We start from the raw sequence: 71893 nt of genomic DNA, 5'->3' as shown, positions 1-71893 counted from the left end.
ACACCTGCAGTCACCCTGAAAGGTGGTGAGACGGCTTTTCTATTTCAGGCAGGACAGGCCCTCCGTGTAGGGTGCCCCCGCCCCATGCTGGGCCTTCCTGGCACCTGTGCTTCTGTGGCACAGCTCAGCCGGTGCTCCTCAGATGTCGGAGGGCCTGCCCCAAGGGAAAGGCACATTTTCCTCTCTTTCGACACCGGCCACATAACTTCCTAAAGATCAGCACTCTTTCCCAGCTCTGGAAGAGGTCTTAGCAAACCTCTGCCCACTTTATATGACTTACCTGGCTGGGCACCCTTGGTGACCTTTCTGTGAAATACCCTCACGTCTTTCTGATAGATGTGCTCATGTTTCTGTCTGAAAAACATTCATGACTGTGCCTTTGACTCCCGGTAGGCAGAGTGACTTCTGAGAATCCGCTGCCCTTCTGGGACTAGAATCCTGTTTGGCTTGAATGAAATCTCCCTTTTTCTTCTTTCCTTTGAAAAATCGAGTACTTCCTGCTATATCAGCAAACAAGGATGCCACAGTCATCTGAGATGCCAGCCCTCCAAAGGTGAATTTCTGAGCCCTGAGGGCCCCCAAGGACGTGAACCATACCTACCGTCCAGCAGCCCCGGGGCTGCAGCCACTCCCCTCAGTGAGCCCTGAGGAAACTCAGGATGTGAAAACGCGGGACACTGGCCCAGACAGCGGAGGTGCTTGTGAAATGAATGCTTTCAGGGAGCCCAGACTCTCGCACCTTCCCACTCACAGCAAAGCACTAGCTCCTGAGCTTGGGTTATCCGGCTTTCTTTAGTTAGCAATACCCTTTGCACATTCAAGCTACCTTCTCTTTGTTGCAAAGCTTCTATATCACTGGCTCCCCCACTGCCCTCTCACCCAGACATGAGGCCCTGGGTCCCTGGCAGTCTCACAGCATGCCTAACGCACCCCCAGCAACCGCCTCTCAGGCTCCAAAATCACTGCAGACGGTGATTGCGGCCATGAAATGAAGAGATGCTTGCTCCTTGGAAGAAGACCTATGACCAACCTAGACAGCATATTAAAAAGCAGAGACATCACTTTGCCAACAAGGCTCTGCAGCCTCCCCCGGCATCTCTGTCCTGAAGAAGTTCAGGGGCAGCCAGGCCCAGGGCACAGATGTGGACACTGGGTCTAGAGTCACCCAGTGTTTATCCTTGGATTCTCCAAAAGCCCTCTGCAGTTCTGGGTGTAGTTTATCTCTCCAATACGAGAGTTACAAGGCCACCTGCCTCACAGGGCTGTGTGCATGAGAAAAATGACCTGTGAGTGTTATTGCTCTGGAAAAAAAATTGCATTTTCTAAATACCTTCAACACCACAAAATCCAAGACACTGGCTTGTTCTCCTGAACTCTGTCCTTTCTGCTGACTTTCAATGACATAACTTCTTATATACTAGCAGGTCATGCAAATAGGGCCCTCCATCTACTGAAGCTCCAATACTTTGGCCGCCTGATACGAAGAGCTGATTCATTGGAAATGACCCTGATGCTGGGAAAGATTGGAGGCAAAGGGGGTGACAGACGATGAGATGGTTGGATGGCACCACTGACTCAAAGGACAGGAATTTGAGCAAACTCCAGAGATCCTGGAGGACAGAGGAGCTTGGCATGTTGCAGTCCATGGGGCCTGAGCGAGGCAGACATGTCTGAGCACCTTTATCTATTTCGTATTGATTCTTTGTCTGAGCTCTTGTGCAAAAATGTGTAAGAGTATTTTGACATATTTAATTTTATTTACAAACAACTTCCCAAACTGAATTGTATTCAATGAAATAAAATCATTTAAAAATGTCTCACATTTATATAACTGAGGAGTGAGGTCCTGTCTTCCTGTGACTCACTGAGCCCACAGATGCTTGTTCTGACACAGCACGCCTGTGCACAGAGGGGCCTTCCCCAGCCCTGTGTGGCCCTGAAACCTGAAGACTAGTTATATTTCCTTCCACACGAACAGGAATCGGTATGGCCTCCTCCAGACCTCCAGCTCATCAAGGCAAACCCAGGCCAGATGCTGGGCATGTGCTTGAAGGCTGTCACTGATTGCACCTGGTAAATATCAAGCTCACCTGGTTCCAGGTGTTGGATGGCACTCCTCCCCTCCCCGGCCCCACAGCGCCTGCTCACTTTTCAGGTCCAGACCAGAGGATGCAGATGTGTGCTCTGATTCTTACTCATCCCGCTTTAGCCGAGTGTCTTATTATCTACACACAGGGAGGTCTTTCCTTATTTAATTTACTCTATTACTATTATTCAAAATCTAGAGGTAATGTGATAAATTCTATTTCCTCCTATAATTTTCCTTCCATACATTTCCTTCTATAAATTTGTAATTATATCTCCATCTATAAGAGGACTCTTTCCATGAAACAGAATGGAGGAAAGGGCTTTTCATAGACAGCACGTTCCACATCAGTTGATACACAGGTGAGATCCCTGGGCTGAGGGAGAGCTGACCTTTCCTGAAGCTGCAGTGTTGATATCTCAGGAAGGAGCGGACCAGGGTCACATGGACAGGATGTCAGTCAGAGATGGGGACACACACTGGTCTTTTCAGGCTCCGGGAGAGATGACACCACTGATGACAGCACTCACCTCCCCAGGGAACCTGCTGTAAAGTGCACACACACTGTGATGGTCCTCATCCCCAATCTACATCCTCACAGACGGAAATGCAGGTGTGAGGCCACAGCCTCAGGGCCACAGGGAGAGGGGGGAGCTGTGCTCTGCTCCTCCGCTCTGCTCACTCAGAGGACCTCAGGCTCAGTCCAGGGCACGGAGACCCAGGACCTGAGAAAGCTGCTCTCAGGGGGGTTTTCAGGGGAACCTGCTTGCTGATAAGGAAATGGCAACCCACTCCAGTACTCTCGCCTGGAGAATCCCATGGACAGAGGAGCTTGGTGGGCTACAGTCCATGGGGTCGCAAAGGGTCGGACACGACTGAGCGACTTCACTTCTCTTTCACTTTCTGTTTCCTGAGGAGGGCCTTTCCTCTGACCGTGCCGCCCTCACACTCTGCACGCTGTTCACTGTGAACATTTACCCCCAAGAACCATGCGTGTCCTCTCACCACTGTGCTGGGGACTGTGCCCCCTGAGCTCCCATCTCACTGGCAGGGAAGCAGAGAGGAAGAAATAAGCCCCTGGAGGACGAGGGAGCCTGCGCACAGTGCCAGGACAGCTGCAGCATGTCGGAGCACCGAGGAGCTCCCAGGAGCTGCCTGTCCTCAGTCCTCAGCAGCCTTGGGCCCGCAGTGTCCACCCTCAGGGAGGGGATGCTGAGCTTCACGAGTTCCTGCAGACACTCAGCCGTGCACAGGGCAATGCAGGACAGGCCACTGGGAAAGTCACCACGCTGGGAAGACATCTCAGCAGAAATGTCTGCTTTGTCCACAAAAGTAATGCTGTGTTTTATTATTATTATTATGGATAATTAAATAATAAGCACTATTAATGCTGTGTTAATTATAATCCTGTGTTTAATTAGAACTAACCATCCCTAGAGTGCTTGAGGATATTTAAGCTGTTTCAGGTGAATAAATAGTCACACAAGCTAAAGGAAGTGCAAAGGCTTGGGGAATTCTGATGAGCATTTATTGTACCCAACTCCATTTGAATTCAGTGATTCACTGCTGGGCATACACACCGAGGAAACCAGAACTGAAAGAGACACGTGTACCCCAATGTTCATCACAGCACTGTTTATGATAGCCAGGACATGGAAGCAACCTAGATGTCCATCAGCACATGAATGGATAAGAAAGCTGTGGTACATATACACAATGGAGTATTACTCAGCCATTAACAAGAATACATTTGAATCAGTTCTAATGAGGTGGATGAAACTGGAGCCGATTCTACAGAGTGAAGTAAGCCAGAAAGAAAAACACCAATGCAGTATACTAACACATATATATGGAATTTAGAAAGATGGTAATGATAACCCTGTATGCGAGACAGCGAAAGACACACAAATGTATAGAGCAGGTTTCTGGACTCTGTGGGAGAGGGAGAGGCTGGGATATTTGGGAGAATGGCATTGAAACATGTATACTATCATATAAGAATTGAATTGCCAGTCTAGGTTCGATGCAGGATACAGGATAGTTGGGGCTGATGCACTGGGATGACCCAGAGGGATGGTATGGGGAGGGAGGTGGGAGGGGGGTTCAGATTGGGAGCACGTGTACACCCGTGGCGGACTCACATTGATGGATGGCAAAACCAATACAATATTGTAAATTAAAAAAGAATAATAATAAATAACAAAATAAAAAAGATAAAAATAGAATTCAGTGATTTTTACATGTATAGTTTCCTCAAATTTTAGAATATGGAGTAAATAAACATAAGCTAATAAGAAAAGAAAACAAATAAGAGTTTTTGTCTGACATCTATGTGGTCCCTGAATGTGTGGCGGGCATTTGAAGAGTAAAAGTAAGCAGCTCCATGGGATTAAAGTCTCTTCCCAAAATCTGCCATTGTTCCCTGAAAGCATCTTTTTCCCTGCCAGCCCTTGTTATCATTTCATTCCTCAATGAGAGTCTGCCTGGTTTGGGGAGGGGGACCCCAGGAGGGGCTGAGTTCTCTGAGGGCACAGTCAGCACCCCCCTCACAGGGGAGCCCCATAGACAAGACCTCCATTCACTGCTTTCTGCTTTTTATACAGATGTCCCTCCCGTATGCAAATATCCACTCAGGTCACAGGGAAGAAACAGCACCAGCTCACTTAAATTCAGGTTCCTCCTCAGGCTTGAAGAGATCTCCAGGAGTGGTGACTCTCATCTGCTCCAAGATGAACCCTCCTCTTTGTGCTCTCAGCCCCCAGAGGTGAGAGCCTCTGGATCAGACATGGGCACGTGGGGAAGCTGCCTCTGAGCCCATGGGTCACCGTGCTTCTCTCTGTCCACAGGGGTCCTGTCCCAGGTGCGGCTGCAGGAGTCGGGACCCAGCCTGGTGAAGCCCTCACAGACCCTCTCCCTCACCTGCACGGTCTCTGGATTCTCATTAACCAGCAAGGCTGTAGGCTGTGTCCGCCAGCCTCCAGGAAAGGCACCGGAGTGGGTTGGTGGTATAGACAATGATGGAGACACAGGCTATAACCCAGCCCTTAAGTCCCGGCTCAGCATCACCAGGGACACCTCCAAGAGCCAAGTCTCCCTGTCACTGAGCAGCGTGACAACTGAGGACACGGCCGTGTACTACTGTGCAAGAGACAAAGTGAGGGGAAGTCAGTGTGAGCCCAGACAAAAACCTCCCTGCATAGGGGCCCGTGCCCACCAGGGGGCGCTCAGGACTCAGTACAGAGCAGCGCCCAGGAGCAGGTGCAGAAGAAGTGTTGGACGGTGGGGGGTCTGGGGGGGATTCTCCTAGAGATTCTCTTTCCTCCTCATGCCCAGGAACTGCACCATAGACCCTCTTCTATGTCCTGGTATTTCATTGGTGTGGTTTATGTCACTCTCAGACAACTGTCTGTGTGTATATATATATATTTTTTTTTAATATAAATTAATTTATTTTAGTTGGAGGCTAATTACTTTACCATATTGTATTGGTTTTGCCATACATCAACATGAATCCGCCACAGGCATATACGTGTTCCCCATCCTGAACCCCTCACCCTCCTCCCTCTGCGTACCATCCCTCTGGGTTGTCCCAGAGCACCAGCCCCAAGCACCCTGTATCCTGCATCGAACGTGGACTGGCGATTCATTTCATATATGATATTATACATGTTTCAATGCCATTCTCCCAAATCATCCCACCCTCTCCCTCTCCCACAGAGTCCAAAAGCCTGTTCTATACATCTGTGTCTCTTTCGCTGTCTCGCATACAGGGTTACCATTACCATCTTTCTTAATTCCATATATATGCTTTAATATACTGTATTGGTGTTTTTCTTTCTGGCTTACTTCACTTTGTATAATAGGCTCCAGTTTCATCCACCTCATTAGAATTGATGCAAATGTATTCTTTTTAATAGCTGAGTAATATTCTGTTGTGTATATGTACCACAGCTTTCTTATCCATTCATGTGCTGATGGACATCTAGGTTGCTTCCATATCCTGGCTATTATAAACAGTGCTGCAATGAACATTGGGGTACATGTGTCTCTTTCAATTCTGGTTTTCTCGGTGTGTATGCCCAGCAGTGGGATTGCTGGGTCATAAGGCAGTTCTATTTCCAGTTTTTAAGGAATCTCCACACTGTTCTCCATAGTGGCTGTATAAGTTTGCATTCCCACCAACAATGGGAACAACCCTTTTCTCCACACCCTCTCCAGCATTTATTGCTTGTAGACTTTTCAATCGCAGCCATTCTGACTGGTGTGAAATGGTACCTCATTGTGGTTTTGATTTGCATTTCTCTGATAATGAGTGATGTTGAACATCTTTTCATGTCTTTGTTAGCTATCCATATGTCTTCTTTGGATAAATGTCTATTTAGTTCTTTGGCCCATTTTTTGATTGGGTCGTATGTTTTTCTGGAATTGAGCTGCAGGAGTTGCTTGTATATTTTTGACATTAGTTGTTTGTCAGTTGCTTCATTTGCTATTATTTTCTCCCATCTGAAGGCTGTCTTTTCAGCTTGCTTATAGTTTCCTTTGTTGTGCAGAAGCTTTTAAGTTTTATATATATTTTAATTTTTACTTGAGCTAAGGATAGTCTTACAGAAACACACACACACACAATACTCGGCAGCAGAAATCAACCCTGGGATGCTTAAGCTGAAACTCCAGTACTTTGGCCACCTCATGAGAAGAGTTGACTCATTGGAAAAGACTCTGATGCTGGGAGGGATTGGAGACAGGAGGAGAAGGGGATGACAGAGGATGAGAATGGCAGGATGGCATCACTGACTCGATGGACGTGAGTCTGAGTGAACTCCGGGAGATGGTGATGGACAGGGAGGCCTGGCGTGCTGTGATTCATGGGGTCACAAAGAGTCGGACACGGCTAAGCGACTGAACTGAACTGAAGACTTTTTCTGCGCCATTCTTCTTCTGTCTAAGGAACTCAGTAAAACACTGGACTCTCATGTTAATTTCAAAACTGTTAACAAACCTGAAGGAAACATGAGATATTTAAGCATTTTTAACCTTTGTTTTGTTTTTTGTACATGAAGAAGGAAGACACTCAACTTCCTTCTTCGTGTGAAACTGCACGCTTAGAATCTGGAGCGAGCAGTGTCAAAGGCTCTGGTGTCAGAAGTCTCCATGCTGCATATGCGATGATTCTCGTCATTCACAGATTCTGTACCGCAAAGTCACCTACACGCTCGCTTTCATTAGCGTCTTAACATAAACACTGTCACCTTGTGTCCTTATACAGACATTGACAGTATGGCCGGTTCACTGAGTCACTCAACACACACATTCCCGGTGAGGGCAATCAGGGTGACGCCATCTCGCCTCAACCTCTCTGAAGTCCACACCCATTCTGAGCTTATGTCTGGATCATTCATAAGGGGAGATACAGAGGTCCTCAGGAGGATTTGCCCCTGTGGTCAACGTGGAGCCCACCACCACGTGTCCTCTCTCCCATCACAGTGACCATCACTGGCACAGGGACAGGAAGCAGGAGCTGTGCTGGGATCAGCCCTGAGGAAAGAGCCAAGGACTGAGAGGCCGAGGGGCTGAGCTGAGATCAGCAAGGGGAAGGAGGTGGGGGCAGGAGGTGGGGGCATTCAGGACAGGGATCCTGGGTTCTGAAAGGTGGACCTGCCCTGGGATCTGGTTCCAAGCCTCTGATAGACACACTGCTTTCCCTCCCTTGCTCACCAACCATGAAAATTCAGAAGGCGCCCATGGGGATCCCGGGGTGACCAGGGTGAGTGTGACCACAGCCTCTCTGGACTCACAGGGAAAGAGCTCCTCAGTGCACATGCCTCTTCAAGCTCCAGGGTAAAACCCACCCCCGGGCTGTGGGAGCTCAGCCCTCTCTGCTCACACAGGATGGAGGCCTCAGTGAAGGCAGAGCTGCTGTGTAGACGGTGAGGCTTTGGGATCTTTTCTCTGCCTGGTGGCAGTTCCCCAAGGGGGAGGCCTCGGGCATCAGACACGCATCTGTGGGGATTATTGTGCCAGCAGGTGACTGACTGGGTTTGAGTCTTCCTGTCCCCGGGTGTCCTGTCCCAGGTGAAGGTGCAGGAGTCGGGCCCTGACCTGCTGAAGCCCTCGCAGACCGTCTCCCGCACATCTGCTGCCTCTGGTTACTCCATCACGTGGTTATGGAGGGAGCTGGATCCACCAGGCCCCAGGGAAGGGGCTAGAGTGGATGGGAAGCATATATTATAATGGTGACACTCACGACCGCCCCTCCATCAAGAGCCACACCTCCATCTCCAGGGACACGTCCAAGGACCAGTTCTCCCTGCAGCCGAGCTCTGTGACCTCTGTGGACACAGCTGTGTATTACTGTGTAAGAGACACAGTGAGGGGTGTCCGTGTGAGCCCAGACACAAGCCACCCCCCTGGGGGCCCCACGACCGCCAGGGGCTTGTGGGACACACGAGCACAGGGCTGATCCCAGGAACAGGTGCCCTGGGGCTGGAGGAGATTCCTGGGAGAGACTGTGCACTCCTGTTCCTGCCCAGGAGCCCACCAGAGACCCTCCTCTGTGTCCTAATGTCTCACTGCTGGCCTTTATGTCACACTCGGCATAATGAGGGAATCTGCTTGTGTTTCTGCAGTTTTAATTTTCTGTTGAAGTAGGATGGATTTTATACATACACATTTAATACTCAAGAATTCAGGATAACTTCTGGGTTTACTTTTCTTCTCCTCAAACGATCTCAGCATACCCCAGAGGCCCATCCCCATTTCCCTGGTGAGTCTGAATCTTGAAATTTATGAATGTTCTGAAGAGACACAAGAGATTTTCAGTTGGTACAACTTTTGTTGTTTTTTGCCGGGGTCCAGCCCCAGCGGATCCAGGGTGATTCGGAGGTGGGTCAGAGTCGGCATCCTGGAAAAAAGTTATTTAATTACAGATATAGAGGGAGATTAGAAACAGATAGTGTAGTAGGAGAATTAGTGGAGGAAGGAGGCTGAACACCTGGTTTACACAGAATACCAATCACCACCTACGTAGGCCACAGGCGTCTTTCCATTCTCCCAAAGGAGAAGAGGCACTGAGGCCTCCCCTGTCCAATCTCAGAAGCCCAGGCAGAATTAGCAGGCTTGGTGAGTACCCACATTTCAGATGGGAATTCAGCTAGGAAAACGGGGAACAAGAAAGAAATGACACGGGGGAATCAGTCTTTCCAGAAACTGATCCAATTTCTTTATTTTTCAGGTTTGTTTATACACCTTTTTGTTATACATAGGGATGAATACAGAGTCACGCGGGGGTGAGCAGACCTGACCCTTGTCACAATCAGGTGCTTCATATAAAACTATACAAAGGTCTTATGAGTTTCATCATCTTTTAGCCATGAGGTCTGCTGACATTTTACCGTCCTGTCTGATACTGGTCAGTTAACCAGAAAACTTATTTTTCCAGGGGTGATTTTTTCTTAAATCAGGCGCCACCCTCCAAATAAAGTTGCATTCCTATAGGGTGAGGGTGTAGTGAGTTACAATCAAGAAAGGAATTTACTTAACCTAAGGTTTAACATGATTAATCTTAAAGGTTAATACTTATTTCTCCTATATGCTAGTTATATTCATTATAAGGGCGGGAATATGGAGATTTAGCAGCAAATATTGGCTCAACAAATGTAAACCCTTCACCAATGTTGACCTTAAGATCTATTTAGTCTTAAGATAGTGATAAAGTTACATTTTTACATAGCATAGTGATTTATAGTGATTTATAACAAAGTACAGTGGTCTATAATAAAAGGGAGAATTCATTAACTCAAAAAGTCTAGTATTGCTAACATCAAAAACTACTATATTTCCTTTCCTATATTCCAAATACATTGACTAATATATTCCCAGGTGCCTAAGGATATGGAGGCCTGATGGCAATCATTGACTCATCAGTGAAAAAAGCCCTATGCTAATATTCCAAACTCTCTGTGCTGTTTATGGTTGAGAGGTTGTCACACACACGAGCTAGTCTGTCAGCAGAGAGGTTTGACCTGAGACATCCTTGTCACACCCAGGGCAGGGAATTAGCAGTAATTATTGGCAGGACAAATGAAAAAACCCTTCATCAATATAATTCCTAATCAACCTACTAATGCTATACTAATAATCTTCTAACTTCTCAAAAGAGTCTGTATTTAGAAAGTTTTAAATCATCCAGTGCCTCTCACAGTTGGGAGGCTGTAAACAATCACATGCGGCCAGATGAGCCTGATGAGGCAGGCCAGAGAACCTCCAGAGTTCGTAAGCTGAAACGCTCTTGTCATGCCCAGGAATTTTTATTAACTGGAGCTGCAAGTTAACTCCTTCTCTGAGAGAAATGGTTATGGGGGAGAGCTCCCCGTAAAGTACTCTGGTTTTGGGGGTAGATGCTCGGGAACAGGGGGTTTCCTGAGGCTTGATCAAGCCTTTGCGTATGCCAAGCTTCCTTCCTCATGACCTTTGCCATGGGTGGAGATCCTCACGCTGGCTCCCAACAGTTTTTGTACATGTGGAAGGAAGAGACTCACTCTCCTTCTTTCAGTGAAACTATAAAAACAGGTAGAATTCTGCAGTGTCCAGTGTTATAGGTGCTGGTGCAGAGAGACCCAATACTGCGTATTCAAACATCCTCAGTATTCAGACACCGCATTTGTAAGTTCACCTACTTTTTAGCTATTATTAGCATCATGAGACATACACCATCATTTCATGGTCATTATGGACATTTGCAATGTGGACTGTCTTTAAATCATCCAACACATGCATATTTCTACTTGAGGGCAGTCAAGTCCATCCCCTCATGTTTCATCCAATCATGTAAATCAGTCTCCTTCATGTTCACTTTACTGACATATTTTCACATCTTAGTGCTCCTTAGTTGACAATTTCCCCCTTTAAAATGATCCCGTGTGTAGTCCTCAAGCACAGGCTAGTGTCTCTAAGCACCCATTGCTGCAAGGTAACTTTACATAGAAAATATCTTTCTCACAAAGTTTCATTCAGGCACGAATGGTACTTCTGGGCATGTGACCTTGACATTGATGACTCAAATATAAATATTATTTTTTTAAATGGGATTCAGATCTCAATTTATGTTATTGGAGGTAGCCTTGGAAACTTGGTTCAGTTCCAAATACAGATGGGTAAATGGAGATTTATGAACAAGAAGGAGATTGACTGGATGGAAAATGACCATGAGGAGACTTCAAGTTCAGGGGTCCTGGCTAGACTGTCTCCCAAGGATTCTTGATCCATAGACATCAGGGTGATCAGAAGCACCTGGGAGACAGCAGGTTTAATGAAATGACTCCAACATTGAGAGTGATCAGAGGTCAAGTGTAAGCGTGCTCAGTAATCTGACTTAGGTGTCTTGATAAAACTAGGAAAGGATGGACAGAGAAGCCCACAGGCCAAGACCTCGTTGAGTAACAAACTTCAGGAAGCCAGAGGGAAATGGGTCGAGGCATCCTTGGAACCTTGGGAGCCAGCCTTCTTGTCTTCATCGACCTAGTTCTCTGAAAGTCAGCTTTAATCCAAAGGAAGATGAAATCTGTCTGGTCCTTCCCCCTCCTGCTGGCATCTCTGAGCTGCGAGCACCCCGCAGGTCTGAGGAAGGTGGAGTGATGTAGTGACCTCTGTGAAGAGGGCGTCTCATGGTTTCTCCTGCCCGGGTGTCCTGTCCCAGGTGCTGGTGCGGGAGTCGGAGCAGGAGTATTGGAGGCCCTCTCCCCACCTGGTCTGTCTGTGGATTCTGCATCACACAGAGTGCTGCCTGCTGGGGCTGGATCCAATCAGTCTGAAGAGTCAGAGCTGCAGTGACGGGGTGCTTTGGTTCCAGGAACAGCACAGCATAGCGCGTATCTCTCCAGAAACCACTCTCCATCCACAGAGGCACGTCCGTCTAGCTCCATGAGGACCTAGGACACAACCCTGTGATGCTGTCCCAGGAGGTCCAGGGAGAAGTCAGACCCAACACACATAACCCTGCCTTCAGGGGCTACTCCAAGCACCAGGGGGCACTTGTGTTCATCAGGAAACAAGAGGACACTTTTCAAGGCAGGAGACAGAACGTCATGATGGGGCTTTCTCTCAGAAGCTGGGGTCTCTCTGCTGGAACATTCCCTCCGCTGCAGGCTCCTTCCACTGTCGCCCCAGAGAGCTTTCTTGTTTCTGAACCTGGGACGTGATTTCATGGGGTCAGGCTGGTCTGTCTCTCCCCATCTCTCTTCGGACAGGCCTCCCAGATATATTTCCTCAGGGGGCATCTTAGGTCACTGCCTTCTGTCCCTGCTGTCAGCTTTTTCAGCATTAATTCTTCTGCTTAACACCCCGTCAGATGGATTTCCAAATCCTCTCAGGCTGAAACTCTCCCCAGCTCTATTAGATTCTGTGTCTTTCATCTGAATAGTGAGCGGTGTTTGAAGTTGGCAATTGATGTCATAGATCACTGGAGTCACTTTTTCCCCAGACGACACTTGAAACTGGCTGGACACCAGTGAGGCTGTATGCTAACGGGTGTATTGCAGGTGGCTAGTTATGCATTTAGTAGACAGATAAATGAGAGATGAAATCCAAATGAAGATAAAAGGAAACAACGCAAACAACTGTATCCTAACAACATGGTTCACTTCAGTCTCTCAGTCGTGTCCGACTCTTCACGACCCCATGAATCACAGCAAGCCGGGCCTCCCTGTCCATCACCAACTCCCGGAGACTGCTCAAACTCCATCAAGTTGGTGATGCCATCCAGCCATCTCATCCTCTGTCGTCCCCTGCTCCTCCTGTCCCCAAGCCTCCCAGCATCAGAATTTTTCCAGTGATTCAACTCTTCCCATGAGGTCGCCAATGTATTGGAGTTTCAGCTTTAGCATCAGTCCTTCCAATGAACACCCAGGACTGATCTCCTTTAAAATGGACTGGATGGATCTCCTCAAGGTCCAAGGGACTCTCAAAAGACTTCTCTAACACCACAGTTCAAAAGCATCAATTCTTTGGCGCTCAGCTTTCTTCACAGTCCAGATCTCACATCCATACCTGACCACTGGAAAAACCATAGCCTTGACTAGACGGACCTTTGTTGGCAAAGTACTGTCTCTGCTTTTTAATATGTTATGTAGTTTGGTCATAACCTTAAATAACCATAAAAATTTAGTCTAATAACTCAGCGAGTAGTAAAAGCTCAGAAGTGTAAAGGTGATACGTGCATGTATATGAAGATGTTTGAAAAAACACAAATATTCAAATAATTGCTAAATACGTTTGTAGCCCACTCGTCAGTCATCTGGTGATTCTCTCTTTTCTCTCTATGAAATCATCACGTACGTTCCCAGGTGGCTGCCATTTCCACTCCTTCCAGCTAGTGGACGAGCGACCTTTGTTTGACATCATCCCCAGCATTTGATCGCTTTAGTTGGTGATGAGCAGGGAGGCCTGGCATGCTGCGATTCATGGGGTCGCAAAGAGTCAGACACGACTGACTGACTGAACTGAACTGAAAGGTGTGTAACAGTATCTCATCCTCCTGTTAGTTCATGTTTCCTAAGTGGTCAAACAGGAGATGACGAGAGGGAACATCGACATTCTAGGAATCAGCGAACCAAGATGGACTGGAGTGGGTGGGCTTAACCCAGATGACCTTTATATCTACTACTGCGGGCAAGAATCCCTCAGAAGAAATGGAGTAGCCATCACAGTCAACAAGAGTTGGTAATGCAGTACTTGGATGCAGTGTCCAAAACGACAGAATGATCTCTGTTCGTTTCCGAGGCAAACCATTCAATATCATGGTAATCCAGGTGTATGCCCCGACCAGTAATGCTGAAGAAGCTAAAGTTGAGTGGTTCTATGAAGACCTAAGGACCTTCTGGAATTAACATCCAAAAAAGATGTCCTGTTCATTACAGGGGACTGGAATGCAAAAGTAGGAAGTCAAGAAACGCCCGGAGTAACAGGCATTTTGGCCTTGGAGGACACGATGAAGCAGGGCAAAGGCTAATAGATTCTGCCAAGGGAACGCACTGGTCATAGCAAACGCCCTCTTCCAACAACAGAAGAGAAGACTCTACACATGGACGTCACCAGATGGTCAACACCAAAATCACATTGATTGTATTCTTTGCAGCCAAAGATGGAGAAGCTCTCTACAGTCAGCAAAAACAAGACCAGGAGCTGACTGTGGCTCAGATCATGAACACCTTATTGCCAAATTCAGGCTTAACTTGAAGAAACTAGGGAAAACCACTAGACCATTCAGGCATGACCTAAATCAAATCCCTTAGGATTATACAGTGGAAGTGAGAAATAGATTTAAGGGGCTAGATCTGCTCGAGTGCCTGATGGACAATGGACGGAGGTTTGTGACAAAGTACAAGAGACAGGGAGCAACATCATCCCCAAGAAAAATAAATGAAAAAAGCGAAATGGCTGTCTGACCAGACCTTACAAATGGCTGTGAAAGGCAGAGATGGGAAAAGCAAAGGAGAAAAGGAAAGATATACCCACTTGAAGGCAGAGTTTCAAAGAATAGCAAGGAGAGATAAAGCCTTCCCCAGCGATCAATGCAAAGAATTAGAGGAAAACAACACAATGGGAAAGACTAGAGATTTGTTCAAGAAAATTAGCGATACCAAGATGAGCTCAAGAAACGACAGAATGGTATGGACCTAACACAAGCAGAAGAGGTGGCAAGAATACAAAGAACTCTACCAAAAAGATCTTCCTGACCAAGATAATCATGATGATGTGGTCACTCACCTAGAGCCAGACATCCTGGCATGTAAACTCAAGTGGGCCTTAGGAAGTATCACTATGAACAAAGTTAGTGGAGGTGATGGAATTCCAGTTGAGCTAATTCAAATCCTAGAAGATGATGCTGTGAAAGTTTGCACTCAAGATGACAGCAAATTTGGAAACTTCAGCAGGGGCCACAGGGCTGGAAACGTCTGTTTTCATTCCAATCCATAAGAGGGGCAATGCCAAACAATGATCAGAACACCACACAGTAGCATTCATCTCAAACACTAGCAAAGTAATGCTCAAATCCTCTAAGTAGGCTTGAAAAATATGTGAACTGAGAACTTTCAGATCATCAAGCTGATTTTAGAAATGGCAGAGGAACCAGAGATCAAATTGCCAACATCTGCTGGATCATCAAAAAAGCAAGAGAGTTCCAGAAAAACATCTATTTCTGCTTTATTGACTATGCCAAAGCCTTTAACGGTGTGGATCACAATAAATGTGGAAAATTCTTTAAGAGATGGCAATACCAGACCACCTGACCTGCCTCTTGAGAACTCTGTATGCAGGTCAGAAAGCAACAGTTAGAACTGCACATGGAACAGACTCGTTTCAAATAGGAAAAGGAGTGCATCAAGGCTGTATATTGTCACCCTGCTTATTTAACTTATATACAGAGGACATCATGAGAAATGCTGGGCTGGATGAAGCACAAGATGGAATCAAGTTTGTGGGGAGAAATATTGATAGCTTCAGATATGCAAATGACACCACACTTTTGGCAGAAAGTGAAGAAGAACTAAAAAGCCTCTTGATGAAAGTGAAAGAGGAGATTGGAAAAGTTGGCTTCAAACTCAACATTCAGAAAACTAAGGTCATGGCATCTGGCCCCATCACTTCACGGCAAATAGACAGGGAAACAGTGGAAGCAGGGAGAGACGTTATCTTGGGGGTTCCAAACCCAAGGCAGATGGTGACTGCATCCCTGAAATAAAAAGACGCTTACTCCTTGGAAGAAAAGTTATGACCAAACAAGACAGCATTTTAAACGACGGTCCATCTAGTCAAGGCTACAGTGTTTCCAGTAGCCATGTGTGGATGTGAGCGTTGGACTGCAGAGAAATCGGAGCCCCGAAGAAATGATGCTTTTGAACTGTGGTGTTGGAGAAGACTCTTGAGAGTCCCTTGAACTGCAAAAGGATCCACCTAGTCCATCCTGAAGGAAATCAATCCTGAATATTCATTGGAAGGACTGAAGTTGAAGCTGAAACTCCAATACTTCGGCCACCTGATGCTAAGAGCTGACTCATTTCAAGAGACCCTGAGGCTGGGAAAGATTGAAGGTGAGAGGAGAAAGTGACGACCGAGGATGAGATGGTTGGATGGCATCAGTGACTCCATGCGCTTGAGTTTGGGTAAACTCCAGGAGCTGCTGATGTGACGTTGGTGACGCCAGGGAGGCCTGGCGTGCTGTGGTCCACGGGGTTGCAAAGAGTCCGACACGACTGAGTGACAGAACTGAACTGAAATATTCACATGATAAAATAATATCTGTATGAAAAGACAGGGCCTTCCTGTAATGTGTCTTCAGTCCTCTCCCTAGATGAAGTGATGTCAGTGGAGCTCATAAACCAAGTGCTCCCCGAACCAAATTCTAACACTGAGTGAGCTGAAGGGAAGAGACTTCGCAGGGACCCAGAGAGACCACAGGGATGGTGGCCACACTCCATCCCCCACTTACAAGGACAGGGCTAGTCCACATGGAAATTCCTCCTCCTGCTCCAGGGTACAGTCCACCCCTGGGTTGAGGGAGCTCACATCCCTCCTCCCACAGGGCTGAGGTGTCAGGGAAGGCAGGGTTGTGGTGCAGAAGATGGGGCTGTGGGTCTTCTCTTCTGCCTGGGGACAGCTCCCCAAGGAGAGGGGCTCAGTGCAGACCTGGGTCTGTGGGGATGGCTGTGACTGCGGGTCACTGACAGGGACTGACCCTCCCTCCCAGGTGTCCAGTCCCAGTTGCACAGCAGGGCCAGTGAACAAGCTAGCCAGCGGTCAGCAGCGTAAGTGCATGCTGGACTCAGACCACAGAGGTGTATAAACACAGAGCCAGGGAAGAAACCCCTCGGTGGCGATAACTGAACTGACACCTGTCTCACAGCATCAGCCATAGTCCTCTCCATGGAGACGCAGCGGGACCTCCACGCCAGCCTGATAGAAGCTGAGTCTGCTGACACCACGCAGAGACACAGGAAGATGGAAAGTTTGTGTCGTCTGTGTTCCTGCATCTATGTCTGTGGTGTCCTCAGACTCAGCTTCGACGTCAACCTGGGGCGGGGGTCCCACTGAATTTCCATGGAGAAATCTATGAATAACGCCGAGTGTGCAGTCAGCGCTCTGAGCACCACGAGGGGCATTCCTCCCCTCACTAACTCACAGGCTCTCGTAGGTGCAGTAGCTTCTGTCATTTGGGTGGTTTTACGTCAGATAGAGGACACATACTAAAGGAAGGCTTCTGCTCTATAAGCAATTCCTACTTGACATCCTCAGGTCTCTTTTCAAGGTATGAGCCACCAGAGGTTAAAAGAGGACAAGTCTTTCAAAGAGAGAGCACAATACATCTACGGAATACACAGAATATCCCTGATGAATAAAGAAGCCATCGTGAGCACCATCTTGGTGTTCAGCCATGCCTCCTGACTGTCTCAGGGAACAAACACTACCTTTAGCTCATGGAACTTAGTGATTTTAAATCACTTTTGTCCTAAGGTATGCATGCCAGTCACTTCACTGGTCTGAGAAAGTGAAAGCTGCTCAGTTGTATCCACCTCTTTGTGGCCCCGTGGACGATACAGTCCATGGGATTCTCCAAGGAAGAATACCGGAGTGAGTAGCATTTTCCTTCTCCGGGGGATCTTCCCAACCCAGGGATCAAACCCAGGTCTCCCAAACTGCAGGCAGATTCTTCACCAGCTGAGCCACAACGGAAGCCCAAGTGTACTGGAGTGGGTAGCCTATCCCTTCTCCAGCAGATCTTCCAATCCCAGGAATTGACTCCTACATTGCAGGATGATTCTTTACCACTGACCTATGAGTTCAGTCGCTCGATAATGGCTGACGCTTCACAACCCCACGGACTGCAGCATGCCAGACTTCCCGGTCCATCTCCAACTCCCAGAACTTGCTCAAGCTTATGACCATGAGTCATACTACCATCTCATCCTCTGTCATCCCCTTTTCTTTCTTTTTTCCATCTTTCCCAGCATCAGGGTCTTTTCCAATGAGTCAGTTCTTCAAATGAGATGGCAGAAGTATTGGAGCTTCAGCTTCAACATCAGTCCTTCCAATGAATATTCAGGACTGATTTCCTTTAGGATGGACTGGTTGGAACTCTTGCAGTCCAAGGGACTCTCAAAAGTTTTCTCCAACACCACAGTTCAAAAGCATCAATACTTCAGTGCTCAGCACTCTTCATGGGCCAATTCTCACATCCATACATGACTACTGGAAAACCATCACTTTACTAGATGGAATTTGGCCAGCAAATAAAGTCTCTGCTTTATAATACGCTCTCTAGGTTGATCATAGCTTTTCTTCCAAGGAGCATGCCATCAGGGAAGCTTGAACTGACCTATGGGGGAAGCCCAAACAATGAGAAAAGTCACAAGCTAATGAGACAAGGAGCCCAGAGGTGGGTGGTCCCAGATTTGGGGACGTCAGCAGCTCATGTACCGGAGAGAATGAACAACCTTCCACATGGCACACCCACATGCCAGCCCCTCCCCCAGCTGACCCACCTCATGCACGGACCTGATGACTGCATTCCCTGGTCACATGGGGACATGGAAAGGGGCTGACAGAAGGGGGACGGCTCCTCTGAAATTACCTCAGGAACCAGGAATCCCCGTGAGGTGCTTTGTCCTGCCTTCTGACTAGAACTGGGTCACCAGGATGTAACAATCTCACCACGGTGCTTTCTGAATTCCAGCCTCTTGGAAGAGCTTTGGAATCTGAGCCGAAAATAGTGCCTGCTGCGCCCTGCATCCCTGTCTCTCTATGTTAGTCGAGTCTGCCAGGCTCCTCTGACTCTTAGTGACATTCGATTCCTCCTTCAACTCACAGGTCAAGGACAACCTCAGCTGGTACCTGCTGGCTTTGCATCAAAAGGTAGTGTGCGTGGGAACTGTCATTTCCATCATTAAAGCAAGGAAATTCTAAATGCCAACAGGTTCCCTGGACCTAACAGAGTCCTAACAGTGCAGGGCAATCCCCAGCACAAAACCAGAGAGGTGGGCAACCACAGTCCAGCTGAGACTACCCCATGGATGCGAAGCTTCTGGAGAATCACCTTCAGGGTAATTAAAACCAATTCCTGCAGGACCAGCAATAACCAGTGTGAGGATGAGAGATCCTGGGGCCACACTCCACAGCTGGTGGGATATAACTCCAGAAACATCCAGGTCTTCAAGGTGAATGTTCACATTTATCCCTTCAGGACACCTGACGGACGAGGGGGAGGCCAACGCTGAGAAATGTTAACACTTACCCAGAAGTTTCATCAGGGAGACCCTCCATGGAAGAGCTCTTCCCCCAGCTCCTCCTGGGAGGTGAACAGAAACTCTTGTCTACTGCAGACCTACGGAGGGGGCAGACCTCACGGCTAAGGGAGGGGTCTGGACCAGCACACTGCAGCCCCGGAGGGAGTAGAAGGAGGGTGTGCCAATGAGGGAGACCCTGGCGATGCTCACAGCCCAGACCCAGCTCCCCTGAGTCATGGGTGTTCAGCCTCAACAATGCAGGAAGCCCCTACCTACGCGTGACCCCCAGGGACCTGGCAGAGCTTCAGTGTGCAGCCTCTTTGAGGAGGGGAGCTAGTGTGCAGAGACCACAGCCAGACAACATCCAGGAGGCAGGGCGCTGAGGCTCTGGTACCCATGGCTGGAGACCAGGCTTGGAGCCCCTCACTGCTGGCCTCAGACCCGCTCTCTCCAACCTGATCAACATGGCCAGTATCCCTGTCCTGCTCTTGGGTATCTGACGTGCTCAGGAATATTTACGAAGTTTCCATCAGAGACTCAGAACAGGGGTATGCAGGTTTGTCACAGGGTCCTGCTGCAGGAGACGTGGCTGACTCTGCAGTGGGTCTGTCTCCCCACTGACGCCAGGTCCTGAGGTCCTCGCGCAGGTGGTCAGGAGGGACGGTGAGAAGCAGGATGGAGTCTGAGGATGGATGCACCCCGAAGCCATCCTGCTGAATAGATGTCCTGCCAGGGGCCACGCACACGGCTGGCCCAACTTCTCTGCAGGGTGCTGTTGGGACAACCCACTCCAGTGTTCCTGCCCGGAGAATCCCATGGATAGAGGAGTCTGGTGGGCTACAGTCCATGGGGTCTCAAAACATCAGACATGACTAAGGTGACTGGGCATGCTCACCGCCCATTCCCTGGGTGAGCACTCCCTCAGGACAGCCTCACCTGAGTCAGCTGACAAGGCCTCTGCCTCATCCTCCCCTGATGTCTCAGGTGTCTCCTCTCACAGGTGGGGGCACTAGGGGCCCCTCAGGCATTGATGCTGTGAGGTGTCAGGGGGAATGCACTGGTTTCCGACAGGGGGGCTCATCAGGACCTTCCTGTGGAGCCCCTGCAGGTTCCAGGTGCTGCAAGAACAGGTGAGCCCAGGAGTGAATGGTAGGTGGTTGGGCATCGAGCCCCATGCTTCTGGGTGCCACTATCCTGTGACATGATGTGAGCCCACGGGACTCCAGGAGGTGAAGGCACCCCACGTCCTCGAGAGCCTCTGGACTCACTGTGAGTGCCAACTGCATCAGTGCACCTGCAGCCCCAGGGAGGCGACGTCCAGGTGTTCCCACAAGCTCCTTCCTTGGGGTCTCTCTACAGAGTGTGTGTGTTTATTGAGGCTATTTCTAGAGATGGTTAAAAGAACATGCTGTCTCTAGAAGAACACTCTGAAGGTAGAAACAGCCACTCGATAGCAGACTAGAAACACTGCTAGGACTGCCCTGTGCGCCCAGGCAGGGGCTGCCCAGGACCCCAGTGCAGGGCTGCTGCCCAGGAGCATGTGGGGAGGGGGCTGGGGAGACCCAGAGAGGGAGTCTTTTCTTTCCACTGAAAACCATAACCGGCAGGACAAGGACTGGTGACGTTTAATATTGGGGCCTGTTGGGAATACACAGCTCAGTGAGGCCATGAGAAGTACTTGTGTATATGCCTGTGAGTGTGTGTGAGAGTATGAATCAGTGTGCATGTGAGTGTGTGGGTGCGTACGTGTGTGCATGTTTGTGGGTGTGTATACGTGAGTGTGTGTGTGCATGTGAGTGTGTATATGTAAATATGAGTGTGTGATTGGGTGTGTGTGTGTATATTTGAGTGAGTATGTGTGTGTGTGCATGTGAGTGTGTATATGTAAGTATGAGGGTGTTTATGTGTGCATCTGAGTGTGTGAATGTGTGTGATTGGGTGTGTGTGTGTATATATGAGTGAGTGTGTGTGTGCGTGTGAGTGTGTATATGTAACTAGGAGGGTGTGAATGTGTGTAGTTGTGTGTGTGTGTGAGTATGAAAGTGTGTCTGTGTATCTGTATGTCTGTGTGACAGGTGTGTGTGTGTGTGACAGGTGTGTATGTTCCCTGTCAGAGAGGTGTGTTCACTGTCAGAAGGGTGTGTTCTCTGTTACAGGAATGTTTTCCATACAATACTCTCTCAGAGGAGTGTGTTCCATACAGTAAACATTCTGTAAGCGAAATATCTACACTGGGGTCAAGCGTCGGGGTGCTCTACAGACATGAGCCCCTGTGAGGTCTCTGTGTGGACCCGAGTCTTTGCCTCAGAGCCACGGCGCCATCCCACATGAAGTCCAGCTTCACCTCCGTGCAGATGTGTTAAGACGTCTGCAGGTGGGTTGAGCCTTTTGCAGCCCCGCCCAGGAGTGAACACCCCTTTTGCTCTATGTCATTGCCAGGACCTGGTGTGTTGTGTTCTGGGTTCCAACCATTCTAACCGTGCAGTGGTGCCTCACGGTCCTTTAAGCATGCAGTCCCTGATGGCTTGTGATGCGGAAGGTCTTTCCAAGTGCTCGTGTGTCAGCTGTCCATCTTTGGGGGCATGTTCAGACTTCACCCATTCTTCACTGGGCTGCTCACCTTCTGCTGTTCAGTGATGAGTGTCCACGTCGAGTCGTCCCCTTGCAGCCGGGGGCTGGCGAAACGCTGGGGTCAGTGCCTGTAGCCCTTTGAAGCCCCCGTGTGGTTTTGTGTCTTGGAAGACTCCATAGGCTGCAGGACTGCACACAGACTGCCCCAGCGTTGGCTTGCATGCTCCCTCTCCCAGCCCTGGAATTAGCCATTTCTCTGAGCAATTCTCTTTCTTCAGGTGTGAGAAGTTATCAGAAACCAGGAGTTTAGGGATAGTTGTTCTCATGCAACTGGGCTGACTCTGGCTGCTTGGCAGCAGAGCAAGGAAACGTGCGACAGTGTCCTGCACCAGCCACACTCGGGTCGAGCAGGGTTTCTGGATCTGGTCTTCTCTGCAGGCATTAGACCGAACTGTCACACATACTGGCGCACCCACCGCCACCCCAGAGCTTCACGGGCCTCTCTCGCCTTCCTTCCTGGCATCTGGAACTGCCCACGCAACACCGAGAAACTTGGTCCCCATCACGTGCCACCTGGCACCTAGGGCTCGGGTCCCAGTATGCACATGCAGTGTTCTGAGCGCTCAGCACTGTCTACGTGGACACGTGGTCATTGTCGAGGCTCAGCCCCAGGGAGCACTCCTCCACCCTCGCCCTAACAGACCCCACATGTTGGGAAATTTCCCACAGGTCCCACCACATTCAGTATGCTCTTGTAAGCGGTTTGATGTCAGCAGGCATTTTTTACAGTCTATACGTCATCCTGAGATTCAGGGCCTCCTAAATGATGTTTTACATGTGTGCACTGAGTTTCATCCTTTATGCCATCAAGCTCCGCCATTTTTGACAAGGGCATAATATCGCGGGTCCACCATCCCAGGTCATACTGGACAGCGTCACCAGCCCTGAAAGTCACCCAGGCTTCATCTGCTCAGTGCCCTCCCTTGAATTCCTGGATCTGCTGACAGGTCTGTCCTGTGTGTGTGTGTGTGTGTGTGTGTGTGTGTGTGTGTGTGTGTGTGTGTGTGCTCAGTTGGGTCTGACCCATTCAGTCCCCATGGACTGCAGCCCACCAGGCTTCTCTGTCTGTGGGAGTTTCCAGGCAAGAGCACTGGAGTGGGTTGCCATTTCCTCCCTCAGAGGGTCTTTCCCACCCAGCGACCGGCCCCGTGTTTCCCGCGCCTCTTGTGTCTCTTACAATGGCAAGCAGATTCTTTACCCCTGCACCACCTGGCAAGCCCTGGCCTAACGACAGATTTCCCCTTTCCCGAACGGCCTAGAAACGAAGCCACACAATATGTAGGCCTTTCAGACTGCTTTCTTTCACTTTGCCATATGCATTTAAGGCTCATTCACACCAGCCATGGACAGTCCAGAAAGGAAATTGAGGAAGTGTTTCGTTTAAAACTGCATCTAAAAGAACTAACTGCCTAGCAGTAAATTTCACCAAGGAGATGAGAGACATGTGCACAGAAAACTGCAAAACCCGAGACCAAACGTAAAGCACGGGAAGGAATGAGACGCCATGCGTGTCCAGCTGTAGCTGACTCTCTGAGACCCCCTGACTGCAGCCTGCCAGGCTTCTCTCTCCGTGGAATTTTCCAGGCAAGAACACTGGAGTGGGTTGCCATTTCCTCGGGCAGGGCGTCTCCCCGACCCAGGGACCCTATTTCTCCCGACAGTCTTGACTGCAGCCGGGGCCCTGTGGAGCCCTCCCCTCCTGCGCCTCCAGTACTGACAGGTGGGGTCTTTGCCGCGCAGGCCACCTGGTGCACAGACATCTGAGCTCACAGATGGAACGGCTTCTCCACATCGTGGGACAGCAAGGCTTCCCCAAGCCACTAACATGACCAGTGAGGAGCAGGAAGCCACTGAGTGAGAGGGCAGGGTTTCCCTTAGGGCTGATGGGAGCCTTCAGGACCCAGAGCGAGGAGGTGGCTGCTCAACTGCTCGGTGTCACATGGTTAGTGTCAAGACAGGTGAAGTTCCCATCCACTAAAAACAAAAGATTCCTAGGCGACCCTTCAGGGCTCCGTAGCTCGTTCTTCTATTCTTCCCGTGCGTGTGTGGACCGCAGGCGGCCCACTCTCTCTGGGAAAGGATGCCGTGCTTGCCCCCAGCTCCAGCAGTCATGGGTGAAGCTACCTCAGCCGTTCCCGTGTGGCGCTGTGTGGACGCGCTGCAGTTCACTCGGAAAGACACCTAGAAGCACGCTTGCCAATCTCAGGAGAAAGCTGCTGATGTCGCTCAGTCGCTAAGTCAGCTCGGTGAACTGCAGCACGCCAGGCCGCTTGTCCTCCACTGCTACTGCTAAATCACTTCCGTCGTGTCCGACTCTGTGCGACCCCACAGACGGCAGCACACCAGGCTCCCCCGTCCCTGGGATTCTCCAGGCAAGAACACAGGAGTGGGTAGCCAATTCCTTCTCCAATGCATGAAAGTGAAAAGTGAAACTGAAGTCACTCAGTCATGTCCGACTCTTAGCGACCCCATGGACTGAAGCCCACCAGGCTCCTCCATCCATGGGATTTTCCAGGCAAGAGTACTGGAGTGGGTTGCCATTGCTTTCTCCAAATACCTCCTGGAGTTTGCTCAGACTCATGTCCACTGAGTTGGTGATACTATCTAACCAGCTCATTCTCTGCCGCCCCCTTCTCCTCCTGGCCTCAATCTTTCTCAGGATCCGGGTCTTTTCCAATGAGTCAGCTCTTCACATTAGGCGGCTAAAGTATCACCTGAAGTTTCAGCATCATTCCTTCCAATGAATATCCTGGGTTGATTTCCTTTAGGATTGACTGGTTTGATATCCCTGCTGTCCAAGAGACTCTCAAGAGTCTTCTCCAGCAGCACAGTTCGAAAGCATCCATTCTTAGGTGCTCAGCCTTCTTTATGGAAAATGGTAACCCACTCCAGGGTTCTTGCCACGAGAACCTCACAAATGGCATGAAAAGGGTAAAGCTGTGTTACCTTTCTTCAAAACTGCCACCCTGCCTGCCGAGGTGCCTGGACCAACCTTCTTTCCACCAACAGTGGCGAGCTTCTCCATTGTCCTCCTCACTGCTCAGCAGTGGGCACTGCAGGGCTGGTGGGTTTCAGCCACTCTAACAGTTGGCTAAACAGCGGCCCTGCGGGTGAGGAGAGCTCTCAGGGAGGGTCTGGATTTTCTCTGGTCCTGATGCTCTCAGACACGTCCCCTCCATACCTGTGGGGACGGACCCTCACTCTCCTGAAAGTCAACTGCACTGTGACCTTCACAGAAGGGGAGTGGTCCCACAGAGAGCACAGGTCTCGTTTCAGGCACGGGGTTCCAGACTCCCAGCCGAACACAGAAGCTCTGTCTCACACACTACAGTGGGCCGAGAGGCCCTCCCCACCCCAATGGCCCCTCCGCGATGCTCACAGGTCATTCTGTCACCTCAATAGCAGCCCGGGTGGTGGGACGATGGAAGGATGACGAAGGCCCTCTGCCTTCGGAAATGCATCTGGTGCAACACACAAGTGTCTCTCTTCCCAGTGTGCTGTCCTGGGGAAGCTGGGAAGAGTCTAAGCTACTCCATCTTGTTAACAGAAAAACTCCATTTTGTAAGGTTCTTGGAAAAGAGCCTTTGGAAATCCAAGAGCCTTTGGAAATCCCCTGACCTCACCTCACTGCGCACGAGCCAATCGGACCGCAGTCCGAAATCTCCTGACTGAACGCTCAGGAACTTGTGGTCTACCTCGACAACAGGGACCAATCAAGAACCAACACACAACCCTTCGAAAGAAAGTGACCAATCAGGCGTTCCCCTACCTAGAAATCCTTTTTTTCCATGTATACTCCCTATATAAGCAATGTAATCCAAGACCCGGGGCTCCTCCCTATAGCCGCTGCCTTGGTATCGGTGGGAGCCCCAGCTCGAGCTTGGTAATAAAAATTCTCTTGCTTTTGCATCGGATATCAGCTCTCTGGTGGTCACTGGGAGATTTCGTGACTTGGGCATAACAGCTGGAGGGGCCAGCTCAGGGTGGGGGTGTGAGACGCACCCTAAGAGACCCCACCCTCTTCCGCTCCGGCTCTGGCCGTGTCAGCGGGGGGCGGAACGGCCTGGCCAGTCCCACCTGGCAGAGGCGGTGGCCGCAGGAGTCCTGGCACAACGTCCACCTCTTGGAAATGTCCCATCACCCACTCCCCTTGTCCATCAGGCAGCGGGCAGGCCGCTCTGCGGACACCCCCACGTCCGTGCCTCGATGGGCCAGGCCAGGATCCCCATGAGGCCACCCCGGAACCTGTGCACTTCCCACACTGCCTCTGCTCCAGCAGACACCTCTGCTCCCTGCCGACGCCTCACACACAGCGTCTCTGCTCAGGCGGCAGGTGACCGGGGGCAAGCCCTCTGGGCCAGCACTTCGGTCTTGCGGGTCAGGAGCACCCTCTCGATCACCCCCGCGGGGGAGGGGACCAGCTCCCTTGTACAGCATTCCCTCCAGCCAAAGAAAGGATCTGCAGGACTATTCCCCCCACCCGACCTCACCCCAGCAACCCCAGCTTCTGCATAATGACAGCTTCTGTAAACCACGTGTGCAGGGAACAAAGGAGCTGGTGATGCACTGGGTGGCCACAAGTGTGTGCTCCACGTGCTCTCCACACCACGCCCTTGAGAGGGTAACACGCAGGAAGGCCAGGGCTCTCCAAACGGAGGAAATAGCCTGCAAGTGTCAGACATTTTGTCTCCCTTAAGCGGTAGGAGGAAACAAACTAGCGATATTTCTTTTCCTTCTCTATACACATTTAAAAGGCTGTTTCTCTTAAAATTCTGTGTTGCCGTGACACCTGGTTTCGCCTGAATTAGCCAATGCCTTTTTCTTATGGAAATGTTTATCTTAAGCTATGCTAATGCACTATGTATCTACCCCAAACTCTGTCTTCAGTTGGCTCTGCCTTTTGGGCTCAGAACCTTCTTGATAAACCAGTATGTTATGCTCAGATATTGTTCCTCTAATCTATGTAAACGACACGATTCGTATGGTGCTCTGCTCTTCTTCAAGATTCAAGTTAATCTTTTTATGGCCCAAGATGAACCATTTGGAGCCAAGATTATCCCAAAATGCATCCTATGGGTGAGGGGCCTGGTGCCATTCTGAGTTTTGAGACACTCCTTTCTTTCATTAACCAGCAGTCTGTGCTTTCCTCCATTTGGAGACCCCTGGCCTTCCTGCCTGTTACCCTCTCAAGACTCGTCTCTGTCCCCAGATTGAATTCTTCTCCAGGATCCAAGAATCCCGGCATCATAATTCAACAACGACCTTTCACCCTGAGGTCCCCACTCTTTCTGCGGGGCCCACACTGCCAGGGGGACGGGGACCCTGTGTATGGCAACTGCAGGCCTGGCTTAGCGGCTGCCCTGCTGTGGGCCCCTTCACAAATCCCAGGGGCCTGGGCCTTGGCCTTTGCTGGCTCTCCCGCCACCTGTGGGCAAGTGATGTTTGCCTCTTTCTAAGGTTATGCCTGTTTCCTCCCCAGCCCACACTCAGGAGGCTGACATGGCCTCAGGAGACCCATGGAGCCAACTGGGCTGCTCAATACGGCCAGAATGGACACCGATCCTTTTCCCACTCAAACGAGAGCTGCCCTTGTCCCTGGTGGAGACAATTGGTCAGCAGGTGTCCTCCCTCACTCTGAAGAAGACAGGGTGTACACAGAAGGGTGGAAATAGTGGCCGGGTACGTCACATCTGAGCCGAGTGAACCTCCTGAGACTCCTGTCTTCTCGTGTTGTCTCTGCGGCTCATGCTCCGCATGAAGGACCAGCCAGGTGGGGAAGATGGAGACACTGCGGACAGTAGGAGCCAGGCTCCACAGCATCGGCAGCCGCTTTTCCATTGCCAGCTCATCTCAATGGCACGTCTCAGGGACTCAGAATACCGCAGGGCTGCCAAAGCACCGTTGCCCCAGATGTCACCACATAACTTCCAGGGGCACACTGCCTGCCAGAGCCGGAACAACATACACCCTGTGTTCCTGCAGCCAAAACCCCCAGGCCCGGAAATCAGAGACGCACCTTCCCGGGACATGGTCCCTGGCACGCGCCTCCCCGGCAACAGCCGCTGCTGCACAGGCCTGAAGGCAGATGCAGTGCTCCGTCCTCTACAGGGTCCAGCAGGTAGCAGGAAACACCTTTCCCGCCCGCAGGAAGTACTCCCTCTGACTGTTTCTGCAAACGGTGAAGAGGACCTGAAGGAGTCTGTAACTCCCCCAGGATGACAGCAGGCAGTGAACACAGAGCCAAGAGGAAGGGGCAGGGCTGCCGAGCAGCAGGGCCCAGAGACTTCCCAGAGCCCAGGCTCCTCTCATCAGCTCGCCTCACAGCAGGCCGATCTGCCGAGGGCCAGGAGTCGGGAACGAGTAGCAGCCTCACTGGCAGAGCCAGCAGACGAGCAGAGGGCCGACGAGAGTCCTCCTGAACCCTCAGGCCTGGGGTTTGACTCCTGTGTCTCTTACGGTGCAGAGACTGGGAGGTGAGGGGCTGACTTCTAAAGTGCTAAAGGCCACAGGCTGCTGCAGACGCTTCCTGCTTCCAGCCGGACTCTGCATGGACGGCTCAGGGGCTCATCCCCTGCAGCCATGCCCCGCGGGCTTGGCCACGGGTCTCCTGAGAGCTGGCACTCGGGCAAGGGGGCAGGGCTCAGGAGCCAGCCACTCCGTACACCGTGGGCCTCCTCCCTGTAGCGAGCGGCTTGCAGACAAGGCAACAGAACACAGACGTGAAACGGAAGGAGCCAGATCGGCCTGAGTCAGACATGTGCTCTCCCGAGACAAGAAGGCAGAAAGCAAAACGGACAACGAGCAAAATGCTGCAGAGGGCACCCTCTGTTGGTGCAGATTCTCATGTTACGGATGGAAGCGGAATCTTGCTTTTAATTCTGCCCTGTGAGAGTCTCTGTCCTCTGTGGATGGCTACAAAGTTGTGTAAAAATGCCTGAAAACTTCCTCGCTCCCCTTGGGTACCAGCAGGCCCCCTGGGCCCACAGAGGCACAGGCGAGAACCATCTCCTGCCGAGAGAGCCACACAGAAGGACAAGAAGGGAACCCGGGGGCTTGTAGTCAGGCCTGGTTTCTGGTCTCACCAGCCAGGGTCAGCAAGAATGACAGAGAGCGTCCCAGAGAAGAGTGGGGAGCTTGCTCCTCAGGGGGCCTAAACGAAGCTTCCAAGCGAAAACCAAGAGGAACACGCGGTTTGCAGGTGACCTCCCTGCTAACCAGAATGAGACACACGCAATCATGAACTTTTGAAACATTTTCAACTCCCGGGATGTTAAGTGACATGAGCAAGTCTGCTTCCAGTCGCCAAAGTAGAAGGAAGTGGAGCTCGCAGGGAGGAAAGAGGCCTGTGCAGGAGGGGGCCTGGCAGCCCCCACGGGCAGAGCAGGGGGCCGTGAGCCGTGTTGCAGGTGAACGTCGGCCATGCAGACCGCAGGAAGAAGGGCTGGACGTGTGGAGTGGAGACAGGCCTCTGCTCCCCTCCCCTGCCCCTCCCATGCCACCCTCATGGACTCGGCCCTCCCCCCGCCCCTCGCCAGCCCCGCTGAACTGATGGCCAGGCTAGCCCAGGGCCTCGCCCTGTGACTGTGACTCAGTCTCTGCAGATGACCCGCGCAGGGCTGGGCACGGCCACCCAGGCACCCTCTGTTCTCTGCCAGTGTCTCCTCGGATGGCAGCGGCCTCAGCACGCGGCTCAGACCTGGCTTCCCTGCGGGGCCTCGCCTTCTCTGTCCTCACTGGCAGACATCCCTGAGCAGCGCCCCCATGCTGGCGGAGGGCCGGGTCACCCTGAGGGCAGCCCTCTGGCTGCTCGGGCTCTGGGCAGTGCTCGCCCCTGCCCAGTGCTCTCGGGACCGTCCCTCATGGCGCTACATCTCCACGGAGGTGGTGATTCCCAGGAAGGAGCTGCACCAAGGCAAAGGCCCCCAGGGGCTGGGCTGGCTCTCCTACAGCCTGCGCTTCGGGGGGCAGAGGCACGTCATCCACATGCGCCGCAAGAGGCTCTTTTGGCCCGGACACCTGATGGTGACTCAGGATGACCAAGGGGTCCTGCGGGCCGACCACCCCTTCGTCCCTGAAGACTGTTACTACTTTGGCTACCTGGAGGAGGTCCCTTTCTCCACGGTCACCATAAACACGTGCTATGGGGGTCTCCAGGGCTACATGAAGTTGGATGACCTCACCTACGAAGTCAGCCCCCTCAAGCATTCTCCAGAGTTCGAGCACACTGTTTCTCAGATGGTGGCAGACGCCAGCGCAATGGGACTGATGCGCAGACCGGGCTATGAGGAGGAAAGGGGCCCTCTGCTCCCTCCAGCAAACACCACTGAAGCCCCCAGATTGTCTAGTAAGCTGTATACCTTCCATGAAGCACATATGAAAGGAGCATTGCAGTCTACTAATGCATTTTACCGAACTACAAACAACGTGTCAAAAACTGTTCAGTCCATGCTGGAGATGAGCAGTATCATTGATGCTGTTTATCGTGGTCTTGAGACAAGGTTTTATATTAGCATCATACACGTTTATGATGTTAGAGACCCAGTCAGCACTGGATCTCTCAGACCAGGGAGTGCATATTTCCAGTTCTATTCAAGAACCATATATTCTGTTTTTAGACCACATACAGCCGTAATCTTTAGTACAGTTGAACCCCCTGATGGTGCCTATGTTCCAAACTTACATACTTTCTGCCATGAAGGTAATTTGTTACCAATTGCTACATCGGGGAAAAATACCCTAACAACAGCTCTCTATGCGTGCTTTCTACTGGGCAGAAGCATTGGACTGTATTACGACAGTGAAGACTGTGTTTGCCAGAGAAGGACCACCTGCATTATGAATGGCTACCAGTCGCTGACAGACGCTTTCAGCAACTGCTCTTACGAGAATTTACAAAATGACCTTAGGAATGGATTAAACACTTGTATGTTTCAGACTGACATGGCATATTACAACAGATCGCTGACACGCGATCGCTGTGGAAACAGAGAAGTGGAAACTGGGGAGCAATGCGACTGCGGCTCCTTCAAGGAGTGCTATGGCAACCCGTGCTGCGACCACCTCTGTTCCTTCACTGCTGCAAGCACTTGTGACACAGAGACATGCTGCACGAACTGCACGTTCTCCAAGCCCGGGACGCTCTGCAGACCCATCCGGAGTATGTGCGACCTTCCTGAGTACTGCCGCGGGATAAGCAAGACCTGCCCTAGAGATGTGTTTATGCAGCAGGGGACCCCTTGTGGTGAAGAGGGGTACTGCTTTAACGGAAGTTGCACAGACCGCACTGTGCATTGCAAAGAAATCTTCGGCAGAGGGGCTTTGAGTGGTCCGTCTCATTGCTATAATGTAAACACAAAAGGCTTCCGATATGGATTCTGTAAAAGAATAACTTGGTCTGCTGGCTTTATAGCTTGTACACGGCAGGATATGCTTTGCGGAAGGCTGCAGTGCGCCAATGTCAGTTTTCTCCCTCCGCTGCAGGAACACGTTGGATTTCATCAAGAACATACGACACTGGGCTTGTGTTTTGGGCTGGACCAACACCGTGGGCAAGGAACAGTTGATTATGGCCATGTGAGAGATGGTACCCTCTGTGCTCCTGGAACGTACTGTTTTGACAACTACTGCAACGGTTCTCTTAGTAGAATAAACTACACGTGTCTCCCTCAGAAATGCAGCTCCAGAGGCGTTTGCAACAGTGAAGGCAACTGCCATTGCCACTTGGGCTGGGCACCTCCGCTTTGCGAAACCACGGGTGACGGGGGGAGTGAAGACAGTGGACCCCCTCCAAAAGTATTTCGATCGGTACAGCATGATGAAACAATTTTAGTCTATGTGAGACTGGTGTTCGGTCGCCTGTATGCCCTTACAGCTGCAGTCCTATTTGGTGTGGCCACAAATGTAAAAACTATCCGTACCAGTAAAATTAAGGAACAGACAGTGAATCCTGTGTAAACCAGCCTCCTGACCCCTGCACAACTGCAGGGGAGGGAGGAGGAAGTTCTGAGAAGGAATCAGTGATAGACAGCAAAGCTGAAGTCTGCGGCAGTCAGGGGTGGGGGCAGGTATCAGGAGGGTCAGCATTCTCACACCGGGTCTCTTCGATAGGCCGCTGACCAGCACTCTGAAATAAAGCTTGAAAACCATACATAGGTGTCCTCTAGCATTTTGTATTCCTAAGAGCCCAAACTGAGCCTGAGACTGGTCAGGAGAGACCTGAGTCAGCGGCTGGGTCTTGACCCAGAGGTGCTGGCCCCGGGGTTAACAACCCCTGTAGGGGCCACTTTACTGGGGGTTTCTCCAAATCAGTGCTCTTGAGCACTGAGGTTTTCCTCATCTCCTAGGTACCTTCTCGTTTGAAGGACTACTCCCAGTCGAGGCCTGCTCACGCGGGCTGTGGGTTAATGGGGTGGTCTGCCACGTGTGGCAGCCCCACTGTCCTCTGGCAGCTGGGCAGGGTGGGCACCTCCCACGCCCCACCTCAGGACAGAGCAGAGACCCAGACAGTCATTTCTCACCTTTGGGTGACCTCTGGCTTTTTCTGAGGTGAACGTCATGCGTGTGTGTGCAAGAGTGAGTGTGCTCAAGTGCTGGGTGTGTCTGGCCCTGGGAGGACGTGCCCTGGTGCCCAGCCTGGTGCCCATGGCCCCCAGGCTCTGCAGACTCAGCGCTAGAATCTAGGTGGGCTCTCCTCTTTCCCCACCATTCTTGGGTAAAGGCTTTAAACTCCTCAAACTCAAACTGGGTTCTAATACTCAGAGGTGGCAGGTTCTGGAAACCCTCTCCCGGGCCTCACAATGGCTCCGGAAGCAGGAGCCCAGGGGCCACTGGGTCTGCTGGGGAGACGCACTGCCAGCACTCATGTGAGAAGACCCTCCCGACCGCCCCAGGGTCCTCCCCGCTCCCACTGACCCCTGCCTGCAGAGCCTGGTGCAGGCGGAAGAGGTGCCCCCCACCCTGTCCAGGGGCAGGACTGTTCCCCCTTCTCCTGGTCGGGGCTGGCAGAGAGCCTGGTTTAGGTGCTTTCAACACTGGGGCACCTGCTCAGAACGTTGACAAAGCCTCCTTTGGCCCACCTGCTCCCTCCCGTACCTGAGGAAGCGAGAGGGCCAGAGACAGCTCCCTAAGGTGAAAGGCCACTCTTCCACCAAGCCCGTGGGAGACAAGGTTCTTCTCCTTCCAGCGGTTCTTCCCCCATGTGGGAGGAGAAGCTGGAGAAGGCGGGCTGCGGTGGGTGAGGCATTGCAAAGTCCCACTGAGCACAGTCAGCGGCTTCGGGTCCACCCAGGGCTTTGGAAGGAGGGAGAGGACGCAGAGGCAGTCTTGTCATGTTTCCTGACCTGAAGCAGCCCAGGGGAAAGACACGTATTTGCTATTAGTTGATTCTGAAACGGAAAGCAGAAATAGAGTCCAAAATAGAAGATACCTTCCCCTGTCTCTGGGGAAGAACCAAAGAAACCTGACCAAGCAGCACGTATCAAAGAGGGTGACGGATGACGGTGATGGTGAGTGAGCCCCTGGAACCCTGGACCGGCTAGGGGGGGCTCGTAGGTGAAGGTTGGGCCCACCCGGGAGGAGGTGCCCCCTAGGCCTCCCAATCCCCCTCCCCCCCAGAGCCACGCCTTCCTGACCAGCCAGGCCTCAGTGCCTCCCTGGTGGAGAAGACTCTGGAGAGTCTCTTGGACTGCAAGGATATCCAACCAGTCCATCCTAAAAGAAATCAGTCCTGAATTTTCACTGGAAGGGCTGATGCTGAAGCTGAAGCCCCAATACTTTGACCACCTGATGTGAAGAACTAACTCCTTGGAAAAGACCCTGATGCTGGGAAAAATGAAGGCGAGAGGAGACAAGGATGACAGAGGATGAGATGGTTGGATGGCATCACCGACTCGATGGACATGAGTTTGAGCAAGCTCCAGGGGATGGTGATGGACAGGGAGGCCTGGTGAGCAGCCGTCCATGGGGTGGCAGAGTCGGACACGACTGAGCGAGTGAACTGACTGACCTGAGGCCTCCCACCACCCCCCAGAGCCGCGCCTTCCCGCCTCAGCGCCGCCTCCTGCTCTCACCTGTCCTTGCTCATGGACGCCCGCTGGCCCCCCTGCAGGGGACAGCACTGCAGTCCCTGTGGGCCGGGGGTTGCTAGCAGCCTCAGAAGGAAAGCCCCCATGCATGGAGCCCCCAGGACTGGCCACAACACCAGTCCAGGCTAAGCAGGTAGGCGTGGACACTGGTAAGGGCCTCAGCAAGCAGCCACAGCTGCCCAGCACAGCTGCAGCCCCACGAGAGCACACGTTGGGGGCGCTCGGCTCCAGGGGCCATGCTGGCCACCTGGGGCTCCAGGGGTGACCTGGAGGGGACGAGGGGAGACATGTCCTCTGCCTGGAGCCGTGTGCGGGTGCCCACGGGAAGCCTAGGGCAGTGGCCAGGTGCTCCTGTTGTCCACAGAGGCGAGATATCAGCCTCAGAATGCAGGGCTTGGCGAGTCCTCTGTCCCGACCCAGCAGAGTGCGCGTTGTCCACTCAGCCTGAGCTCACTGCGGACCTGCCCTGGACTCCGTGCCTCTGTGCCATCCTCCCCAGAAGCCAGAGCCCTTCGCCACCTTTGGGGTCCAGCCCCGGTGGATCCAGGGAATTTGAATCGGGGACGGCATTGGTGTGAGAAAAACTTTTTATTTGTTTATTGATATAAGATTAGATTAAGAAACAATAGTGTAGTAGGAAGATTAAGTGGAGAGAAGAGGCTGATTAACTTGGGTTACGTAGAAAACCAATCAAGCTCCAGACAAGGAGCTTGCACCGTCTACGTTAGGCCGCTGGCGCCCGTTTGAATATCGGACGGAGAGTGCCCCGCCTTGGGCTCTCTCTCTTAGGGATCTTAAAGGCCGGGACAAGTAAGTAGACATAGTGAGCCTCCACGTCCCAGATGGGAATTCAGCCTGAAATCAGAGTAAAGAGGAGACACGGGGAAACCAGTCCAGCGACTGGCTCTCCTTCTATTGTCCTTCAAGGCCTTTTATACTTTTGATTATACATAGAGATCGATGGGTAATACAAAATTATGTAGCGTTAGCAGCCCAGAGTCTTTCTGTATATCTTTTTGTGTACAAAAGGTCTCAGGTGACTTACATTATCCTCTGGCCAAGAGGCTTGTTAACACTTTTTGGCTCTCCTCCTTAATGAATGTTAATTTCATTTCCCCTAAGTGTTTTGCTTTAATCTGCATCTGCTTAAAGCGCTAAAGTTACATCTCTATAGAACAAAGGCGCAGTGGGTTATAACAAAGAAGGTACTTAACTCAAAGATCTAATGTTGCTAATACCAGGTCTACTACTTGTTTTTCTATATACCAACTATATCTAAAAATAAAGGATATGACAATTTGGCAGCAAGTATTGGCTCAACAAATGAAACCTTTAATCAGTCCTATTCTAGTGATTTTGACTCCTCGGAAGCCCCTACATTCCTAGGATGTTTTAAGCTTCCTGTGCCTCCTGTGGTCAGGAGGCCTCAAACAATCACACGCGCAGCTGTACCAGTCCTGCAGGCAGGCTAGAAAGCCATCAGAGGGGTTTTTGGATTGAAACACTCTTTCAAATGCAGAAGACTAAAGCCCTGAATTGACTTTTTCCAGAGAATGTCAGAAGAGTGGAAAAGCAGGCCGATGCTTATTTTTGGAGGGTGGATGCTCAGGAAATTCCAGGGGGAAAACCTGAGGTCTGATTAGCCTTGCCATCAGAGCTCTGCCGCATGACCTTGTCACGGGAGGACTTCCTCACGCTGGCTCCCAACACCCACCCCAGAACCAACCCTACCCACCCACCCCCAGCGCCGTCTTCTCATCAGAGCCTCTGTTCTTGTGTGGAGATCTGGCTCCACCAGCAGCTGGCAGGCAACGGTGCCTGAGCCCCTTGAGGCCCGAGTGCAGCCTGTGGAGTAATTAATCATCACAGTCGCCACGGGCTCCCTGGGCTTCATGGTGAGGACCCAGCGAGTGACATGTGGGCACTGGGCGGGCTGCCCGGGCCACACCAAGCACTCAGTCCTCCAGGATCTTCACCAGCTCCTGCCACTCTGTTCCTGCAGCCTGAGTGCCCCCCCCCCACCCCGAACCTGTGGCAGCTGACACACCTGCCCCGCCCGCAGCTCCGGAAAGTGTGCGCCCGCCCCCAGCGTGGCCATGTCTGCGGAGCCAAAGCCCAGCCATGGGATTCACTCCAGTGGCCCTGGCCCTCGGGCAGAGCACGACACACCCTCAACCTGGAGGCCACTGTCCAAGCGGGCAGTGCTCGCAGGCAGCCCGGCCGTCCAGCCGTGTTTGCAGCAGTGCTCTCTGTCCCTGCCCCACTCCAGGGGCTCTCCCTGCCCCGCACCACCCGCTCCCCCAAAGGCTCTGCTCCTCTGCCCTGGACACAGTGCAGGCTGGGAGGTCGAGCAGGTCCAGAGCACAAGGGTTAGCACAGCATGCCAACAAAGTCCATGCCGTCACCCAGGACGTTCCTTTTCTAGCCACAGAACTGGCTGAGGAAGAAGTAGGAATCGAATTAGGAGGCCAATCCTCAAGAAAACGCTGAGGTTACCGAGTCTGTAACCGTCTGCGCAGGCGAGTCCGGGCCCTGGTGGATTTGGGCAAGCTTTCAGACATCTGCAAAACTGGTCATGCCCGAGTGTAGGGATCCTGCCCTGACGCCCCGTGGCCGTGTGTGGGCCAAAAGGAGAAGCTCAGGCTGGATGACGTGGCAGCAAACAGCCAGACGTCATGAGTGAAACTCTTATTCTTGCTTGTTGTGGCTTAGACGCTAAGTCATGTCCAACTCTTCACAACCCCATGACTGTATAGCCCACCAGGTTCCTCTGGCCATGGGATTTCCCAGGCAAGAATAATGGCGTCTGTTGCCATTTCCTTCTCCAGGGGAGCTTCCTGACCCAGGATCAAACCAGCATCTCCTGCACGGGCAGGAGACTTCTTTACCAGTGAGCCACCAGGGAGGTCCAGATGAAATGCTAGGGAGCCAAACTCTGTCCAGTTCACTGCACAGACTCAGACCAGAACCTCAGAACTCTGTACAGCTCACCCAGGGATCTCCCCCATGGGAAGCAAAGACTCACTCTACTAAAGCACTGCAAGCCCAGGTGGACGCCAAGGGGGCACCCCTGCCCCCTCCACACTTGCAGTCACCCTGAAAGGTGGTGAGACGGCTTTTCTATTTCAGGCAGGACAGGCCCTCCGTGTAGGGTGCCCCCGCCCCATGCTGGGCCTTCCTGGCACCTGTGCTTCTGTGGCACAGCTCAGCCGGTGCTCCTCAGTCATCGGAGGGCCTGCCGCAAGGGAAAGGGCACATTTTTCTCTCTTCTGACACCGACTGCACAACTTCCTAAAGATCAGCACACTCTCCCAGCTCTGGAGGGGTCTCGGCACACCTCTGCCCACTTTAAACGACTTACCTGCTGTGCACCTTTCTGTGAAATACCCTCACGTCCTTCCGATGGATGTGCTCATGTTTCTGTCTGAAAAACATTCATGACTGTGCCTTCGACTCCCAGTAGGCAGACAGACTTCCAAGAATCCACTGCCCTCCTGGGGCTAGAATCCTGTTTGGCTTGAATAAAATCTCCCTTCTTCTTCTTTCCTTTGAGAAATCGAGTACTTCCTGCCATATCAGTAAACAAGGATGCCACAGTCATCCCAGATGCCAGCCCTCCAAAGGTGAATTTCTGAGCCCTGAGGGCCCCCAAGGACGTGAACCATACCTACCGTCCAGCAGCCCCGGGGCTGCAGCCACTCCCCTCAGTGAGCCCTGAGGAAACTCAGGATGTGAAAACGCGGGACACTGGCCCAGACAGCGGAGGTGCTTGTGAAATGAATGCTTTCAGGGAGCCCAGACTCTCGCACCTTCCCACTCACAGCAAAGCACTAGCTCCTGAGCTTGGGTTATCCGGCTTTCTTTAGTTAGCAATACCCTTTGCACGTTCCAGCTACCTTCCCTTTGTTGCAAAGCTTCTATATCACTGGCTCCCCCACCGCCCTCTCACCCAGACACGAGGCCCCGGCTCCCTGGCAGTCTCACAGCATGCCTAACGCACCCCCAGCAACCGCCTCTCAGGCTCCAAATTCACTGCAGACGGTGATCGTGGCCGTGAAATGAAAAGATGCTTGCTCCTTGGAAGAAGACCTATGACCAACCTAGACAGCATATTAAAAAGCAGAGACATTACTTTGCCAACATGCGTCCATATAGTCAAAGCTATGGTTTGCCAGTAGCCATGTATGGATGTGGGAGTTGGATCATAAAGAAGGCTGAGCACTGAGGAATTGGTGCTTTTGAACCATGGTGTTGGGGAGACTCGTAGAGTCCCGAGGACTGCAAGGAGATAAAACAAATCAATCTCAAAGGAAATCAATCCTGAATATTCATTGGAAGTACTAATGCTGAATCTGAAGCTCCAGCGCTTTGGCCACCTGATGCAAAGAGCTGACTCATTAGAAAAAATCTCTGATGCTGGGAAAGCTTGAGGGCAGGAGGAGAAGGGGATGATAGAGGATGAGAAGCTTGGCTGGCATCAGCAACTGAATGGACATGTGTCTGAGCAAGCTCTGGGAGATGGTGAAGACAGAGAAGCCTGGCGTGCTGCCAGCCATGGGGTCTCAGAGAGTCGCCCATAACTGAGTGAACAGAAACAAAACTTGATGAGATTCTGATCATGTGTAAATTGCCTATTTTCAGGGAGTTTGGTTAAAAAGAAAAGAAAAAAAGAGAAACAATTTTCAGCTCCTCGCTCTCTATCACTCCAAGAGGATAGCCTCTTTCTTGTAACGCCCAGAAACTGGAAACAATTCCCATTTCAAAGATCGGCTTAATGAATGCAACAGCACTGCCATGATCATCCTTGGAAACCTCACCTGTCACTGACGCCCATGATTCTGGTATACACAGAGGAAGCTGGCATTCACAAGTAGTCATGCTCAGTGAAACAGGACGTTCCAGGAAAAATGCAGACCACATGATTTTATTTTATAAATTCTAGAAAGTGAAAAGTAATCTGAAGTAATGCTCAAGTAGTCCTGGAGAAAAGATCAAGATTACATGGGGACAGGGACGAAGAAGAGAAGGGACAGGAAAGAGGAAAACCAGAAGCTCCTGAAAATAATGAAAGGAATTGATTTGTTCTCTCTTGATGATGGTCATGCCTACATCAGTATTTATCAGAGTGCACGTGGGTTATTGTATCAAGTACCACATTAAAGCTGTTAGAAATGCAAAGATGGATGACTTGGCATTTAGGGGTGAAAGAAAGATAATGAAATGTTAGACTTTTGAAATTACTTATAATGGGCCCTACTGTCTCCAAGTATTTTATGTAAATACAGGAAGAGAACAAAGTTCTCATGCTCAGGTAACAGAAGGGGCTCTCCAACCTCCCACAGCATCTCTGTCCTGAAGTAGTTCAGGGGGCAGCCAGGCCCAGGGCACAGATGTGGACACTGGGTCTAAGAGTCACCCAGTGTTTATCCTTGGATGCTCCAAAAGCCCTCTGCAGTCCCAGGTGCAGTGTATCTCTCCAATACGAGGGTTACAAGGCCACCTGCCTCACAGGGCTGTGTGCATGAGAAAAATGACCTGTGAGTGTTATTGCTCTGGAAGAAAACTGTATTTTCTAAATACCTTCAACACCACAAAATCCAAGACACTGGCTTGTTCTCCTGAACTCTGTCCTTTCTGCTCTCTTTCGATGACATAACTTCTTATATACTAGCAGGTCATGCAAATAGGGCCCTCCATCTGCTGAAGCTCCAATACTTTGGCCGCCTGATACGAAGAGCTGATTCATTGGAAATGACCCTGATGCTGGGAAAGATTGGAGGCAAAGGGGGTGACAGACGATGAGATGGTTGGATGGCACCACTGACTCAAAGGACAGGAATTTGAGCAAACTCCAGAGATCCTGGAGGACAGAGGAGCTTGGTGTGTTGCAGTCCATGGGGCCTGAGCAAGGCAGACATGTCTGAGCACCTTTATCCATTTCGTATTGATTCTTTGTCTGAGCTCTTGTGCAAAAATGTGTAAGAGTATTTTGACATATTTAATTTTAATTACAAACAACTTTCCAAACTGAATTGTATTCAATGAAATAAGATCATTTTAAAATGTCTCACATTTAAATAACTGAGGAGTGAGGTCCCGTCTTCCTGTGACTCACTGAGCCCACAGATGCTTGTTCTGACACAGCACGCCTGTGCACAGAGGGGCCTTCCCCAGCCCTGTGTGGCCCTGAAACCTGAAGACCGGTTACATTTCCTTCCACACGAACAGGAATCGGTATGGCCTCCTCCAGACCTCCAGCTCATCAAGGCAAACCCAGGCCAGATGCTGGGCATGTGCTTGAAGGCTGTCACTGATTGCACCTGGTAAATATCAAGCTCACCTGGTTCCAGGTGTTGGATGGCACTCCTCCCCTCCCCGGCCCCACAGCGCCTGCTCACTTTTCAGGTCCAGACCAGAGGGTGCAGATGTGTGCTCTGATTCTTACTCATCCCGCTTTAGCCGAGTGTCTTATTATCTACACACAGGGAGGTCTTTCCTTATTTAATTTACTCTACTACTATTATTCAAAATCTAGAGGTAATGTGATAAATTCTATTTCCTCCTATAATTTTCCTTCCATACATTTCCTTCTATAAATTTGTAATTATATCTCCATCTATAAAAGGACTCTTTTCATGAAACAGAATGGAGGAAAGGGCTTTTCATAGACAGCACGTTCCACATCAGTTGATACACAGGTGAGATCCCTGGGCTGAGGGAGAGCTGACCTTTCCTGAAGCTGCAGTGTTGATATCTCAGGAAGGAGCGGACCAGGGTCACATGGACAGGATGTCAGTCAGAGATGGGGACACACACTGGTCTTTTCAGGCTCTGGGAGAGATGACACCACTGATGACAGCACTCACCTCCCCAGGGAACCCGCTGTAAAGTGCACACACACTGTGATGGTCCTCATCCCCAATCTACATCCTCACAGACGGAAATGCAGGTGTGAGGCCACAGCCTCAGGGCCACAGGGAGAGGGGGGAGCTGTGCTCTGCTCCTCCGCTCTGCTCACTCAGAGGACCTCAGGCTCAGTCCAGGGCACGGAGACCCAGGACCTGAGAAAGCTGCTCTCAGGGGGGTTTTCAGGGGAACCTGCTTGCTGATAAGGAAATGGCAACCCACTCCAGTACTCTCGCCTGGAGAATCCCACGGACAGAGGAGCTTGGTGGGCTACAGTCCATGGGGTCGCAAAGGGTCGGACACGACTGAGCGACTTCACTTCTCTTTCACTTTCTGTTTCCTGAGGAGGGCCTTTCCTCTGACCGTGCCGCCCTCACACTCTGCACGCTGTTCACTGTGAACATTTACCCCCAAGAACCATGCGTGTCCTCTCACCACTGTGCTGGGGACTGTGCCCCCTGAGCTCCCATCTCACTGGCAGGGAAGCAGAGAGGAAGAAATAAGCCCCTGGAGGACGAGGGAGCCTGCGCACAGTGCCAGGACAGCTGCAGCATGTCGGAGCACCGAGGAGCTCCCAGGAGCTGCCTGTCCTCAGTCCTCAGCAGCCTTGGGCCCGCAGTGTCCACCCTCAGGGAGGGGATGCTGAGCTTCACGAGTTCCTGCAGACACTCAGCCATGCACAGGGCAATGCAGGACAGGCCACTGGGAAAGTCACCACGCTGGGAAGACATCTCAGCAGAAATGTCTGCTTTGTCCACAAAAGTAATGCTGTGTTTCATCGTTATTATGAATAATTAAATAATAAGCACTATTAATGCTGTGTTAATTATAATCCTGTGTTTAATTAGAACTAACCATCCCTAGAGTGCTTGAGGATATTTAAGCTGTTTCAGGTGAATAAACAGTCACACAAGCTAAAGGAAGTGCAAATGCTTGGGGAATTCTGATGAGCATTTATTGTACCCAACTCCATTTGAATTCAGTGATTCACTGCTGGGCATACACACCGAGGAAACCAGAACTGAAAGAGACACGTGTACCCCAATGTTCATCACAGCACTGTTTATGATAGCCAGGACATGGAAGCAACCTAGATGTCCATCAGCACATGAATGGATAAGAAAGCTGTGGTACATATACACAATGGAGTATTACTCAGCCATTAACAAGAATACATTTGAATCAGTTCTAATGAGGTGGATGAAACTGGAGCCGATTATACAGAGTGAAGTAAGCCAGAAAGAAAAACATCAATACAGTATACTAACGCATATATATGGAATTTAGAAAGGTGGTAATGATAACCCTGTATGCGAGACAGCAAAAGAGACACAGATGTGTAGAGCAGTCTTTTGGACTCTGTGGGAGAGGGAGATGGTGGGATGATTTGGGAGACTGGCATTGAAACATGTATACTATCATATAAGTAATGAATCCCCAGTCTAGGTTTGATGCAGGATACAGGGTGCTTGGGGCTGGGGCACTGGGATGACCCAGAGGGATGGTATGGGGAGGGAGGTGGGAGGGGGGTTCAGATTGGGAGCACGTGTACACCCGTGGCAGACTCATGTTGATGGATGGCAAAACCAACACAATATTGTAAAGTAAAAGAATAAAAATAAATAACACACTAAAAAAAGATAAAAAAAGAATTCAGTGATTCTTACATTTCTGTTTTCCTCAAATTTTAGAATATGGAGTAAATAAACATAAGCTAATCAGAAAAGAAAACAAATAAGACTTTGTGTCTGACGTCTACGTGGTCCCTGAATGTGTGGTGGGCATTTGAAGAGTAAAGGTAAGCAGCTCCATGGGATTAAAGTCTCTTCCCAAAATCTGCCATTGTTCCCTGACAGCATCTTTATCCCTGACCAGCCTCCATCATCATTTCATTCCTCAAAAAACAGTCTGCCTGGTCTGGGGAGGGGGACCACAGGAGGGGCCTGAGTTCTCTAAAGGCACAGTCAGCACCCCCCTCACAGGGGAGCCCCATAGACAAGACCTCCATTCACTGCTTTCTGCTTTTTATACAGAGGTCCCTCCCATATGCAAATATCCACTCAGGTCACAGGGTGGAAACAAAGCACCAGCTCACTTAAATTCAGGTTCCTCCTCAGGCTTGAAGAGATCTCCAGGAGTGGTGACTCTCATCTGCTCCAAGATGAACCCACTGTGGACCCTCCTCTTTGTGCTCTCAGCCCCCAGAGGTGAGTGTCTCTGGATCAGACATGGGCACGTGGGGAAGCTGCCTCTGAGCCCATGGGTCACCGTGCTTCTCTCTGTCCACAGGGGTCCTGTCCCAGGTGCAGCTGCAGGAGTCGGGACCCAGCCTGGTGAAGCCCTCACAGACCCTCTCCCTCACCTGCACGGTCTCTGGATTCTCATTAACCAGCTATCGTGCAGGCTGGGTCCGCCAGGCTCCAGGAAAGGCGCCAGAGTGGGTTGGTGGTACAAGCAGTGGTGGAAGCACAGGCTATAACCCGGCCCTGAAATCCCAGCTCAGCATCACCAGGGACAACTCCAAGAGCCAAGCCTCCCTGTCACTGAGCAGCGTGACAACTGAGGACACGGCCGTGTACTACTGTGCAAGAGACACAGTGAGGGGAAGTCAGTGTGAGCCCAGACAAAAACCTCCCTGCATAGGGGCCCGTGCCCACCAGGGGGCGCTCAGGACTCAGTACAGAGCAGCGCCCAGGAGCAGGTGCAGAAGCAGCCTTGGAAGCACAGGCTATAACCCGGCCCTGAAATCCCAGCTCAGCATCACCAGGGACAACTCCAAGAGCCAAGCCTCCCTGTCACTGAGCAGCGTGACAACTGAGGACACGGCCGTGTACTACTGTGCAAGAGACACAGTGAGGGGAAGTCAGTGTGAGCCCAGACAAAAACCTCCCTGCATAGGGGCCCGTGCCCACCAGGGGGCGCTCAGGACTCAGTACAGAGCAGCGCCCAGGAGCAGGTGCAGAAGCAGCCTTGGGCGGTGGGAGGCATGGCGGGGCGGGCGGGATTCTCCTAGAGATTCTCTTTCCTCCTCCTGCCCAGGAGCTGCACCATAGACCCTCTTCTGTGTCCTGGTGTTTCATTGCTGTGGTTTAAGTCACTCTCAGACAACTGTGTGTATATATTTTAATTTTCCTTGAAGCAAAGATAGCTTTATGGAAACACATACACACACACACACACACACACACACACACACACACACACAATACTCACAGCTAAAATTTTTACTCCTTCATTTTCTTTTTCAAAGGAACTCAGTAAAACACTTGACTCTCATTAATTTCAAAACTGTTAACTATCCTGAAGGAAACATGAGATACTTAAACATTTAATCTTTGTTCTGTTTTTGTACATGAGGAGGGAAGAGTCCCAACCTCCCTCTTTCTGTCAAAAGGCACAGTTAGAATCTGGAGCGAGCAGTGTCAAAGGCTCTGGTGTCAGAAGTCCCCATGCTGCATATGCGATGATTCTCGTCATTCACAGATTCTGTACCGCAAAGTCACCTACACGCTCGCTTTCATTAGCGTCTTAACATAAACACTGTCACCTTGTGTCCTTATACAGACATTGACAGTATGGCCGGTTCACTGAGTCACTCAACACACACATTCCCGGTGAGGGCAATCAGGGTGACGCCATCTCGCCTCAACCTCTCTGAAGTCCACACCCATTCTGAGCTTATGTCTGGATCATTCATAAGGGGAGATACAGAGGTCCTCAGGTGGATTTGTCGATGGGGTCAACGTGGAGCCCACCACCATGTGTCCTCTCTCCCATCACAGTGACCGTCACTGGCACAGGGACAGGAAGCAGGAGCTGTGCTGGGCTCAGCCCTGAGGAAAGACCCAAGGACTGAGAGGGCGAGGGGCTGAGCTGACATGCGCACGGGGCAGGGGAGGGGGCCATCAGGACGGGGACCCTGGGCTCAGAAAGGGGGACCTGCCTGGGATCTGGTTCCAAGCCTCTGGTAGACACACTGCTCTCCCACCCTTGGTCGCCAACCATGAAACTTCAGAAGGCGCCCATGGGGATCCTGGGGTGACCAGGGTGAGTGTGACCACAGCCTCTCTGGACTCACAGGGAAAGAGCTCCTCAGTGCACATGCCTCTTCAAGCTCCAGGGTAAAACCCACCCCTGGGCTGTGGGAGCTCAGCCCTCTCTGCTCACACAGGATGGAGGCCTCAGTGAAGGCAGAGCTGCTGTGTAGAAGCTGAGGCTTTGGGGTCTTCTCCTCTGCCTGGTGGCAGCTCCCCAATATGAGGGTCTCAGGTGCAGACACGGGTCTGTGGGAGTTATTGTGCCAGCAGGTTGCCAGGAGCCAGCACGAGGAATCCCACCCATGACAAAGGTCATGAGGAAGAGGCTTGACAGGAAGGGTGAGTCAGGTCTCAAGGAGCCTCTGCCCGAGCATCTACCCCGAAACCAAAATCTGTCTGTTTACTGTTTGCCAAACTATGCTCTTCTGACATTAACGGGGGGCTATCCCCGACCACCTTTCTCTAAAGAACATTAACTTAGAGCTCTAGTAAATAGATTCCTGGGCATAAAAGGAGTGTCGCAGCTCAAACCCCTCTGATAGCTTTCTAACTTGCCTGATTGGTCTGTCTGGATTTTTGCAACTGTGCATGTGATTGTTTACAGCCTCCCAACCGTGAGAGGCACAAAATGCTTAAAAAATTCTAGGAAAAATCATCAGAATAGAACTGATTAAGGGTGTCATTGTGGAGCCAATACTCTCTGTCAAGCTTTAATATCCTTTGTTTGTTGTGTACCCAGGAGTGCGTTAACTGATAAAGTTGGTATATAGAAAAAACAAGTAGCAACATAGATCTTTGAGTTAAGTACTTTCTTTGTTAGAACCCACTGCACCTTTGTTCTACAGGGATGCAACTTTATTTAGTGCTTTGAGGGAGATGCAGATTAAAGAAAAACACTTCAGGGGAAATGAGATTAACATTCATTAAGGAAGAGAGCCATAAAGTGTTAACAGGCCTCTTGGCCAGAAGATAATGTAAATCACCTGAGACCTTTTGTATCCGGAAAGATATGCAGAAAGAAAGCCTGGTCTCAATAAGGGTCAGGACTGCTGCCCCTGCATGACTCTGCATCTTCCATTATGCAAAACTTAGGGTATATAAGCACCTTTTGAAAATAAAGTTATGGGGTTTTTGCACAAGCTTGGCCACCCCCATGTCAACTCTCTCTCCCTTTCTCCCTCTCCCTCCCTCTATTTTTCAGGCTGATCCCTTGAAACACAGAGGCTTGCCCTGTCTACTTATTTGCCCAGGCTTCTAAGACCCACGCGAGAGGGAGCCCAGGCGGGGCTATTCAAGTGGGCATCTGTGGCCTACGTAGAGGGTGCAAGTTTCCTGTCTTCAGACGTAATTAGCTTTCCATGTAAACCAAGGAATATCAGCCTCTTTTTTCCTCTGTTTTTACTACATTATTCTTCTCCAATTTCACTTTAAATTTCTAATTAATCTCTCATTAATCGCCGACTATGTACCTGCTTCGCATTCCCTGGGTCCACCGGGGATGGACCCCGGCAGCAGGTGACTGGGTTTGAATTTTCCTGTCCCCGGGTGTCCTGTCCCAGGTGAAGGTGCAGGAGTCGGGCCCTGACCTGCTGAAGCCCTCACAGACCGTCTCCCTCACATCTGCTGCCTCTGGTTACTCCATCACGTGGTTATGGTGGGAGCTGGATCCACCAGGCCCCAGGGAAGGGGCTAGAGTGGATGGGAAGCATATATTATAATGGTGACACTCACGACCGCCCCTCCATCAAGAGCCACACCTCCATCTCCAGGGACACGTCCAAGATCCAGTTCTCCCTGCAGCCGAGCTCTGTGACCTCTGTGGACACAGCTGTGTATTACTGTGCAAGAGACACAGTGATGGGTGTCCATGTGAGCCCAGACAGTAGCCACCCTCCGGGGGACCCCAACCCACCAGGGGCTTGTGGGACACACGAGCACAGGGCTGAGCCCAGGAGCAGGTGCCCTGGGCTGGAGGGAATTCCTGGGAGAGCCTGTGCACTCCTGTTCCTGCCCAGGAGCCCACCAGAGACCCTCCTCTGTGTCCTAACATCTCACTGTTGGCCTTTATGTCACACTCGGCATACTGTGGGAATATCCATGTTTCTGCAGTTTTAATTTTCTGTTGCAGTAAGATGGATATTATACATGCACATTTAATACTGCGGAATTAAGGATACTTTCTGGATTTACTTTTCTTCTCCTCAAAGGATCTCAGAATACCCCTGAGGCCCATCCCCATTTTCCTGGTGAGTCTGAATCTTGAAATTTATGAATGTTCTGAGAAGACATAGGAGATTTTCAGTTGCTGCAGTTTTTGTTGTTTTTGTACATGTGGAAGGAAGAGACTCCCTCTCCTTCTTTCAGTGAAACTGCACACACAGGTAGGATTCTGCAGTGTCCAGTGTTATAGGTGCTGGTGCAGAGAGACCCAATACTGCGTATTCAAACATCCTCGGTATTCAGATTCCTCATTTGCAAGATCACCTACTTTTTAGCTGTTAGTAGCATCATGAGACATACACCATCATTTCACGGTCATTATGGACGTTTGCAATGTGGACTGTCTTTAAATCATCCAACACACACATATTTCTACTTGAGGGTAGTCAAGTCCATTCCCTCATGTTTCATCCAATCATGTAAATCAGTCTCCTTCACATTCAGTTTACTGACATATTTTCACATTTTAGTACTCCTTAGTTGACAATTTTCCTCTCTAAAATGACCCCGTATGTAGTTCTCAAGCACAGGCTAGTGTCTCTAAGCACCCATTGCTGCAAGGTAACTTTAAATAGAAAACATATTTCTCAGAAAGTTTCATTCAGGCACGAATGGTACTTCTGGGCATGTGACCTTGATGTTGATGTCTCAAATATAAATACTATTTTTCAAAGTGGGATTCAGATCTCAATTTTGGTTATTGGAGGTAGCCTTGGAAACTGGGTTCAGTTCCAAATACAGTTGGTAAAAGGGAGATTTATGAACAACAGGAGATTGACTGGATGGAAAATGGCCATGAGGAGACTTCAAGTTCAGGGGTCCTGGCTAGACTGTCTCCCAAGGATTCTTGATCCATAGACATCAGGGTGATCAGAAGCACCTGGGAGACAGCAGGTTTAGTGAAATGACTCCAACATTGAGAGTGATCAGAGGTCAAGGGTAAGCGTGCTCAGTAATCTGACTTAGGTGTCTTGATAAAACTAGGAAAGGATGGACAGAGAAACCCACAGGCCAAGACCTCGTTGAGAAACAAACTTCAGGAAGCCAGAGGGAAACGGTCAAGGCATCCTTGTCACATTGGGAGTCAGCATTCCTATCTTCATCGACCTAGTTCTCTGAAAGTCAGCTTTAATCCAAAGGAAGATGAAATCTGTCTGGTCCTTCCCCCTCCTGCTGGCATCTCTGAGCTGCGAGCATCCCGCGGGTCTGAGGAAGGTGGAGTGATGTAGTGACCTCTGTGAAGAGGGCGTCTCATGGTCTCTCCTGCCCAGGTGTCCTGTCCCAGGTGCTGGTGCGGGAGTCGGAGCAGGAGTATTGGAGGCCCTCTCCCCACCTGGTCTGTCTGTGGATTCTGCATCACACAGAGTGCTGCCTGCTGGGGCTGGATCCAATCAGTCTGAAGAGTCAGAGCTGCAGTGACGGGGTGCTTTGGTCCCAGGAACAGCGCAGCATAGAGCATGTCTCTCCAGAAACCACTCTCCATCCACAGAGGCACGTCCGTCTAGCTCCATGAGGACCTAGGACACAACCCTGTGATGCTGTCCCAGGAGGTCCAGGGAGAAGTCAGACCCAACACACATAACCCTGCCCTCAGGGGCTACTCCAAGCACCAGGGGGCGCTTGTGTTCATCAGGAAACAAGAGGACACTTTTCAAGGCAGGAGACAGAACGTCATGATGGGGCTTTCTCTCAGAAGCTGGGGTCTCTCCGCTGGAACATTCCCTCCCCTGCAGGCTCCTTCCACTGTCGCCCCAGAGAGCTTTCCTGTTTCTGAACCTGGAACGTGATTTCATGGGGTCAGGCTGGTCTGTCTCTCCCCATCTCTCTTCGGACAGGCCTCCCAGATATATTTCCTCAGGGGGCATCTTAGGTCACTGCCTTCTGTCCCTGCTGTCAGCTTTTTCAGCATTAATTCTTCTGCTTAACACCCCGTCAGATGGATTTCCAAATCCTCTCAGGCTGAAACTCTCCCCAGCTCTATTAGATTCTGTGTCTTTCATCTGAATAGTGAGCGGTGTTTGAAGTTGGCAATTGATGTCATAGACCACTGGAGTCATTCTTTCCCCCAGAGGACTCTTGAAACTGTCTGGATACCAGTTAGGCTGTATCCTAAGGGGTGTATTGTAGGTGGCTAGTTATGCATTTGGTAGACAGATAAATGATGGATGAAACAGAAATGAAAGTAAAAGGAATCAACACAAACAACTGTATCCTAACAACACGGTTCAGTTCCGTCGGTCAGTCGTGTCCGACTCTTCACGACCCCATGTATCACAGCAGGCCAGGCCTCCCTGTCTATCACCAGCTCCCGGAGACTGCTCAAACTCATGTCCATCGAGTCGGTGATGCCATCCAGCCATCTCATCCTCTGTCGTCCCCTGCTCCTCCTGTCCCCAAGCCTCCCAGCATCAGAGATTTTTCCAATGAGTCAGCTCTTCCCATGAGGTCGCCAATGTATTGGAGTTTCAGCTTTAGCATCAGTCCTTCCAATGAACACCCAGGACTGATCTCCTTTAAAATGAACTGGATGGTTCTTCTCATGGTCCAAGGGACTCTCAAAAGACTTCTCTAACACCACAGTTCAAAAGCATCAATTCTTTGGCGCTCAGCTTTCTTCACAGTCCAGATCTCACATCCATACCTGACCACTGGAAAAACCATAGCCTTGACTAGACGGACCTTTGTTGGCAAAGTACTGTCTCTGCTTTTTAATATGTTATGTAGTTTGGTCATAACCTTAAATAACCATAAAAATTTAGTCTAATAACTCAGAGAGTAGTAAAGGCTCAGAAGTGTAAAGGTGATACGTGAATGTATATGAAGATGTTTGAAAAAACACAAATATTCAAGTAATTGGTAAATACGTTTGTAGCCCACTCGTCAGTCATCTGGTGATTCTCTCTTTTCTCTCTATGAAATCATCACGTACATTCCCAGGTGGCTGCCATTTCCACTCCTTCCAGCTAGTGGACCAGCGACCTTTGTTTGACATCATCCCCAGCATTTGATTGCTTTAGTTGGTGATGAGCAGGGAGGCCTGGCGTGCTGCGATTCATGGGGTTGCAAAGAGTCAGACACGACTGAGCGACTGAACTGAACTGAAAGGTGTGTAACAGTATCTCATCCTCCTGTTAGTTCATGTTTCCTAAGTGGTCAAACAGGAGATGACGAGAGGGAACATCGACATTCTAGGAATCAGCGAACCAAGATGGACTGCAGTGGGTGGGCTTAACACAGATGACCTTTATGTCTACTACTGCGGGCAAGAATCCCTCAGAAGAAATGGAATAGCCATCACAGTCAACAAGAGTTGGTAATGCAGTACTTGGATGCAGTGTCCAAAACGACAGAATGATCTCTGTTCATTTCCGAGGCAAACCATTCAATATCATGGTAATCCAGGTGTATGCCCCGACCAGTAATGCTGAAGAAGCTAAAGTTGAATGGTTCAATGAAGACCTAAGGACCTTCTGGAATTAACATCCAAAAAAGATGTCCTATTCATTACAGGGGACTGGAATGCAAAAGTAGGAAGTCAAGAAACGCCCGGAGTAACAGGCAAATTTGGCCTTGGAGGACACAATGAAGCAGGGCAAAGGCTAGTAGAATTCTGCCAAGGGAACGCACTGGTCATAGCAAACGCCCTCTTCCAACAACAGAAGAGAAGACTCTACACATGGACGTCACCAGATGGTCAACACCAAAATCACATTGATTGTATTCTTTGCAGCCAAAGATGGAGAAGCTCTCTACAGTCAGCAAAAACAAGACCAGGAGCTGACTGTGGCTCAGATCATGAACACCTTATTGCCAAATTCAGGCTTAACTTGAAGAAACTAGGGAAAACCACTAGACCATTCAGGCATGACCTAAATCAAATCCCTTAGGATTATACAGTGGAAGTGAGAAATAGATTTAAGGGGCTAGATCTGCTCGAGTGCCTGATGGACAATGGATGGAGGTTTGTGACAAAGTACAAGAGACAGGGAGCAACATCATCCCCAAGAAAAATAAATGAAAAAAGCGAAATGGCTGTCTGACCAGACCTTACAAATGGCTGTGAAAGGCAGAGATGGGAAAAGCAAAGGAGAAAAGGAAAGATATACCCATTTGAAGGCAGAGTTTCAAAGAATAGCAAGGAGAGATAAGAAAGCCTTCCCCAGCGATCAATGCAAAGAATTAGAGGAAAACAACACAATGGGAAAGACTAGAGATTTGTTCAAGAACATTAGCGATACCAAGATGAGCTCAAGAAACGACAGAATGGTATGGACCTAACACAAGCAGAAGAGGTGGCAAGAATACAAAGGGCTCTACCAAAAAGATCTTCCTGACCCAGATAATCATGATGATGTGGTCACTCACCTAGAGCCAGACATCCTGGCATGTAAACTCAAGTGGGCCTTAGGAAGTATCACTATGAACAAAGCTAGTGGAGGTGATGGAATTCCAGTTGAGCTAATTCAAATCCTAGAAGATGATGCTGTGAAAGTTTGCACTCAAGATGACAGCAAATTTGGAAACTTCAGCAGGGGCCACAGGACTGGAAAAGTCAGTTTTCATTCCTATCCGTAAGAAAGGCAATGCCAAACAATGTTCAGAACACCACACAGTAGCATTCATCTCAAACACTAGCAAAGTAATGCTCAAATCCTCTAAGAAGGCTTGAACGATATGTGAACTGAGAACTTTCAGATCATCAAGCTGATTTTAGAAAAGGCAGAGGAACCAGAGATCAAATTGCCAACATCTGCTGGATCATCAAAAAAGCAAGAGAGTTCCAGAAACACCTATTTCTGCTTTATTGACTATGCCAAAGCCTTTAACGGTGTGGATCACAATAAATGTGGAAAATTCTTTAAGAGATGGCAATACCAGACCACCTGACCTGCCTCTTGAGAACTCTGTATGCAGGTCAGAAAGCAACAGCTAGAACTGGACATGAAGAGACTCGTTTCAAATAGGAAAAGGAGTGCATCAAGGCTGTATATTGTCACCCTGCTTATTTAACTTATATACAGAGGACATCATGAGAAATGCTGGGCTGGATGAAGCACAAGATGGAATCAAGTTTGTGGGGAGAAATATTGATAGCTTCAGATATGCAGATGACACCACACTTTTGGCAGAAAGTGAAGAAGAACTAAAAAGCCTCTTGATGAAAGTGAAAGAGGAGATTGAAAAAGTTGGCTTCAAACTCAACATTCAGAAAACTAAGGTCATGGCATCTGGCCCCATCACTTCACGGCAAATAGACAGGGAAACAGTGGAAGCAGGGAGAGACGTTATCTTGGGGGTTCCAAACCCAAGGCAGATGGTGACTGCATCCCTGAAATAAAAAGACGCTTACTCCTTGGAAGAAAAGTTATGACCAAACAAGACAGCATTTTAAACGACGGTCCATCTAGTCAAGGCTACGGTGTTTCCAGTAGCCATGTATGGATGTGAGCGTTGGACTGCAGAGAAATCCGAGCCCCGAAGACATGATGCTTTTGAACTGTGGTGTTGGAGAAGACTCTTGAGAGTCCCTTGAACTGCAAAAGGATCCACCTAGTCCATCCTGAAGGAAATGAATCCTGAATATTCATTGGAAGGACTGAAGTTGAAGCTGAAACTCCAATACTTTGGCCACCTGATGCTAAGAGCTGACTCATTTCAAGAGACCCTGAGGCTGGGAAAGATTGAAGGTGAGAGGAGAAAGCGACGACCGAGGATGAGATGGTTGGATGGCATCAGTGACTCCATGCAGTTGAGTTTGGGTAAACCCCAGGAGCTGCTGATGTGACGTTGGTGACGCCAGGGAGGCCTGGCGTGCTGTGGTCCACGGGGTTGCAAAGAGTCCGACACGACTGAGTGACAGAACTGAACTGAAATATTCACATGATAAAATAATATCTGTATGAAAAGACAGGGCCTTCCTGTAATGTGTCTTCAGTCCTCTCCCTAGATGAAGTGATGTCAGTGGAGCTCATAAACCAAGTGCTCCCCGAACCAAATTCTAACACTGAGTGAGCTGAAGGGAAGAGACTTCGCAGGGACCCAGAGAGACCACAGGGATGGTGGCCACACTCCATCCCCCACTTACAAGGACAGGGCTAGTCCACATGGAAATTCCTCCTCCTGCTCCAGGGTACAGTCCACCCCTGGGTTGAGGGAGCTCACATCCCTCCTCCCACAGGGCTGAGGTGTCAGGGAAGGCAGGGTTGTGGTGCAGAAGATGGGGCTGTGGGTCTTCTCTTCTGCCTGGGGACAGCTCCCCAGGGAGAGGGGCTCAGTGCAGACCTGGGTCTGTGGGGATGGCTGTGACTGCAGGTCACTGACAGGGACTGACCCTCCTTCCCAGGTGTCCAGTCCCAGATGCACAGCAGGGCCAGTGAACGAGCTAGCCAGCGGTCAGCAGCGTAAGTGCATGCTGGACTCAGACCACAGAGGTGTATAAACACAGAGCCAGGGAAGAAACTCCTCGGTGGTAATAACTGAACTGACGCCTGTCTCACAGCATCAGCCATAGTCCTCTCCATGGAGACGCAGCGGGACCTCCACGCCAGCCTGATAGAAGCTGAGTCTGCTGACACCACGCAGAGACGCAGGAAGATGGAAAGGTTGTGTCGTCTGTGTTCCTGCATCTATGTCTGTGGTGTCCTCAGACTCAGCTTCGACATCAACCTGGGGCGGGGGTCCCACTGAATTTCCATGGAGAAATCTATGAATAACGCTGAGTGTGGAGTCAGCGCTCTGAGCACCACGAGGGGCATTCCTCCCCTCACTAACTCACAGGCTCTCGTAGGTGCAGTAGCTTCTGTCATTTGGGTGGTTTTACGTCAGATAGAGGACACATACTAAAGGAAGGCTTTTACTCTATAAGCAATTCCTACTTGACATCCTCAGGTCTCTTTTCAAGGTATGAGCCACCAGAGGTTATAAGAGGACAAGTCTTTCAAAGAGAGAGCACAATACATCTACGGAATACACAGAATATCCCTGATGAATAAAGAAGCCATCGTGAGCACCATCTTGGTGTTCAGCCATGCCTCCTGACTGTCTCAGGGAACAAACACTACCTTTAGCTCATGGAACTTAGTGATTTTAAATCACTTTTGTCCTAAGGTATGCATGCCAGTCACTTCACTGGTCTGAGAAAGTGAAAGCTGCTCAGTTGTATCCACCTCTTTGTGGCCCCGTGGACGATACAGTCCATGGGATTCTCCAAGGAAGAATACCGGAGTGAGTAGCATTTCCCTTCTCCAGGGGATCTTCCCAACCCAGGGATCAAACCCAGGTCTCCCAAACTGCAGGCAGATTCTTCACCAGCTGAGCCACAACGGAAGCCCAAGTGTACTGGAGTGGGTAGCCTATCCCTTCTCTAGCAGATCTTCCAGTCCCAGGAATCGACTCCTACATTGCAGGATGATTCTTTACCACTGACCTATGAGTTCAGTCGCTCGATAATGGCTGACGCTTCACAACCCCACGGACTGCAGCATGCCAGACTTCCCGGTCCATCTCCAACTCCCAGAACTTTCTCAAGCTTATGACCATGAGTCATACTACCATCTCATCCTCTGTCATCCCCTTTTCTTTCTTTTTTCCATCTTTCCAAGCATCAGGGTCTTTTCCAATGAGCCAGTTCTTCAAATGAGATGGCAGAAGTATTGGAGCTTCAGCTTCAACATCAGTCCTTCCAATGAATATTCAGGACTGATTTCCTTTAGGATGGACTGGTTGGAACTCTTGCAGTCTAAGGCACTCTCAAAAGTTTTCTCCAACACCACAGTTCAAAGCATCAATACTTCAGTGCTCAGCACTCTTCTTGGGCCAATTCTCACATCCATACATGACTACTGGAAAAACCATCACTTTACTAGATGGAATTTGGCCAGCAAATAAAGTCTCTGCTTTATAATACGCTCTCTAGGTTGATCATAGCTTTTCTTCCAAGGAGCATGCCATCAGGGAAGCTTGAACTGACCTATGGGGGAAGCCCAAACAATGAGAAAAGTCACAAGCTAATGAGACAAGGAGCCCAGAGGTGGGTGGTCCCAGATTTGGGGAAGTCAGCAGCTCATGTACCGGAGAGAATGAACAACCTTCCACATGGCACACCCACATGCCAGCCCCTCCCCCAGCTGACCCACCTCATGCACGGACCTGATGACTGCATTCCCTGGTCACATGGGGACATGGAAAGGGGCTGACAGAAGGGGGACGGCTCCTCTGAAATTACCTCTGGAACCAGGAATCCCCGTGAGGTGCTTTGTCCTGCCTTCTGACTAGAACTGGGTCACCAGGATGTAACAATCTCACCACGGTGCTTTCTGAATTCCAGCCTCTTGGAAGAGCTTTGGAATCTGAGCCGAAAATAGTGCCTGCTGCGCCCTGCATCCCTGTCTCTCTATGTTAGTCGAGTCTGCCAGGCTCCTCTGACTCTTAGTGACATTCGATTCCTCCTTCAACTCACAGGTCAAGGACAACCTCAGCTGGTACCTGCTGGCTTTGCATCAAAAGGTAGTGTGCGTGGGAACTGTCATTTCCATCATTAAAGCAAGGAAATTCTAAATGCCAACAGGTTCCCTGGACCTAACAGAGTCCTAACAGTGCAGGGCAATCCCCAGCACAAAACCAGAGAGGTGGGCAACCACAGTCCAGCTGAGACCTCCCCATGGATGCGAAGCTTCTGGAGAATCACCTTCAGGGTAATTAAAACCAATTCCTGCAGGACCAGCAATAACCAGTGTGAGGATGAGAGATCCTGGGGGCCACACTCCACAGCTGGTGGGATATAACTCCAGAAACATCCCGGTCTTCAAGGTGAGTGTTCACATTTATCCCTTCAGGACACCTGATGGACGAGGGGGAGGGCAACGCTGAGAAATGTTAACACTTACCCAGAAGTTTCATCAGGGAGACCCTCCATGGAAGAGCTCTTCCCCCAGCTCCTCCTGGGAGGTGAACAGAAACTCTTGTCTACTGCAGACCTACGGAGGGGGCAGACCTCACGGCTAAGAGAGGGGACTGGACCAGCACACTGCAGCCCCGGAGGGAGTAGAAGGAGGGTGTGCCAATGAGGGAGACCCTGGCGACGCTCACAGCCCAGACCCAGCCCCCCTGAGTCATGGGTGTTCAGCCTCAACAATGCAAGAAGCCCCTACCTACACGTAACCCCCAGGGACCTGGCAGAGCTTCAGTGTGCAGCCTCTTTGAGGAGGGGAGCTAGTGTGCAGAGACCACAGCCAGACAACATCCAGGAGGCAGGGCGCTGAGGCTCTGGTACCCATGGCTGGAGACCAGGCTTGGAGCCCCTCACTGCTGGCCTCAGACCTGCTCTCTCCTGCCTGACAGACTTGGCCAGAATCCCTGTCCTGCTCTTGGGTATCTGACGTGCTCAGGAATATTTACGAAGTTTCCATCAGAGACTCAGAACAGGGGTATGCAGGTTTGTCACAGGGTCCTGCTGCAGGAGACGTGGCTGACTCTGCAGTGGGTCTGTCTCCCCACTGACGCCAGGTCCTGAGGTCCTCGTGCAGGTGGTCAGGAGGGACGATGAGGAGCAGGATGGAGTCTGAGGATGGATGCACCCCGAGGCCGTCCTGCTGAAGAGATGTCCTGCCAGGAGCCATGCACACGGCTGGCCCAACTTCTCTGCAGGGTGCTGTTGAGACAACCCACTCCAGTGTTCCTGCCTGGAGAATCCCATGGACAGAGGAGTCTGGTGGGCTACAGTCCATGGGGTCTCAAAACATCAGACATGACTAAGGTGACTGGGCATGCTCACCGCCCATTCCCTGGGTGAGCACTCCCTCAGGACAGCCTCACCTGAGTCAGCTGACAAGGCCTCTGCCTCATCCTCCCCTGATGTCTCAGGTGTCTCCTCTCACAGGTGGGGGCACTAGGGGCCCCTCAGGCATTGATGCTGTGAGGTGTCAGGGGGAATGCACTGGTTTCCGACAGGGGGGCTCGTCTGGACCTTCCTGTGGAGCCCCTGCAGGTTCCAGGTGCTGCAAGAACAGGTGAGCCCAGGAGTGAATGGTAGGTGGTTGGGCATCGAGCCCCATGCTTCTGGGTGCCACTATCCTGTGACATGATGTGAGCCCACGGGACTCCAGGAGGTGAAGGCACCCCACGTCCTCGAGAGCCTCTGGACTCACTGTGAGTGTCAACTGCATCAGTGCACCTGCAGCCCCAGGGAGGCGACGTCCAGGTGTTCCCACAAGCTCCTTCCTTGGGGTCTCTCTACAGAGTGTGTGTGTTTATTGAGGCTATTTCTAGAGATGGTTAAAAGAACATGCTGTCTCTAGAAGAACACTCTGAAGGTAGAAACAGCCACTTGATACCAGACTAGAAACACTGCTAGGATCTCCCTGTGCGCCCAGGCAGGGGCTGCCCAGGACCCCAGTGCAGGGCTGCTGCCCAGGAGCATGTGGGGAGGGGGCCGGGGAGACCCAGAGAGGGAGTCTTTTCTTTCCACTGAAAACCATAACCGGCAGGACAAGGACTGGTGACGTTTAATATTGGGGCCTGTTGGGAATACACAGCTCAGTGAGGCCATGAGAAGCACATGTGTGTATGCCTGTGAGTGTGTGTGTGAGTGTGAGTCAGTGTGCATGTGAGTGTGTGGGTGCATATGTGTGTGCATGTCCGTGTGTGTATATATGAGTGAGTGTGGGTGTGTGTGCATGTGAGTGTCTGTATGTAAGTATGAGGCTGTGTATGTGTTTATCTGAGTGTGTGAATGGGTGTGGCTGGGTTTGTGTGTTTATTTGTTAGTGTGAAAGTGTGTGTGAGTGTTTGTGTCTGTATATCTGTGTGACAGGGGGGTGTGTGTGACAGGTGTGTGTTTGACATGTATGTGTGTGTCTGTATGCCTGTGTGACATTGTTGGTGTGCTAGGTGTGTGTGTGTGACAGCTGAGTGTGTGCATGAAACGTGTGTGTGTGTAATGTGTGTGTGAGACACGTGTGTGTGTGACAGGTGGGTATGTGTGACTGGTGTATGTGTGTATGTGTATCATAGCTGTGTGCGTGTGTGAGAGGTATGTGTGTAACAGGTGTGTGGGCGTGAGACAGGTGTGTGTGTGCGTGAGACAGGTGTGTGTGTAACAGCTGTGTGTGTAACCAGTGTGTGTGTTTGTTACAGGTGTGTGTGTGTAACAGGTGTGTGTGTGTGTGACAGGTGTGTGTGTGACAGTTTGTGTGTGCCACTGGTGCGTGGTATGTGTCACAGGTTGTATGTGTGTTGTGACAGGTGTGTGTTTGTGTCTGTTTGTGTGACAGGTTTGTGTTAGTGTAACACTTTTGTGTGTGTATGACAGGTGTGTCTGTGTGTGTGACCAGTGTGTGTGTGTGACAAGTGTGTGTGTTTGTGTGTGTGTGTGAAAGGTGTGTGTGTGAGAGAGGTGTGTGTTTGTGTGTGTGTGTGTGTGTATGAGGTGTGTATCTGTGAATACCCAGTGGTGGCTGACTTTGGGAAACCTACTGATTAGAGGTGAAGATGTCTCTGTGGCACTAAAGGCTGGTTCATGATGGGGACTGTGTCCTGTGGGACGCATCCCTCAGTGGAAGAGCTCTGTGTACACAGAGGTCAGGGACCTGGCAGGCACACACGTCCTGAAACAAGGATGAGGACACGGATACGCACCCACTGAGCGTGGCCATGGGTCACAAGACCCCTCCTTCCTGATATCGCCCATGTATTGACTGTAAAGTCTTCAGCCTCTAGAACATGCAGATGACCTGAGGTGTCCTGGGATAAATACGGATATTCTGAACCCGGGAACATCACCGCCAGCAACACCGGCTCTGCACAGCAGTCCTGGGAGCACAGCCCTCTCCAGGGACTGGAGCTGGAGAGCCCTCCTCCTGGTGGCTTTGGCTCCAGATCGGGGTCCTCTCGGTTCTGGGGTGAAGGAAGGGACAGGGTTCCGTCGAGGGGGTTCAGGCACTACTGTCCCCTGTCCACAGGTGTGCACTCCAGGTGCAGCTGGTGCTCTTGGGGCTGAGCTGAGGAAGCCTGGGGATCAGTGAAGGGGTCCTGCGAGGCTTCTGATACACCTTCACCGACTACTACAGGCACTGGGTGTGACAGGCCCCTCAACAAGGGCTTGAACGGATGGACAGATGGACAGCAAGGATGGTGGAACAAAGTATGCACAGCAGTTCCAGAGCAGAGTCACGCTGGCTGCAGACACGTCCACCGGCACCGCCTACATGGAGCTGAGCAGTCCGAGGTCTGAGGACACGGCTGTTTATTACTGTGTGAGACACACAGTGTGAAAACCCACATCCCGAGGGTGTCAGAAACCCTGAGGGGCAGGGCGGCTGTGCTGGGAGAGGAGAGAGAGAAATGATGGTTTTCCTGACTTCTCGTCACCAAGAGTCTGGAATCTGAGAGATCAGATCATGCTCTCCTGGGACACTGGTGTTTTTGAGCAAGATCTCAAGATAACAAATATATGAAAGAAAGATGCGAGGTAAAGAGTTCCCTCCAAAGGGCTAGGGATTTTTATTCCTTTCTTAGCAGGGATATTGAGAGCCTCATTGCTCTTGGGAATGTTAGGTGAGGCATTATCTGGGAATATCTGGTTAATATCAAGGATGGGATTCTTGTTCTGTAGAGTCTCCTGGCAAGTCCTCTGGCTCATTCTTCCATTTTTAAAGTGGCATCGTCCTTGGGGGATCCCAAGGGTGAGTTTCTATTTCCCAGTCTCTGCCAAGCAGCCCACACGTGGCATCTGGTCAGACAGCCACGAGCAGGGCTACAGAGTCGGGGTCGACAGGCGCACAGGCCCCTCAGTCTGTGGCGGCACATGGTTCCTCCCAGGGACCGCGGCCTGCAGTGCCCTGTCCCCACGGGCAGTGCTTGTGGTCACACACAGATTTTTCTGGCTCCAGGAGAGATAACGCCACTGATGACACTGACGACAGCACTCTCCTCCCCAGGAAACCTGCTGTAAATCCACACACGCTGTGACGGTCGTCAGCCCCAGTCTACATCCTCACACCCAGAAATGCAGGTGTGAGGCCACAGCCTCAGGTCACAGGGAGACGGGGGAGCGGAGCTCTAAGGGGCTCCAGGAGCTGCCTGTCCTCAGTCCTCAGTCCTCAGGAGACTTGGGGTCCTCAGTGTCCACCCTCAGGGAGGAGATGCTGAGCGTCACGAGTTCCTGCAGACACGCAGTTGTGCACAGGAAAATGCAGGCTGCCGGGCAAGTCAGCGGTGCTGGGAAGAGGAGCATCTCAGCAGAAATGTCTACTTCGTCCACAAAATTAACGCTGTCTTTAATTACTGTGAACAAACCTCCTCTAGAGAGATTCTTGAATTATTTAAGATATTCAAGATGAACAAATAGTCAAGAAAGTGAAGGAAAATATACATGCTTTGGGAATTCTGATGGACATTAAATTGTACTCAGCTCCATTTGAACTGAATGTGATTGTTACATGTATATTTTCTCTGATGTTTGCATATGGAGTAAGAAAACATCAGCTAATCAGAAAAGAAACAAATAAATAAAATAAGAGTTTGCATCTAACATATGGCTGGTACCTGAATGTGTGGTGGGCAATTTTTGAGTAATGGCAAACATGTTCATGAGATTAAAGTCTCCTCCCCAAATGTGCCATTGCTCTTTGAAAGCATTTTTTTCTGACCAGCCCTCCATCATCATTTCATTCCGCAACACTCTTGTTGTCGTGGGGAGGGGGACCCCAGGAGGGGCTGAGTTCTCTGAGAGCACAGTCAGCACCCCCCTCACAGGGGACGCCCCATAGACAAGACCTCCATTCACTGCTTTCTGCTTTTTATACAGAGGTCCCTCCCGTATGCAAATATCCACTCAGGTCACAGCGTAGAAACAAAGCACCAGCTCACTTAAATTCAGGTTCCTCCTCAGGCTTGAAGAGATCTCCAGGAGTGGTGACTCTCATCTGCTCCAAGATGAACCCACTGTGGACCCTCCTCTTTGTGCTCTCAGCCCCCAGAGGTGAGTGTCTCTGGATCAGACATGGGCACGTGGGGAAGCTGCCTCTGAGCCCATGGGTCACCGTGCTTCTCTCTGTCCACAGGGGTCCTGTCCCAGGTGCGGCTGCAGGAGTCGGGACCCAGCCTGGTGAAGCCCTCACAGACCCTCTCCCTCACCTGCACGGTCTCTGGATTCTCATTAACCAGCAATGCTGTAGGCTGGGTCCGCCAGGCTCCAGGAAAGGTGCCGGAGTGGCTTGGTGGTATAAGCAGTGGTGGAAGCACATACTATAACCCGGCCCTGAAATCCCGGCTCAGCATCACCAGGGACACCTCCAAGAGCCAAGTCTCCCTGTCACTGAGCAGCGTGACAACTGAGGACACGGCCGTGTACTACTGTGCAAGAGACACAGTGAGGGGAAGTCAGTGTGAGCCCAGACAAAAACCTCCCTGCATAGAGGCCCGTGCCCACCAGGGGGCGCTCAGGACTCAGTACAGAGCAGCGCCCAGGAGCAGGTGCAGAAGCAGCGCTGGGCTGTGGGAGGCCTGGGGGGGCGGATCCTCCTAGAGATTCTCGTTCCTCCTCCTGCCCAGGAGCTGCACCATAGACCCTCTTCTGTGTCCTGGTGTTTCATTGATATGGTTTATGTCACTCTCAGACAACTGTGTGTGTATATCTATTTTAATTTTTCCTTGAATCAAAGACAGCTTTATGCAAACACACACACACACACACACACAAACACACACACACACACACACACACTACTCAACGGCTAAAATTTTTTCTCCTATATTTTCCTTCAATCTAAGGAACTCAGTAAAACACTTGACTCTCGTTAATTTCAAAACAGTTAACTCCTGAAGGAAATATAAGATATTCAAACATTTTAATCTTTGTTTCGTTTTTGTACGTGAGGAAGGAAGAGACCCAACCTCCTTCTGCCTGTGAAACTGCACGCTTAGAATCTGGAGCGAGCAGTGTGAAAGGCTCTGGCGTCAGAGGTCCCAGTGCTGCACATGCGATGATTCTCGTCATTCACAGATTCTGTACTATAGTCACCTACACGCTCGCTTTTATTAGTGTCTTAGCATAAACACTGTTACCTTGTGTCCTTATACAGACATTGACAGTATGGCCGGTTCACTGAGCCACTCAACACACACATTCCGGGTGAAGGCAATCAGGGTGACGCCATCTCGCCTCAACCTCTCTGAAGTCCACACTCATTCTGAGCTTATGTCTGGATCATTCATAAGGGGAAATACAGAGGTCTTCAGGTGGATTTGTCGATGGGGTCAACGTGGAGCCCACCACCACGTGTCCTCTCTCCCATCACAGTGACCGTCACTGGCACAGGGACAGGAAGCAGGAGCTGTGCTGGGCTCAGCCCTGAGGAAAGACCCAAGGACTGAGAGGGCGAGGGGCTGAGCTGACATGGGCACGGGGCAGGGGAGGGGGCCATCAGGACAGAGACTCTGGGCTCAGAAAGGGGGACCTGCCCTGGGATCTGGTTCCAAGCCTCTGGTAGACACACTGCTTTCCCACCCTTGCTCACCAACTATGTAAATTCAGAAGACGCCCATGGGGATCCTGGGGTGACCAGGGTGAGTGTGACCACAGCCTCTCTGGACTCACAGGGAAAGAGCTCCTCAGTGCACATGCCTCTTCAAGCTCCAGAGTAAAACCCACCCCTGGGCTGTGGGAGCTCAGCCCTCTCTGCTCACACAGGATGGAGGCCTCAGTGAAGGCAGAGCTGCTGTGTAGAAGCTGAGGCTTTGGGGTCTTCTCCTCTGCCTGGTGGCAGTTCCCCAAGGGGGAGGCCTCAGGCATCAGACACGCATCTGTGGGGATTATTGTGCCAGCAGGTGACTGACTGGGTTTGAGTCTTCCTGTCCCCGGGTGTCCTGTCCCAGGTGAAGGTGCAGGAGTCGGGCCCTGACCTGCTGAAGCCCTCACAGACCGTCTCCCTCACATCTGCTGCCTCTGGTTACTCCATCACGTGGTTATGGAGGGAGCTGGATCCACCAGGCCCCAGGGAAGGGGCTAGAGTGGATGGGAAGCATATATTATAATGGTGACACTCACGACAGCCCCTCCATCAAGAGCCACACCTCCATCTCCAGGGACACGTCCAAGGACCAGTTCTCTCTGCAGCTGGGCTCTGTGACCTCTGTGGACACAGCTGTGTATTACTGTGCAAGAGACACAGTGAGGGGTGTCAGTGTGAGCTCAGACACAAGCCACCCCCCTGTGGGCCCGGCAACAACCAGGGGCCTTGTGGGACACACGAGCACAAGGCTGAGCCCAGGAGCAGGTGCCCCGGGGCTGGAGGGGATTCCTGTGAGAGCCTGTGCTTCCCTCTTCCTGCCCAGAAGCCCACCAGAGACCCTCCTCTGTGTCCTAACGTCTCACTGCTGGCCTTTATGTCACACTCGGCATACTGAGGGAACCTACATGTGTTTTGCAGTTTTGATTTTCTGTTGAAGTAGGATGGATATTTACATGCACATTTAATACTCAAGATTTAAGGATAATTTCTGGGTTTATGTTTCTTCTCCTCAATGGATCTCAGCATACACCTGAGGCCCATCCCCATTTTCTTGGTGAGTCTGAATCTTGAAATTTATGAATGTTCTGAGAAGACACAGGAGATTTTCAGTTGCTATAATTTTTGTTGTTTTTTTGTACATGTGGAAGGAAGAGACTCCCTCTCCTTCTTTCAGTGAAACTGCACACACAGGTAGGATTCTGCAGTGTCCAGTGTTGTAGGTGCTGGTGCAGAGAGACCCAATACTGCGTATTCAAACATCCTCAGTATTCAGATTCCTCATTTGCAAGATCACCTACTTTTTAGCTATTATTAGCATCATGAGACATACACCATCATTTCACAGTCATTATGGACATTTGCAATGTGGACTGTCTTTAAATCATCCAACACACGCATATTTCTACTTGAGGGCAGTCAAGTCCATTCCCTCATGTTTCATCCAATCATGTAAATCAGTCTCCTTCACGTTCACTTTACTGACATAGTTTCACATTTTAGTGCTCCCTAGTTGACAATTTCCCCTTTAAAACGACCCCGTGTGTGGTCCTCAAGCACAGGCTAGTGTCTCTAAGCACCCATTGCTGCAAGCTAACTTTAAATAGGAAATATCTTTCTCACAAAGTTTCATTCAGGCAAGATTGGTACTTCTGGGCATGTCACCTTGACATTGATGTCTCAAATATAAATACTATTTTTCAAAGTGGGATTCAGATCTCAATTTTTGTTACTGGAGGTAGCCTTGGAAACTTGGTTCAGTTCCAAATACAGATGGCAAAATGGAGATTTATGGAGATTTATAAAGCCTGGCACTGTTTCCACTGTTTCCCATCTATTTCCCATGAAGTGATGGGACTGGATACCATTCAGGCATGACTTAAATCCCTTACAATTATGCAGTGGAAGTGAGAAATAGATTTAAGGGACTAGATCCGACTGGCAGAGTGCCTGATGAACTATGGACTGAGATTTGTGACATTGTAAGGGGACAGGGAGCAACACCATCCCCAAGAAAAAATAAATGCAAGAAAGCAAATGGTTGTCTGAGGAGGCCTTACAAATAGCTGTGAAAAGAAGAGATGCCAAAGCAAAGGACAAAAGGAAAGATATTCCCATTTGAATGCAGAGTTTCAAGGAATAGCAAGGAGAGAGAAGAAAGCTTTCCTCAGCGATCAATGCAAAGAATTAGAGGAAAACAGTAGAATGGGAAAGACTAGAGATCTGTTCAAGAAAACTAGCGATACCAAGGGAACATTCCACGCAAAGATGGGCTCAAGAAGGACAGAAATGATATTAAGAAGCAAAAGATATTAAGAAGAGGTGGCAAGAATACAAAGAATTGTACAAAAAAGGTCTTCACGACCCAGATAATCACGATGGTATAATCACTCATCTAGAGCCAGACATCCTAGAATGTGAAGTCAAGTGGGCCTTAGGAAGCATCACTAGGAACAAAGCTAGTGGAGGTGATGGAATTCCAGCTGAGCTATTTCAAATCCTAAAAGATGGTGCTGTGAAAGTTTGCACTCAAGAAGACAGCAAATTTGGAAAATTCAGCAGGGGCCACAGGACTGGAAAACTCAGTTTTCATTCCAGTCCCCAAGAAAGGCAAAGAATGTCAAAGAATGCCAAAGAATGCATTCATCTCAAATGTTGGCAAAGTAATGCTCAAAATTCTCCAAGTAGGCTTGAACAATACGTGAACCGAGATTTTCCAGATCATCAAGTTGGTTTTAGAAAAGGCAGAGGAACCAGAGATCAAATTGCCAACATCTGCTGGATCATCAAAAAAGCAAGAGAGATCCAGAAAAAAATCTATTTCTGCTTTATTGACTATGCCAAAGCCTTTAACTGTGTGGGTCACAATAAACTGTGGAAAATTCTGAAAGAGATGGGAATACCAGACCACCTGTCCTGTCTCTTGAGAAATCTGTATGAAGGTCAGAAAGCAACAGTTAGAACTGGACATGGAACATACTGGTTCCAAATAGGGAAAGGAGGCCGTCAAGGCTGTATATTGTCACCCTGCTTATTTAACTTATACAGAGGACATCATGAGAAACGCTGGGCTGGATGAAGCACAAGCTGGAATCAAGATTGCCGAAAGAAATATTGATAACCACAGATATGCAGATGACACAACCCTTACGGCAGAAAGTGAAGAAGAACTAAAAGCCTCTTGATGAAAGTGAAAGAGGAGAGTGAAAAGTTGGCATAAAACTCAATAATCAGAAAACTAAGGTCATGGCATCTGGACCCATCACTTCATGGCAAATAGATGGGGAAACAGGGGAAGCAGGGAGAGACTTTATTCTGGGGGCTCCAAACCCACTGCAGATGGTGACTGCATCCATGAAATAAAAAGACGCTTCGCCTTGGAAGAAAAGTTATGACCCCGGGGCGGTCCTGAAATGGCGGAGGAATAGGACGGGGAGCCCGCTGCCGAGTCTGTGACGAGCCATGGAAGCACAGAGGGTCACATAACTGGGAAGAAAAATAAATGAATATTTAAAACCTACCTATTATGAGCCCAATGGTAACTCCCCCAGCGGAGAAGCAGCACAGACGCCTGCATCCACCACTAGCAAGCGGGGGCTGGGCAGGGAGGCTCGGGCTGAAGTGCTTTTTAAGAATCGGGCCGGAATGCTGCGAGCATAACCAGAGCGAACTAACTTGGGCTAGCAAACCAGACTGTGGGATAGCTACCACACGAAAAGCTCTAAGATAAGACACCACCAGGACCGCGCACAGAACAAAGGACGGAACAGAAACAGCCGGCTGCAGACCATCCCCCTCTGGTGACAGGCAGCCAGAGCCGTAAGGCTGGAAGGGGACAATCACAACCCTAGAGAGACATCATCTACCAAACTGCAAGCAGGCTTTTCTGCTAACTAAGACTTCTTGGGGTTCTGGACAGTCACCATCTGCCTGAGAAGGGACACCAGCGGTACACCCAGAAAGCTGAGCAGCAGGGCCGGGAAAGGCGATAAGTCGCAGAGACTGTGCTCACCAAACACCTGAGCTACTCGATCCTGGGAAGGGCACAAAACGCAGGCCCAACCAAATCTGCGCCTCTGAGGGCTACGTGAGAGCCAAGCCTGAGTGGCTTAGACCAGGGAGGTGCATGCAGCCTTGGGCCAGCCTCAGACGGTTCCCGGCGGAGCAACGCAGAGCCTGAGTGGTGTGCGCCATGTGCAGGGGCAGGCCCAGCGGGGCTGAGACACTGGGATCACACGCCAGTCTTATTTGTGTGCAGCATCCCTTCCTCCCCACAGCGCAACTCAACAAGTGAGCCTAACAACAACAACAAAAATGTATCCACCACCACGCCCTTGTGTCAGGCTGGAAATCAGACACTGAAGAGACCAGCAAACAGAAGAAGCTAAACAGAGGGAACCGCCTTGGACGGGACCCCACACTGCCCACAACACCAGAGAAACTCCCAGATAGATCTTTACCATTTTTACGACCATTCTCTTTTTCCTTTTTTGTTGAGGTTGTTCTTTGATTGCTTTTTCTTCTTTTCTTTTTCTTCTTTTTTTTAACTTTTTAAAATTTTTAAGTCCTCTATTTCTCCTTTAATTTTAATTTTTATAACCTAATATTACTTTTCAAAAAAAAACAAGACCCTATTTTTAAAGCAAACGCTGTATATATTTTTTTGTGGTTGTTGTTGTGTTTTAATTATTCTTGTGGCTTTTTGTTTTCCTCTTCTTCTTCTTCTTCTTCTTCTTCTTCTTCTTCTTCTTCTTCTTCTTCTTCTTCTTCTTCTTCTTCTTCTTCTTCTTCTTTTCCTTAATATTGTATTTTTGAAAATCCAGCCTCTACCCCAGATTTTTAATCTTTGCTTTTGGTATTTGTTGTCAATTTTGTACATTTAAAAACCCAATCTTCAGTACCCAATTTTACCTGAGAGTGAGATTACTGGCTTGACCATCCCTCCTCCTTTGGACTCTCCTTTTTCTCCACCAGGTGGCCTCTGTCTCCTCCCTCCCCTTCTCTTCTCTATCCAACTCTGTGAATCTCTGTGTGTTCCAGACAGTGGAGAACACTCAGGGAACTGGTTACTGGCTGGATCTGTCTCTCTCCCTGTCATTCCCCTCTTTTACCCTCCTGGCCACCTCTGTCTACTTCCTCCCTCTCCTCTTCCCTGTATAACTCCGTGAACATCTCTGAGCGGTCCAGACGGTAGAGCGCCCATAAGGAAGTGACTACTGGCTAGCTTGCTCTCTCCTCTTTTGATCCCACCTCATCTCATTCCAGTCACCTCTAACTATACCCTCCCTCTTCTCTTCTCCATGTAACTCAGTGAACCTCTCTGGGTGTCCCTCAATGTGGGGAAACTTTTCATCTTTAACCTAGGTGTTTTATCATTGGTGCTGTATAGATGGAGAAGTCTTGAGGCTACTGTAAAAATAAAACTGAAAGCCAGAAGCAGGAGGCTTAAGTCCAAATCCCGAGAACATCAGAGAACTGACTCCAGGGAACATTAATCGATTGGAGCCCATCCAATGCCTTCATACCTACACTGAAACCAAGCACCACCCAAGGGCCAACAAGTTCCAGAGCAAGACATACCATGCAAATTCTCCAGCAACACAGGAACACACCCCTGAGCTTCAATATACAGGCAGCTCAAGTTACTCCAAAACCATAGACATCTCATAACTCATTACTGGACACTTCATTGCACTCCAGAGAGAAGAAATCCAGCTCCTCCCACCACAACTCCGACACAAGCTTCTCTAACCAAGAAACCTTGACAAGCCACTGATACAACCCCACCCACAGCGAGGAACCTCCATAATAAAGAGAACTCCACAAATTCCCAGAATCCAGAAAGGCCACCCCAAACGCAGCAATATAACCAAGACGAAGAGACAGAGGAATACCCAGGAGGAAACAGAACAAGAGAAATGCCCACCAAACCAAACAAAAGAGGAAGAGGTAGGGAATCTACCTGAGAAAGAATTCAAAATAATGATAGTGAAAATGATCCAAAACCTTGAAATAAAAATGGAATCACAGATAAATAGCCTGGAGAAGATGCAAGAAAGTTTTAACAAGGACCTAGAAGAAATTTAAAAGAGTCACTATATAATGAATAATGCAATAAGTGAGATCAGAAACACTCTGGAGGCAACAGATAGTAGAATATCAGAGGCAGAAGATAGGATTAGTGAAATAGAAGATAGAATGGTAGAAATAAATGAATCAGAGAGGAAAAAAGAAAAACGAATTAAAAGAAATGAGGACAATCTCAGAGACCTCCAGGACAACATGAAATGCTCCAACATTGGAATCATAGGAGTCCCAGAAGAAGACAAAAAGAAAGATCATCAGAAAATACTTAAGGAGATAATAGTTGAAAACTTCCCTAAAATGGGGAAGAAAATAATCACCCAAGTCCAAGAAACCCAGAGAGTCCCAAACAGGATAAACCCAAGGCAAAACACCCCAAGACACATATTAATCAAGTTAACAAAGATCAAACACAAAGAACCAATATTAAAAGCAGCAAGGGAAAAACAACAAATAACACACAAGGAGATTCCCATAAGGATAACAGCTGATCTTTCAATAGAAACTCTTCAGACCAGGGGGTAATGGCAGGACATACTTAAAGTGCTGAAAGAGAAAAACCTACAGTCCAGATTACTGTAACCAACAAGGATCGCATTCGAATATGAAAGAGAATTCAAAAGCTTTACAGACAAGCAAAAGCTGAGAGAATTCAGCACCACCAAACCAGCTCTCCAACAAATGCTAAAGGATCTTCTCTAGACAGCAAACACAAAAAGAACAAAAACAACCCGAACCCAAAACAATAAAGTAAATGGCAACGGGATCATATTTATCAATAATTACCTAAAACGTACATAGGTTGAATGCCCCAACCAAAAGGCAAAGACTGGCTGAATGGGTACAAAAACAAGATCCCTATATATGCTGCCTACAAGAGACCCACGTCAAAACAAGGGACACATACAGACTGAAAGTGAAAGGCTGGAAAAAGATTATATATTGCACGCAAATAGAGACCAAAAGAAAGCAGGAGTAGCAATACTCATATCCGATAAAATAGACTTTAAGACAAAGGCTGTGAGAAGAGATAAACAAGGCCACTACCTAATGATTAAAGGATCAATCCAAGAAGAAGATATAACAATTATAAATATATATGCACCCAACATAGGAGCACCGCAATATGTAAGACAAATGCTAACAAGTATGAAAGGGGAAATCAACAATAACACAATAACAGTGGGAGACCTGAATACCCCACTCACACCTATGGACAGATCAACTAAACAGAAAATTAACAAAGAAACACAAACTTTAAATGATACATTAGACCAGTTAGACCTAATTGATATCTATAGGATATTTCACCCCAAAACAATGAATTGCACCTTTTTCTCAAGTGCTCATGGAAGCTTCTCCAGGATAGATCACATCCAGGGCCATAAATCTAACCTTGATAAATTAAAAAAAAAAAGAAATCATTCCAAGCATCTTTTCTGACCACAATGCATTAAGATTAGATCTCAATTACAGGAGAAAAACTATCAAAGATTCCAACATATGGAGGCTGAACAACACGCTTCTGAATAACCAACAAATCACAGAAGAAATCAAAACAGAAATCAAAATATGCATAGAAACAAATGAAAATGAAAACACAACAACCCAAAACCTGTGGGACACTATAAAAGCAGTGCTAAGAGGAAAGTTCATAGCAATACAGGCGTACCTCAAGAAACAAGAAAAAAGTTAAACAAATAACCTAACTCTACACCTAAAGCAACTAGAAAAGGAAGAAATGGAGAACCCCAGAGTTAGTAGAAGGAAAGAAATCTTAAAAATTAAGGCAGAAATAAATGCAAAAGAAACAAAAGAGACCATAGCAAAAATCAACAAAGCCAAAAGCTGGTTCTTTGAAAGGATAAATAAAATTGACAAACCATTAGCCAGACTCATCAAGAAACAAAGAGAGAAAAATCAAATCAATAAAATTAGAAATGAAAATGGAGAGAACATCAACAGACAACACAGAAATACAAAGGATCATAAGAGACTACTATCAGCAATTCTATGCCAATAAAATGGACAATGTGGAAGAAATGGACAAATTCTTAGAAAAGTACAACTTTCCACAACTGAACCAGGAAGAAATAGAAAATCTTAACAGACCCATCACAAGCACAGAAGTTGAAAGTGTAATCAAAACTCTTCCAGCAAACAAAGGCCCAGGTCCAGACGGCCTCACAGCTGAATTCTACCGAAAATTTAGAGAAGAGCTAACACGTATCCTACTCAAACTCTTCCAGAAAATTGCAGAGGAAGGTAAACTTCCAAACTCATTCTATGAGGCCACCATCACCAAAATACCAAAACCTGACAAAGATGCCACAAAAAAAGAAAACTACAGGCCAATACCACTGATGAACATAGATGCAAAAATCCTTAACAAAATCCTAGCAATCAGAATCCAACAACACATTAAAATGATCATACACTATGACCAAGTGGGCTTTATCCCAGGGATGCAAGGATTCTTCAGTATCCGCAAATCAGTCAATGTAATTCACCACATTAACAAACTGAAAAATAAAAGCCATATGATTAACTCAACAGATGCAGAGAAGGCCTTTGACAAAATTCAACATCCATTTATGATTAAAACTCTCCAGAAGGCAGGAAAAGAAGGAACATACCTCAACATAATAAAAATATATGACAAACCCACAGCAAACATTATCCTCAATGGTGAAAAATTGAAAGCATTTCCCTAAAGTCAGGAACAAGACGAGGGTGCCCACTTCCACCGCTACTATTCAACACAGTTCTGGAAGTTTTGGCCACAGCAATCAGAGCAGAAAAAGAAATAAAAGGAATCCAGATTGGAAAAGAAGAAGTAAAACTCTCACTGTTTGCAGATGACATGATCCTCTACATAGAAAACCCTAAAGACTCCACCAGAAAATTACTAGAGCTAATCAATGAATATAGTAAAGTTGCAGGATATAAAATCAACACACAGAAATCCCTTGCCTTCCTATACACTAATAATGACAAAGTAGAAAAAGAAATTAAGGAAACAATTCCATTCACCATTGCAACGAAAAGAATAAAATACTTAGGA

General features: G+C 49.7%; 1 long non-coding RNA gene and 2 gene segments (V, D, J or C); 2 read left to right on the top strand and 1 right to left on the bottom strand.

Moving 5' to 3' along the window:
- Positions 1–43105: 43105 nt before the first annotated feature.
- LOC132658103 (immunoglobulin heavy variable 4-38-2-like) lies at positions 43106–44519 on the top strand. The segment is given in 3 exon segments: positions 43106–43189; positions 43272–43834; positions 44466–44519. Coding segments are annotated over 3 exon segments (663 nt in total).
- Positions 44520–47115: 2596 nt separating this feature from the next.
- On the bottom strand, positions 47116–61007 carry LOC132658101 (uncharacterized). Its single transcript, XR_009597163.1, has 3 exons — positions 58874–61007; positions 55926–57234; positions 47116–55208 (listed from the first exon to the last, which is right to left on the bottom strand). It is a non-coding gene; the product is annotated as an uncharacterized LOC132658101 (long non-coding RNA).
- A 126-nt stretch (positions 61008–61133) lies between these two features.
- Positions 61134–61906, top strand: LOC114109090 (immunoglobulin heavy variable 4-38-2-like). The segment is given in 2 exon segments: positions 61134–61217; positions 61300–61906. Coding segments are annotated over 2 exon segments (510 nt in total).
- Positions 61907–71893: the final 9987 nt, after the last annotated feature.

This window comes from Ovis aries, chromosome 18 (assembly GCF_016772045.2).
Source record: "Ovis aries strain OAR_USU_Benz2616 breed Rambouillet chromosome 18, ARS-UI_Ramb_v3.0, whole genome shotgun sequence".
NCBI classification, from domain to species: domain Eukaryota; kingdom Metazoa; phylum Chordata; class Mammalia; order Artiodactyla; family Bovidae; genus Ovis; species Ovis aries.
The sequence above is the reverse complement of the archived record's forward strand: the minus strand, read 5'-3'. Positions and strand labels throughout refer to the sequence as shown.